The sequence below is a fragment of the Blennius ocellaris genome (assembly GCF_963422515.1).
Source record: "Blennius ocellaris genome assembly, chromosome: 23".
NCBI classification, from domain to species: Eukaryota; Metazoa; Chordata; class Actinopteri; order Blenniiformes; family Blenniidae; genus Blennius; species Blennius ocellaris.
Genome location: NC_137672.1, coordinates 14588619 through 14649566, shown reverse-complemented (window position 1 = coordinate 14649566; position 60948 = coordinate 14588619). Strand labels below are relative to the sequence as shown.

General features: G+C 43.3%; 2 protein-coding genes across 3 annotated transcripts in view; one reads left to right on the top strand and one right to left on the bottom strand.

Moving 5' to 3' along the window:
* Positions 1-2002: 2002 nt before the first annotated feature.
* Positions 2003-48122, bottom strand: plcb3 (phospholipase C, beta 3 (phosphatidylinositol-specific)). The gene is made up of 34 exons (XM_080518722.1): positions 47562-48122; positions 34975-35061; positions 18188-18256; positions 16131-16265; positions 15696-15775; positions 15551-15604; positions 15273-15345; positions 14365-14465; positions 14103-14269; positions 13649-13795; positions 13389-13546; positions 12882-12964; positions 12479-12563; positions 11553-11703; positions 11132-11233; positions 10933-11006; positions 10751-10847; positions 10463-10547; positions 9670-9794; positions 9314-9468; positions 9068-9229; positions 8876-8975; positions 8650-8754; positions 7210-7304; positions 6727-6862; positions 5984-6025; positions 5738-5847; positions 5530-5639; positions 4696-4855; positions 4417-4493; positions 4129-4218; positions 3485-3542; positions 3186-3272; positions 2003-2449 (listed from the first exon to the last, which is right to left on the bottom strand). The coding sequence occupies exons 1-34, from the start codon at positions 47658-47660 to the stop codon at positions 2138-2140; spliced, it is 3771 nt and encodes a 1256-aa protein (XP_080374848.1). The 5' UTR covers positions 47661-48122; the 3' UTR covers positions 2003-2137.
* A 7178-nt stretch (positions 48123-55300) lies between these two features.
* The window catches only part of ppp1r14bb (protein phosphatase 1, regulatory (inhibitor) subunit 14Bb), a 20056-nt gene continuing 14408 nt past the window's right edge, over positions 55301-60948 (top strand). Inside the window, exons 1-2 of one of the 2 annotated variants that reach the window (XM_080519308.1) lie at positions 55301-55504; positions 55708-55950. In XM_080519308.1, the coding sequence (XP_080375434.1) occupies positions 55750-55950 (201 nt within the window). In that variant the 5' untranslated portion in view covers positions 55301-55504; positions 55708-55749. Of the gene's footprint in view, positions 55571-55707; positions 55951-60948 lie in introns of both variants that reach the window. The other variant, XM_080519307.1, reaches the window with a different exon arrangement.

Sequence of the window (60948 nt, the reverse complement as noted above, 5' to 3'; positions counted from 1 at the left end):
ATGTTTTCCTCTCTGACATCCATCCTTCAGCAGCACTTGTGGTCAGTAGTAAAATTCACATACATCTAAACATCAACACAGAACGCAAACACACAGTACCGTCATTATACCCCTCAATGTGGACAAGTTAAAAAAAAAAAAAAAACAGGGAAAAAAAAAAAAAAGACAGCTGCAGTAAGATTTAAGGGGATTAGGGGGAATAAATACAGCAAAGCTTTGGTAGAGACAAAAAAAGACATTTAACTTAATGTACCATTAGAAATCCCACATTCAATATTTGACTGGAGTGGAGATCCGACGCTGGAGGAAGTAAAATACACCTATTTCAGCCTAACTGATATTTACATAAACTGCTTCTATGTTTGTCGTGTAGAGAAAAAGAAATTGATGCCTTGTTCCCGGCTTCGGTGAAGCTAAAGCAACAGAAAATACTTAAAATCGACATAAGAGTGACGGATACAGGAGAGGGATGTGTTCTTGAGCGTTTTCCACTTTAAAAAAAAAAAACAAATAATAAAGGCAAGTGCATTTTCACATCAAGCTGTCATAGTGCAGCTTCAAGAGGACTGTCTCATACAGTAGTGTTGCTAATTTAGCATCTGATGTCCCTCTCTGGGCTGACAAACTGGGCGCACGCACGCACGCACGCACGCACGCACGCACGCACGCACGCACGCACGCACGCACGCACGCACACACACACACACACACACACACACACACACACACACACACACACACACACACACACACACACACACACACACACACACACACACACACACACACACACACACACACACACACACACACACACACACACACACACACACACACACACACACACACACACACACACACACACACACACACACACAGGGAGCAGTGTCTTTCCATTAAGCAGAAAGTTTTACTGTTCCCAAATGCAGATTCCTCATCAAGAGATTAACGAGTGACTGCATGCATGGGCATACATCCCCGTGGAGTTTTAAATCTCCATTTATTAAAAACAACAACAAAGAAAATGTAATATCATATATGTGTTGAGAGCTGTCCTTGTTGAGTGTGTGTTGTTTTTTTCAGACAGGGAGTAGATTGGATGAGATGAGGATTTTAGAGACTTTGGGCCTCTGAACCAATAAACTGCATCCGTGCGAGTGTGTGTCGGCGTCTGTGTGTGTGTGTGTGTGTGTGTGTGTTTCCAGATTTAGAGGGCGAAAGCATCACGTCACTTAAACCTTCACTCACAAACCTACGCGCTCATAATTTGTGGCCAGATGGACGCAGGATGACCCCGCAAACCTCACGCTATGATTTGATTGCAGGTCGGAGGCCAGGCGCTGTGTATCCAACAATGATGCAGCAAATCCCGTGTGTGTGTGTGTGTGTGTGTGTGTGTGTGTGTGTGTGTGTGTGTGTGTGTGTGTGTGTGTGTGTGTGTGTGTGTGTGTGTGTGTGTGTGTGTGTGTGTGTGTGTATATAACAGGATTATCAGAGGGAATGAACACATCGAGCAAAACCATCAATTAAAAGTCAAAAGGTTGAGGCAGCAGCACCGCTTGCTGGTCAACCACTGTAATTACATCTTAAAAACCAAGATAATACCTTTTTTTTTTCCTTTTTCTTTAAAAAAGTCGGGACTAAAATCTACCCTCTTTGTTCATGTTCCCTCTTCATGCTATTATTGTTGATTCCTTTCCTTTAAATTCTTAAACATTCATGGTCATGCTGCAGTTTTCCCACAGTTTAAAGTTCTCCCCAAAAAGGCAAATAAAAAAAAAGCTTTTAAAAGTTTGCGTTCCGACAGAAAAAAAAAAATCCCCCGCAAAGCTTGGTGGAACAAACACAAATAGTAAATCTGCAAGAAAATAAACGGGAAGGATACGACAATAAAAAGAAGGTGAAGGTTGGTTTGCTTTTTTTTCTAAATACGGGTTATGATTCAGAAGAATCCTCTAATAAGAGCAAAATTTTAAAAAAATGTACAGCTCCTTGGACAACAACAAAACAGTCGGTAATAAAAAAAAAAAAAAAAAACCCAATAAAATGAGTAAATCTCTATTATTACTATCCCACATTATATTCATTACAGACCCCCTGTTGAATGTGTGTGTTCTCCTTTGTGCAAGCGAACGTTTCAGCCGAACGACACCTCGCCCTCCGACAGGACGGGGGTGGTGGACGACGACGTGGAGTCGGCCAGCGAGGCGGTGCTATTGTCCATGCTGGTGTTCCATGAGCTCCGACTGGGCGTGGAGGGGTACGACGGCGTGGAGCAGTTGGAGGGCGGGCCCGAGCCCGAGCCGGGGCTGCTGTGGTTGGACCTGGACGAGAAGAGCGCGTCCCAGCTCAGACCTTTGTTCTGGAGCTCCAGCTGAAGGTGCTGGCAGATTTCCTCCGGCAGCCGGCGGTGCTCCTCGTCCAGCTCCCGCTGCAGCCGAGTCTCCAGCTGCACAGGAGGGGAAACGTCACGCTCAACCACCGAGTGACATGCAAACTAAAAAAACATACAAATCATGTTGTTTGCATTGGCGACTGTTATTACAATGTGACCAGATGGGAATAAAAACAAGGCTAATCGTAACTAATAGAGTGACCTTGGTTAGAGAGCATTATTGTGACAGAAAAAATGATTACAAATTAAAATGTTCCCACTTTTTGTGCTGAATTTAGGCAGTTCGAGGAAGGAGAGGTTTCAGAGTTTCAAAAATCACGATTTCGATCCCTCCTAAAAGTGTCGGAACAGTGAGCGAAATCCCTTAATTTGGGCTGAAAACATCAATTAGTATGATAAAGGGATCACATCTCAGCTTTTATTCCCACTTATTTACATCTGGATCTGACACACGGTGCAGAAGATGGTGCCTTCCGCCTTTTTGGTAACTGCAAGCAAAGTTTTTGGCAACTAAATATAAAATGTCATGAATTGAATTAAGAATTGATTTTTAAAACTTTTGTACAAGTTGCCAATGATGTATTTTGGGCTTATTGGCCTTACATATTTGAATCATACCTACATTTTCATTAAATCCACAAGTCTTAATTTCTTTCATAGAAAAGTTAAAGACCAGTGTAGTAAGTAAAGCAGTGCAGAATACGGCCGGCTGGTTATGAACAGCCGTTGTTCGTGTTTCTTGGTACATTTGCACTGCGTTTTGCGTCAGACCAGTGTTGCCGGGGCTCACCAGTGGAAGCTCCTCGTCGATGTGCTGCAGAACGTCCCGATGCCTCAGAGCGAGCTTCTCCTGCCTCTTGATCTGCTCGTCCTCCAGCTGCAGAAACAGTAACGAGATCGATGTACGACGGTCTGTGGATTTAATTTGCACTCTGCGTCGGAACATAGTTGAGAGCCAAAGGGGGACGGTGACGTCGAGGGTTGTGTTACAGCCAGACAGATTGGATAAAGAATCTCTCGGGGGAAATGTTCAGCTGTCGTATAAAAGCTTCGGGAGGGAATTTATTTTTTTTGTGTGTGTGTACTTACCCCGCGAATTAAAGAGACAGAATCCTGAATGTGTTTCCTGTTGATCTCCGCCAGCTCTCTAGAGAGAGGAAAAAGAAATAAACACAGGCGTGGTGAGGAGAAGAAAAGAATTATGGATTAAATATCTTTCCTTAAAAAAAAAAAACAGAAAAAGGCGGCTGAAATCTAATAATGGTCCGACCCTCTAGGCATATGGCTGGTGAGTGTGTGGAAATGATGCTAATTAGATATAGAGATACACAGTGGTAATGTCTCTAATATGAATTTGTGAGTTTATCTATGAAATGTAATTCAGCTTCACGGCGTCTTTTTATTTGTGAGTGAGCCAGGCCAGTAAACTAACGCCACAAATTTTATTGGTCACAAGCAAATGTTTCCCTTTATTTTCATGCAAAAACAAGACATGAAACTGTGTCTGGTAATAAATAGATCTATAAAATAGACATTCATTTCAGTAGGGCTTGATCACAATTCGGATCCCCGGAGAGTTAAAATTAACTTTTTTTGGCCACGACAATGTACCTTCAGAATAAGAGCTGCTGCAGAAAACCATGATTGTGACTGAACATTGCTGCATTTTTTATAACTGCTGAATTTAAGAAGAGACATCTGTCAACCGACGAAGCAGAACGGAAGGTTCTTACGTCTCAGCCTTGTCTTTGTCGCGGGTCTTGGCCTCACTGATGCTGTTCTGTCGTTTCCTGTCCTGGATCTTCTGGAGCTCCTTCTTCTCCCTGCAGTCACAGCCCAACCATGACATTCACAAAAAAAAAAAAAAAAAGGGGGGGGACACATTGCAAAACTTTGGAAGAGGAAACTTTATCATCTCATTATCATGAGTCAAAACCAAGAAGCCATGATGGCAGTGGCTTCTGACCTCGGTCCCGACCGCTTCCCTAATTGGCGGGGCAAGGTCAGACGGCTGTACTTACTTCTCGCACGTTTCCCTGAGCTTCTTCAGCTGAGCTGCTTGGCATTCAAGCGCCGTTTCCTTCAACTTCTGGAAGGCCTGCGTACACACCGCGGCAGACATTGACCAGTCAGCGAGCCGTCGTGCAGGCGGAGGAGCCACAAAGTTTCTCAGAGGTCAGTCGTTTGTGGGTATTTAATAATTCATGGGAGGTGGATGAAGTGACTTTGAGAACGGCTGCTGCGGTGACCCTCGGATTTACAGTAAGCGTGTGTGTGTGTGTGTGCGTGTGTGTGTTCACCTCTTTCAGGTGTTCCTGCTGCTTCGCTCTTTCCAGCAGGTGAAGATCTCGCCGAAGTTTCAGGAGCTCCTTCATCTGCCACTCCTGCAAATGGACCGTCTGCGTCTCGAGCTCCTTGTCTAGTTTAATCAGCTCGCTCTGCACCGCCTCCTGCGGCTCGCTGAGGAACACAACGAAGCCGAGTTCACTCAGAACAGCCTTCTGCACTTAAACAAGGAGCTTCACGCCACCATCCGCCAATTCTTTTCACGAGACTCTTTACAGTATCTTACGGCCATCTGGTCCTACTTATTTCCAAGTCATCTTTATATTAGGCTCCATTTACATGTGTCACTTTCTGAATTTCACCGGCGGAGGTTGTGAGCAAGGCAGAGGAGTGACGTTTCTGACAGGGGGGTGGGAATAATATCTCGAAAGAGCTATTTTGGCCTTCAATAACTCACGCCACCGTCAGTCATCAAGCAGAGAGCAACATCGTGCAGTTAAATGTATTTTAACACTCAATTTTATGTGATTAATGTCAGTGTAGCAACTAGTATTCCTATAAAAACATCTAACATTACACAGTCTGTCGTTTTACTGTGAAAGCTTCAAACAGGGACCCCAAATGCAAATTATCTCCAGTTTTTTTGGGATAAGATGGATCTTTGTTGTATTCCTACATTTCTGCACAATGAAATTTAGACTGACAACTATCTCAGCAGCATTTGCCTAAAAACAATAGCATGTGGACAAAAGCAGCGGCATTTTATTTACATTTTACTAGATATTTGTTGGATATCTAGTGCCTTTTCAGAGTGACATCTCGCCGACGCGCTATAAACTCATTCTTACTTTTTCCTGACGCTGCGTTTGAGGTGTTTCTCCATCTGACTGCGTCTTCTCTGGGTGTCGGACTGAAGCTGGCTGCTCCGGCTCTTCTGGTTCTTACTCAGATTCCATACCTACATAAATAAAATAAAACACCACACGTGAGCATTTTAATGGCTTTAATGCATGAATTGCCAGCAGAATTGTTTTGGGGTTTTTTTCTCTTCTGTACCTTCTTCAGATGTTTCTTCCGCATCTCTTTGAGTTCTTTGCTCTGTTTCTTCAACAGCTTCAAATAACCCTTCTGTTGCCTGAGGTCGTCCGCAGACTGCACTTGGACGTCTGCGAAAGAGAACGAGGGAGAGAGAGAGAGAAAAAAAACAACTCAATAAATCTTCTCTGAGCTTGTGCAGCTTACAAAGATGAACATAAGAAATGGAGTGGACACATTTCACTGCACACGCTGCCGTGACCTTACCTCCGAGAACAGTGGCTATGAGGTCCTCCCTCGGAGTTTGTGCTACAAGCATAAACACAGAAGCAGACACAACGTACGCGTGAGATGGACGATGGACAAAAGAGCTGGACACAACTGACAAACACTCGCTTTTGCTTTGTGTGGCGAAAGAAGGACAGATGATGAGGAGAAATACAACTGGATTCCTGCAAAAGCCAAACTTCAATTTAAAATAACCCACAAATAAAACAGCAACAGCCTGTTTAGACTTTTGATTCCATTTTCTAACACAGGATAATGCCTGTAATCACACATAATGAAGCAGTGAGCACAAAACTGTGTGTATTGGTTATTTCTGTCAAATGCTGTCTTCATGGTCAGGTCAATGTAGTCTCACTTCCTGTACCTTAACGTAATACTGACATACTGACGATAGTTCGCGATAAATTCAGCCACTCTGAAAGGCCAACATGCCAACTTTTCCGTGGACAGAAACTCTATAGACGAGAAAGTTGGGCAAACGGAGCCTCCAGCAAAGTAGAAGCCTCACAATTTAACGCTCACATACTGTTCTTCATGCTTTCACAGTGTGATGTGTGTCAGTTTTAACAAACATGAGCCTCAACCACCATTTCTCTCTGTATGTGGCTCAGTCAACAAGTGTATTTTGCATCACTTTGGGAAAACTCGAAGGTATTTAAACCGTGTGTGTGGTTTGTGAGGATCGGTGTGGTAATGTATTCAACGTGTGTGTGTGTGTTTACCTGGTGCGGGAAGCTTGCGGATGTCTGGGGGTTCATCCGATAAGCACGGGGGTAGAGGCTGGAAGGGCGAGGAGGGCAAACCTGGATTGTTGCAACCGTCTACCTTGATCTCTCCATCTTTGGGGTTGGGGACGTGCTGCATGAAAAATAGGATGCACAATCAGAAGAAATAAACTAAAATAACCGAGTACAGGGAGGTACCGGAAGAATTCAGGGTGTGGGTGAAGTCTGTCTTCACACACACACACACACACACACACACACACACACACACACACACACACACACACACACACACACACACACACACACACACACACACACACACACACACACACACACACACACACACACACACACACACACACACACACACACACACACACACACACACACACACACACACACACACACACACACACAGGTTTTGACCTTAGAGCAAATTAACAAGCCGCCTGTTCTGAACAGACACACGTGTCTCACCTCACTGTTGTCCTCGATGAGAACAGCCAGCTGAGTCTCTCGCTTGTGCAACTGATTGATGTGTTTAATTGGGTTGATCAAAGCCTCGGCGTACTCTGTGAACACACACACACACGTGTTGGAATGGAGGCTCTTTCTGTTGGGAGTCATGTTCTCACTGGGTGGAAACGAGAATCGTTTCAGTTCCCTGAACTCGAGAGGAACTGCTTCCATCCCTGCTCTTGGTACTTTTCCATGCAGCTCATAAAGAGACGGAGTAACAATGATAAAGGCTTCAGTTACGCGGTGTGACTGGAAACGGAGGATGAGAAAACGGCATGTTGTAGCACTCTGGCCTCACAGATGGTTTGATAGCCTCAAAAGAGCCACCGTCTTCCCTGTGCTTAAGAAGTAGAACCCGGCCAGTCCAGATGACTGTCGTCCTGTGGCCGTCACACCGGTGCTGATGAAATGATTGGACTTGGACCCCCTACAGTTTGCCTATAAGGCAAAACGTTCCACAGAAGATGCCGTCACCACCACTCTCCCGACGGCAGAGTCCTCTTCGTTGGCTTCAGCTCTGCCTTCGATACCATCAGTCCACAACAGCTTGTGGAGAAGCTGAGGTCACTGAATGAATATGGACATCGGCATCTGCAACTGGGTCCTCAGAGCCAGTGAGATTATCGGTGCCCCACTCCCATCAGCAGGGCAGCAGCAGTCATCAAGGACAACTCACCACCCTTCTCATGGACCGTTTTCCCTGCTTCCCTCCGGAAAAAGATACCGGAGCATCCGGTGCAGGACCACCAGCATCCTACATAGGTTCTTCCCCCCGGCAGTGAGAGCACTGAATGAACAATGAAAAATGGCCACTAAGAACTGTCTGCACTTTGGTCTGTTCAATTTGATGTCCTGATTTTATGCTCGTCTTAACTGACGAATCCACTATTTTACTTCTAATTTTATTCTTAATCTGCGTGTACTCTTTTATATATTTATTCCCTGTTTTAACACTTTGCTTTTAACCAAGGAGTACACCATTTCATTTTTCTTGTACTCAGCACAATTTAAATGACAAATGAAAAAATCTTGAATGTCGTATAATCGTAACGTGTGTAGTTTCATATACCACAGTCGTAATGACCACAACAGCTATTCCTTATTTGACCATGGAGGCAGTAAAACTATTTAGATTATGAGCAACATTGATTTACATATATTTGCAATTTAAAAAACAAAAAAACAAAAACATTCTGAAGTAAAAAAAAAAACACATTTGTCTCACATAGGATTGACCAGTAAATATGCAGATATAGTAATAGTGTGAATATGTGAGGGATTACTTTTTGTCTTTTGCTGGCAGACATCGGGAACCTTAGTTGGCGAAAACTGTTAACAAGAACCACGTTGGTACAAACCAGTAACAACAAAAGAAAGAAAATGATTGTGGGTTCCTACCCTGGTGTTCATTGGGGATGTAGTCCTGAGCTTCAGTGCAGACCAATAAGGAGGGCAGCAGGAGGGGCTGGTTCAGCTCATTCTTCAGGTTGATGTAGTGGTATCCTGAACGAAAGACACAATAGGAAGTGAACGATGGACCTTTGGCGCTGGGCGGCAAAAACATCAGACCAGGAATGACGTTCCCATCGATCTTCCCGGGTTAAATCGGTTGACGTGTATTTACCGGGTCTGACAGCAGACACGGGGAGGATTCGATGGCCTATGAACTTTCCGTTTTCCTCAAACACGGCTATCCTCAGAGAGGCCAGAGTAGGAAGGACCACCTGCAGACACCATGGGGGGGGGAGTTTAACAGTGCGGACAATTAATGGAAATGATGAAAATCTGAGCGCCACATGGCCCCAGTCACGGCTACCTTGTTGAAAACAAACGTCTCATCGTCCCACACCGGGTCCAGCGAGTTCCCATTGGATGGTTTGGTTCTGTATTTCCTCTTCGTGTCGGCAGGAAGTCCAAAGATGTCCACCTCGACGAACACACCCACTTTCTTATCCGTCAGAAACTGGCCTGAGATCACCTGCGGGAGGTTCAAATGTGCTTGTGTGTTATGAAAGATCCGAAATGCTGCAATTCATTTACACATAAGTCGTCATGTACTCACTTTAATTTTAATTGTGTTGGCAACAATCCCATCCACCGTGTCCTCTGTAAACGGGTCAAAGTGTTTGTCCGTTCTTCTCATGAACTCTGGCTTTAGCAGGTAGCCGCTGCGGCCATTGTACTCAAACACGCCCATGTTCAGCTGCATGGGAAGGTCTGAGAGAAGAGGAGGAGGAGGAAGGGGAAAATAAACTTCACGATCATCCTTTTCAAAACTCCTGATTCTGTTACTTCAGTGTCTATTTTGTCTTCAGTTTAACCGCACAGTGACCCATCATCACTACAACGTTTTACAAAACCCAAATGGCATAAATATACAGATTTTTCTTTCTTTCTTTTTTTTTTTTGAATGCTCACCAAGAGTCTGGAAGTTTAGCGCCGCCATCTGACAGCCGGCGTTCCAGAAGACCTGAGGCATGTAGTTGGAGCTGTCCACCCTCGTCCCTTTGGGATAAATCCTACTCAGCTGGTTCTTATTGTACCTGCACAGTGCTGTTAAAGACTCACACGCTCTTCGAATTTTATACAAAAAATTGTTAGAAGTTGAACTTTGATGGCCATTCACTTTTTTGAGCCATTTTAACATTTCTGATAATTTTTAAGGTCAAAAGATTCAGTTCAACATCAAAACATGACCAAAAAACAAAAACAAAATGTGCAATGTTGTATGGATAAAGCAAGCAAAAAACGGCTAAACCTTTACACAGGAAAAATAGCATGACAAACAAATTGTAATTATGAAGACTTTGTTAGATAAACATACTACATTATCATAGCCTTTAATATACATTTCTTCTCAGAAGATCTGTTCTTTAAGTTGAAAACACTTCAGTAAATGGACAATGTTGCAGCCCAATTTTAACAGCGTAACTAAGAGCTATATTTTAAAAAAAAGAAGAAGGAAGAAGGGAAATTTGAGGGTAAAAAGTAAAACCAATTGCCAGAAAGATTACTACTCAGAGTAGAAGATAAATGACTACTTAGCCACTGTAATCATGTAAGTGTACCTTGTTACCTCCCACATCTGCTTGCTGGATTGTAATTGTTTTTTTTCTGTCTTCCTACATAGCTACAGCAGCACGCAGATCAAAGAAAGTCAGCGACTAACCGAGAATGTTTTAAAATGGTTGTTTCGACACTCCAAGGATACTCGACAAACTCGATCGGGGAATTCTTCAACGTGTCCATGCCTTTAGTTTCCACGAAGGACGACATCTCATAGAACTTTCTCCTTTCTGGACGACGAAACGAAAGCAGGAGAAAAAAAAAAAAAAGAAAGTCAGAAAACAATGGCAGAGCTGCCGTTTCGTGTTTAAGTAAGTCCACACTGACAATCCATCCAGCTCATGTGCCGCAAAGTAAAGTTACTTTTGGAGGCTTGTCTGCCGCCCCCTCGCATGCCATCTTTCTCTGTCCACCTCTTCCATCCATCACTTACTAGTTGCCACCTCGAAGCTCTTGAATTTGACGGGTTCGATGTAGTTGACGAGAGTCGACATCTCCTCTGTGGCGTTCACCTCGCTGCTGGCGGTGCCCTGGGGGGAGGCAGATACCGCCGCTCCATCAATCAGCCCATCAGCCAGTCAAAACAAGCCGCCGGCCCGCCGCGACGGCGCCTACCTCGTCAGTGTTTGGCTTTTTCAACTCCGTCACGGGCTCATCCTCTTCTTCCTCCTCACTCTCTCCTTCACCCCCTGGCAGGAAGTGACAGGGAGAAGAAGAAGAAGAAGAAGAAAAAAAAAAAAAACAGCTCAAAAATGAGAAAGTGAAACATGTTGGCTTCGTTCTACTCGGTCATGACGTTGTTCTTCAAACCCACCAAGTGATTTGCGAGGCTCTGAGTATTTCATCATGTTGTCCGCCAGCTTTTCCTCGCCGTTGGACATGTGGTGGACTCCATCGTGCCGCGTCAGAGGGCAGTCTGCGAAGACGGCATCCTTTCATGGTAAATCTGCGCACCGTTTCAATAACCTGGGAGGTGCTTTGTGATCAATTCTGAACTATACGGGTTGCAAACTTGAACAAATTCCGACTGTTTAAAATAAATGACTTGCTTTTTAAAAAAGCCTCCACAAAGAAACTAAAGATGACAAAGAATTTGATTTTTGCACACCAGCAATTATGTGCACTCACAATATTCCCCAAAAAATAAGAAGTGGAAAGAAATAAAAACCCCAGCCTAAAATAAAGTTAAGTCTTGTCCTGAGCAGCGCTGCAGGAGCAGCAGGTGTGTTACACACCGTTATTGGGCGAGGACTGATCCCCGTGGTCTTTGCGCCGTATGCTGCCGCCCGTCTCCGAAGGTCGATGGTGGTGATGCTTCTTCTTGTTCTTAATGAGGATCTTCCCCATCATCTCCTGAGGCGAGGGCAACGCCTGACCTGGGATCAGCTAGACACACGCACACACACACACAAACCAGCAGTCACATTCCCTATTCTCTGTATGAGCACGAGTCCCCGAAGCAACGTTAAGTTTCTTGTGAGGACACTAATCAAACCGCTTCATTTCTGATCCTCTTTTTTTAACCTGAAATGATCGTTGATGGACAGATGTGTCACGTAAGCTGTAATGTGGGATGAGTCTACTCCTAAGAACAGTGTGTTCTGCAGGGAAATCAATGCACCATGAGATATCAGCAAATCCCTAAAGTTTTATCAGCATCACGACTTTAAGTAGAAATGTATTCTTGTTCTTCCCCCGAAGGACGAGGAAGGAGACGATGTTAAAACAAATATAGTTTCAACCAAAAAAAAGCCATAAAATCTCTTTTCTATGTGTCTGCATATTATTGTTATGAGCGTACAGCTTTCCTTTCGCTTCCTTTTATTCCCTCCTCAGGTGGTACTTTTTGCATTTGGCATCAACTTCTGCCTTTTTTTTTTTCACAGTGTAATAAAGCATTAAAGGAAAGATTACTTTCCTATGCGTGGGCGTCTTAAAATCCAGGTTGCACAGAAAATAAAGTGTGAGGAGGACAGGGGAAGTGACAAATCTCCTCCAGCTAGGAGAGAGGAGTTTTTTTCTTTCTCCGTCTCTTGAACCATGTAAGATAATCTCACTGCATTGCAGTGCAATTTTTTTTTTTTCATTACTTATAGAATTGAGCTTTTTTTTTTTCCCTTCTTTTTTTTTTTTAAATGTGTTTATCAGTAATCCGTCTTACCGGATACTTTTCCAGTGGGTCGATGAGCAGAGCGTCTCCAAAGATGGTCCTGCAGTATTCGGCCATCTTGGCCTGCTGCTTGGATCTGATGGGACAGAAACGCGGGTGAGTTTGTGCTTCGCCGGTACTTTCCTTCTCGGCTGCAACATTTCACCTGATGCATCTTGCCTGGTATTAAACCGACTCAATCAAAGTGGATGTTTGTTAGCGAGAGTTTACTGGCCACTATAAGTGGATGTTAACAAAGGATTTTCTTCCCACAGTAGTAAACCAAGACATTTTGCAGAACGTCTATAGAAAACTGCATCAATGTCACGTATGAGTCGACATGAAATAATCATAGCTGCTCACAAAAAAAAAAAAAAAATCAAGCTTTCCCAATATTTCTCCAGACACAACTTACGAATCTACGTGGTTTTCAAAGGACAGGATGACGGGGTACGGTGAGGTCTTGAAGGCGCTCTCAGCTATTGCTTCAATCACCTCCTGCAGAACGAGAAGAGGGAGAAAAAAAAAGGAGGAAATGAAAAGCTGAACTAAATGACTCTGAACATGGTTTGACATTAAATTCTCATTTTTGTGCCTGCAGCGACGGAGCAGATCTTTGGTTCCCCCGGGCCGTTATGAAGCATAAAAGCCTTTTTCTTTTGAGATAATTATGTCAGGAAATAATTTTATTAAGCCCTTAACGACATTATGTGGTTATGAACTCACAATGCAAATCCTTGCTGCACAAAGGCTTTAATGTTAAAGAGATCCACCCACGAAATTTCATTTATATTCATTCTTCTACATTTAACGGATGGGGAAACAGTGTTTCCACATTCTTGGGGATGATTAAAGATAATTGATCTGCCGACACTAAAGCATTTCCCGGGGATGTAAACAAGATAACTGCAGTGACTTGCACCTTAAAGGAGATCTCGGTGGTCATGGTGAAGCCGTGGGTGATGTAGGGCTCCTCATCGGGCGGGCGGCCCTTCCAGCAGTCCAGCTCCACACAGCGGCAGCCGGTCAGCAGCACCTGCCTGTACATCTCCACCGACGACAGGCCGGTCAGCTGGCCCACTGACGAAGACACACAGGAGGAAGGGTGCAGGTTCACAATCGGTAGAAGAAGAAAAAAAAATGCAGTAATTGTTTGTGTGGAGTGTTGATGTGCCGCATCACCTGTGAGGTACGTGTTGTGTGAGGAGTTGATGAAGTAGTGAGACAGCGACTGGTTCATGTCGTCGATGATGTCCAGTCTCTCTGGAGGAGCGATGCCGTTTTCCTCTCCTCCGAGGTACCGACTGAAAGCCTGCAGGCTGATCTGGTCTGGAAGACGGACGCAAAGTAGGACAAGAGCGTGTGTGTGTGTGTGTGTATGTGCTCCAATTAGAAAACATCTCGATTCAAACCAAATCACACATTTAGACATTTGGCAATACATTGAACTGCAATGTTGATTATCTGCTATCTTGCTCCACCAGCAACGACCACAGACATGATCTTAAATACTGAAATGGACTCAGTATTCACATGTTTTTGACCAAGAATAATAAAAAGAACAAAAATCAAAGGAGTGAATATTTTTGCTTTTCATTCATTAAGCCGTGCACTTAAGACGTTGCATGTTATTGACCTCTTTCTAGTTGGCTGCTGTTGGTCTCGTATTTCTCCATGATCTGCCGGACCTGCTCCCGTTTCAAGGGGGGGTACAGCACCTCGTTCAGCCGAGAGTCCCGCTGCCTGCGGTTGATGAAGTCCATTAACTGGTCCAGAGAGATGAAGGGCTTCCTCTTAGAGCCGCTGGAGCAGAGGCGACAGCAAAGTCTGGTTATTATATCTGGATGAACAATTCTAGGGGCGGCCATAGTTCAGGATGAGCAGTTCCACCCCCATACCTTTCCTCGAAGATGCTCTGAATCTCAGGCCGGAGACACAGGCTGTCGAGGAACTTCTGGAAGGCCTCCCACGTGAAATCATCGGGCTTGATTCCCTCCGACTGCAGGACGATGGAACAGAGGCTGAGTTTATATCGAGTGCAAAGTTCTAATTCACAACGAGCAAACAGTTGTTGTTCACTGCACTCGTCCCATTTACACAGTTGATCTTTGAAGTGGCTCTAAATAGCCTGGAGGTTTGAATGTGACCGTTTGTCCTCCTGTGAGCGACTGCTGACCAGTTCATGGTGTCACTCGTCTTCACTCACTCCTGAGCTGGATACAGCGATACGAATAATGTATGAATGTGATTTACAGTAGGCGGTTGTCTGTCTTCCTTCTTAGAAACAGCAGGGGGCACCAGAGCACAGCGAGATGTGGAGAAACGCTGACAGCACAGATTATAGACGGTCTGCACTCTCTTTCAAACAGAAATGTCTTGTGACCGACTCGTTAAGACACAAGGAACCTTGTCTTTGGTCATTTACACAGCAGATACCATCAAAGGCTTTAAAAAAAATGTGACAGTGGCGAGCAGATTGTCTTGCAAACAGTCAATTCATTTAGTACTTTAACAAGCATGGAGGAAACTCCCAGGCTCAATTTCCCTAGTTGCTACTTTGTGTGCTTGATAGTTTGATGTAATCTCAGCGGGAAACACATCATATATGATCAATATGATGCAACCGCTTCCAGCAGTGATTACTGGTAATCGAAGGAAAGGCGTTCTGGAACAAAACCGACCACAACCATCGACTTTCGTTGCCTTCCGTACATCGAAACGGCAAACCAAGAATGTGAGTGAGTGCAGAGTCCCGGGGTCGAAGGAAGAGTTCACCCTACACCCCGTAGCTGTCGGTTCTGATTACCCGGTTATTGACAAGGCCGCATTGCTCCAGAGCCGTCTCCACGCGCTTTTTATCGGAAAACATCTTGAGGATGCTGGAAGACAGAAGTTTTAGATAATCAGTGATCCTGAAACTCTCAAACACAGATTTGAATACCTCAACGACTGGGCTGACACACACACACCCACACAGAAAGTGGAAGAGAGACAGAGAAGAGGAAAAGAAAGAAGAAGTGGTAAACTTTTGCACTTAAAATCCTGCCTAAAGTTTAAAGGCGAGAGGGCGACGGCGTGACTCACTTCTTCACGGGAATCTTCCCGTCCTGATTCACTTGCAGCTTTAACTTCGTGTACCTGAAAACCAGACCAGAGAACCCGCTTCAGGAGAAACCGTCAAAATAAGGGTGCGCGACGCCAAGACGAGACGTATACGGAAAGGCCTTACGCTTTGAAAAGGTAGGTGTTTCGTGACGCATTCTGGGAAAGTATGTTTGTGGCCAATTTGAACAGTTCGTCCGTCCAAATCTGGAAAGACACACACAGGCAGAAGAGCGAGAGAGATTATAAAACATGGCTGTTTGCCTGCTTATCTGATGTCCAAACGAAGCCAAACAGTTGCTATATACAGCGTAAAACACATACACATATATGCACACAAAGAGAGAGACCCCCCTTTACAACTCCTAAACACCAGCAACCCTGAATGTAAATACTGGAGAGTGTGTAAGCAACATATGGCAGAAGACGAACAGTCGACCAGGGTGGACCTAAGAAGAAAGGCCACGACGAAGGAAAGAGGGCGGCAGGACGATTGTAATGAATATATATGAAACCACTATGTAATAGGAGTAGATTATAGGATGGCGGTTTCCATGGTTACCTTTGCCGTGTCCTCCTGCATGGCCTGGAAGTTGAGGAACGAGGTGTTGACCAAGTCATTGCCATGGACGACAGTGACCAGCTTCCCTTCTACGTTCTCCTTCCCGAAGCCCAGCACGTCCCGCACCTTCGGCTCCTGACAAGCGACATTTGGACTTTATTTTTTAGTTGGAGCACACGTATGGCAGAAAACGACATAATGAAGTCAACGCCGGTTCGAGCACTGCGCAAACAAACTCTTGCTCATGTCTCCGTCTCCAGAGAACAGTAAATGTGACGCATGTGGTGCAGCTCGCTGATCTAATTAGCCAAAGGACTCTTTCCTCCTTTCAGGCTCGGCCTCTCTATCCAACCGCCAGCTCTCCTTCACACGCGGTGTCTTTCTTGTCAATTAGCGATCACTCTCGCCTCATCATGCCCCTCTTCCATTTCGATTAGAGAAATTAGCCAGAGTGACTGTTGATGAAGAGATATGCTGCGGTGGAAGCAGTAAACGGAATGTCCAACGAGGAAGAGCTGGAAAGATTACTTCTATATCACTTTGTATAATATAAAGCACAGAGCAGCCGGTAATTGTGCTCTATAACAATATATCAGGGTTTTCCTACGATTACACCAAGAGACCCAGAATCTCGATAATAGAGCCAGAAAAGGTAAGATACCAGTCGTTGCAAATGTCTATATTGTGTCCTCCAAGATCATTTCAGCAGTAACAAAAGTTATTATTAAAAGTCAGGGATGGTGGACTTATATGCTATATTCTATATACTCATATGCTGAATTTAAAGCAACCAGGTAGCAATAAGAAAACATTGGAGCCAAAAAAAAAGGTCCATAGGACACAATCTAAAATTGACAACTTGTTTAATGGAAAACAACAAACTCCATGTTTCCAAATCAAGTTTATTAAATCAGCATGTATGAAGTACATATTTTTCACTTCATAAATCCTATCAACAGGACGGCTTTCATACTTGACACTTATTAGGTTCAAATGAGGTTCAAACTGACCTTATTTGCCCGATCATACAGTCTGTGAAAGAAGTCATTCATTTACTTTTTAAATTGGCTTGCAGGCTAAAAGAATAAGAATCCGAAACGAACACTGAAATTTGTGGCTTAAACAGCATGTTCTGCATAGACAATAAATAGTAAAAAAAAAAATATGCCAATATAAGCAGTTGTACTCTATTTTTAATACTACGATGCATATACAGGCCGCACTTTGTGAATAAATGCTAGTTTAAATGAAGTCGTTTGGCTCGTGGGCCTTTCCGCTGTTTGTGTTATTTACATGGTATCACGGTGTATCTGTCTGTGTGTGTTTTCTCATGGTACTCCGGTTTCCTCCCACAGTCCAAAAAACAAACAACTGAGGCTACCTGGCGACTATAAATTGAACTTAGGCGCAAGTAGAGACATTTACATATTTACTCAGGCTGCAAACCAATACTTAAAACGTTTTATGCAAAAAAAAACATCAGAACTGATGATGCAGTCGATACAAGAATAAACTTCAAGGAGGCTTATAGCAACATTTTGAACACGCATATTTCAAATATACATAATGCTAATAAATAAATAAATAAAATCCTTAATCCGCGTATCCCTGCAAATGCAAATGGACCTCATATCAAATAGGACTATCGTATAAATGCTTATAGTAATAAGAATCTGCTGCAGATACACTAACAGCGACTCAAAAGAAAGTGATTTACACGTCCACATGTTCCGACTGTTTGGCTACAAACATGGAGCTGATTTCTGTTTCAGATCTTACACAATGACTTCCTCAGCAACAGTCACCAGTTATATCACTTCCTGTCTGATAGTCCATCTGTCAGTGGGCTCATTGACGCGCCGTCATTCGCCCAGAGTGAAAACACACACACACACACGCATGCATGCATTCTCCATGCATACATCTTTTGGTGACAGTCACACTTGAGCATCACTTTTCTGGTCGGAGGACAAAGTTATCAACAGCAGGAGGTGACAGCTCGTTTCTGCCTCACACACACACACTCAGTCGCACACACACACACACACACCACCAACCTTTGGCTGTTTGGCGTACTTTCCCGTCCTGGTGTCCCTGATGGTGCTGATGTCAAGGACCTCAACCTCCTGGGAGACAAAAAAAAACAAAACACAGAAGAGATGTGTTAAAACATTAGGACATTAATATTTGATTAAAAAAAAAAAAAAAAAGTTATATTAATGAAACAAGTGTTGGTGAAAACAAATCAATATAAAATAAACACATATGCACATACTTTGAATGTATTTCACCATCATTTATTTTAAAAAAAAACCAATACATTGGCAGTTTTTTCATTTGTTTGTTTTGTTTTTTTACGTTATTAAACATGGGCGTTACCACTTGTTTCTAATACATTGCATATTCTTTTACGACGTACAATAATATAATTATTGTTTATGTTTATACACATCTTTTAATACAACAGAAAACAGTCAGTGCTAAATAAAACAGACTTTTAAACCAATGAATATAACAAATATTGTAAATTTTGACCACAGGGGATAAAAATCTTCTCAAGATAAACTTTTCTCTGCACTATTGTGAAACAAAAAACTGAACGTTAAATGATTTGCGCCTTCATTTCTGTGATAATGGTGATTCAACAAAACTAAGATTTACAAGCTGTAAAAATGAACGGTAGTATTTCATGCATCGGATACAGCAAATTTTTGGTTGATTCATGATTTTTCACTGGTCTGCTCTAAACGCAACGCCCGAGTCTGCTATAAAGAACTTTAAATGCCGATTACAAGTGAAATTTCATCTCTGGAGGGGGAGCGGTTAACCTCATTTTATAAACGTTACGCAAACGGAACGTGGCGAATTCCCCGATTTTCTTTTTGGTGCCGCCATAAAAGAGAATTCTGTTTTCTGAATAAGTATCATGTGGACTTGACACGACATTTTGCTCAGCTCTCCACCTTCATCAGTACCAATTGTGGACTCAAGTGTTTTGTTTTTTTGTCTTTCGTGAAGCGCTCATTAGAAAAATCTGGCGTGGTGAACATGGAAAACACACTTGATTAACAGGACGTTGTGGTAAAGGCATTGAGCTTTTTTACATTCAGCTTCACAGAGCCGCCGCCATGTCTGCAGACCGGAGCCCAAAATCTCCACAGAAGGCTCACAGCCCGACACACAACCCAGTTAAGGCTCGTAAAATTGGAAAGAGGAAGATTTTAATTGCGTTCGGATGGTGCGATTGAAAACTTCTTTGCGGTGCGTGTACAAACAGCTGGATTTGTAGAAATAAAACCGTCAACTGGAGGGGCAGGTGAAATGTGGGTGAAAGGAATCGACTCCAGCTTCATTGTTTACTGGAGTTTGCACTTTATGCAAAAAGCATCAAGGAACCAGCTGCTGGAGCAAAAAAAAAAAAAAATGTCTGCTTTCGAGTAGAAGAGAGAGGAGATGAAAAAAAGGTCTGTGCAGAAATTAATTCCTCGGGCTAAAAGCTTTTGCTCTGTCTAGCTTTTATCCTCCTTCTATTAAACAGCCTTTTATTTATCAGACTCCCGTGTTTCTCCAGACGAAAAAACACAACCGGAGACCGTCAAAGAAAAGCCATCAACAACTGGACACGTCTGTGGAGCATCTCTGCACGCCTGGTCCTGCAGCAGAAACACGTGTGCAAGCAAACACAACGTCTATTTACGTGAGATCATTAAGTGTGGGACTACGAATCATCAAATATTGACCGGTAGCAGTAAGAACCAGGAGGCGAGGAAGGGGACGAGGGGACGAAAACGGAGCGGGTGGGCAGGAGGAGGAGGAGGTCATAAACGGAGTCATAAACACAGAGGTGGATGCATCCACCCGCCTGTGTAAATATTTGTTTCGCCCCACGCTCGTTCCCGACGCTTTCAACTTCTTCTGTTCCGCTCGTCCTGCTCAATTTTCCCCGTTTGGGCCTTTTCTGTAACGTCTTCATTTGTGCACAATTTGCACTTTGGATCAGGCTGCAAAGTTTCCTTGTTCCTGCAGTTTCGTAAACATATTCCCCGACACGCTCACAAAGCCCCCGTCCCCCGCCTCAGTTTTCTTCATTTTCATTTCACTCCTGACTGATGTCGACGCGCCACAGCTCCTCCGATGGCTTGTGGCCAGTGGCGAGTGATAAAGGTCAGACCTGTTGGACCAATTGGATTAAACGCCGTCTGAAACTTTGTCCTCTGATTGGCCTGTGGAGAATAACTTAATTCCTGAGGGAATAAGGCACTTCTGGGTCTGTAGGACACACACACACACACACACACACACACACACACACACACACACACACACACACACACACACACAGTCTCCTCTCCCACAGGCCATGGCTTCATTCTGCCATCGCCATGGTGATTCCTCAGAGACCCCCAGTAATGAGACTACAAGTTAGTCGGCAGAGTGTGTGTGTCGACCAGTTCATATTTTCTTAGTCACTGATGTAAATCACACACTGCATACGACACACACCTTTTTATGTACATCAAATTCATTTTCATAAAGATTTACTTTAAACCGTAACTTCTACTTGACTAAACTTTACTTTCGTCTCCCTTCAAATCACTTGATTTCATTTTCATACCAATAATAGGTTCCCAAATACGAGTGACATCTGTGCGCACACACACACACACACACACACACACACACACACACACACACACACACACACACACACACACACACACACACACACACACACACACACACACACACACACACACACACACACACACACAACACACAGTGAATTTACAGTAATTCTGAGCGCACACATACTCGATATGCAGGTCCGGACTTGTGAAACATCCTGACCTGTTGAGCAAGACGGGGTGTGTTTTGATCGAGTGTGTAGGTGTGAGCATGCGAGTGCGGAAAAGCCTCACAGGCGAGCAGAGATCGCAGGCACGTCACCCGGATTCGGCCCCCCCACTTTGCCAGAAAGTACTCACTGGAGACGAGTACAAAAAGTGTCGTCATGTGATCTGGAAAGTGCACAGATGCAAAGTGTGGGGGGGGGGGGGGGGGGGGGGGAGTACAAATTTTTTTATTTTTTTAAAACAGCACTTTTGCCACATAGTTGTGTATCCGAGCGCATGACGAGGTGCTTGTGTCCGTGTGAAGGTCGGTCACGTCGGAGAGTGCATTCCTGACATATTCCGGCCTTCTGCTCAGTTAGCATGTGTACATCTGTGTGGGATTCAGTGTGTAATATTTAGCTAGCGAGGGCAGCTGCAGCGCTCCATTCATCTTCCTGCGCTCAGTCCAAACACAACTTGCTCCATCTATCACCTCGGTCTCAGCTGCAGTGTCATTACTGCTCCAAACGAGTGTGGGTGAGACTCCTCCAGGACTCATGTCCTGTGCTATAACTCACTGAAATGTACTCTTTTTTTTTTTTTTTTTTTGCAAAGGCTCCAGTGAACATATCTACATCAGTGATTTCCTACATTTCCCAGAATGCACTTTCATACTCTATACACAGCCCTGTTGCTATTATATAGAGCATATTCCCCTCAACATAATTAATGTAACTTCACCTAAATGTAATGAATCGATTTGAAACCAAAGTTTCACCGCAGCAATAATACAGCTGTGTGCACATCAGGACACACCCAATTGTAGAAGACAATAAATACAAACAAGTAGATTGTCTTTCTGTACAATGTATGGAATAATTTATTAGTGAGTGATATGTATATTGTACACGCTGAAATTGCGGTAGCTATACATTTGCAACCTATTGTTAAAAGTAACTTTACAACCTTTTAATGCAGTCACTCGTATCAATTACTAGTTTTTAGTACTTTGCACAATACTGGTGATAATTTATTTAAAACAAGGATCATCCCATGATGAATCTAGACTCAGATTAATGATAAGTTCCAGACTTATGTCTGAATAATGTGCAGAGACCTTCCCTCTACAATAGACCAGATGAAAAATACAATAATGACACAAAGAAAAAAAAAAACTCTCCTCGGATTGGGTATTAACTCAAAGTTTCTGAACCTTTTCTTAAGATGAAGCATTCTCAATCAATCTTAAGGAAAAAGAGCACACTGTTGTTTTCTTCTTCTTTTCTGGCCAAGAGTTAAATAAGATGATCAATATCACTGTAATGTCTCTACATTAGGCACTTAATTAGCTTAGCTTATCGCAACCTCAGGAAGCAGGGAAAGCAGTGATAAATACTCTGATGCTTGGCAACAAACATTATCTTCTCTGTTTAGAGTATACACAGCCCGTTTAAGTTTTTGTTTGGTTTTACGTTTATGAGTGAGATCAAAAGAGTTTTTAAAGGTGTAACTCAGAGTATTTTCACTTGTTCAGACGCAGTTGGTTGGACCTTCATCAGTCACAATGCTAAGCTAAAAGGTTGGAGCAACAGGCGTAACCTTTAGATGCGTTGCCGTTCGCACGTACAGGCGATTGTGATCTGGCTGTAGTTAATACAGAAGCCCCAGAACAAGAGCAGTGAAAGTTGATGCGTTGTGATTGCGGCCTTGTTCACTTAAGTCTTTTCCTTCCTTCATTTCTCTGACAGCCTTTCCACTTCCCCTGCTCCCTCTTGCCCTGCCGCCCTTCGCCATTCATTTTCTCAAGATTACAGAAATATGAAAGGGCAACCGAACAATCAGGCGAGCGCCACTCCTTTCCTGTGACGCGCCTGCGTTTCGAGAGCTCGCGGTGACGGCCCATGGGAAAACGGTCCCTGCCCCGAGCTGCGCTGGATACACGCCGACGCGGACGGCGCTGGTGCAGCGAGCGTCTCCGCCCGGCACCGCCACCAGCGGCCAACCCGGGAGAGGAAGAGGTGGAGGCGAGACTTTAAAGGACACAGAACGCGAAGGAAAGGAGTGCAAACTGTTTTATGGCCGCGAGGAGAGAGTTGGCAAGGTGTTTATAGAGGAAGACACTTAATACCCTGGAGAAGTGAGGGAGCGCTCTATAACTCCATGCATTTCTGCTGTGTGTCTGCAGCTCTGCCCGTCCTGCTCCGTCTTTATCAGTTCATCTCTCACTTTTTTTTTTCCCCCCTTCCACATTTCTGTGGTTTGGAGAGGGCGAAAATCAAGTGAACATTAGAGCGAGCGTGTTAATCGTCACATTTTAGCCACTTATCTGACAAATCAGATCTGGGGTGACTTACAATGTGTGTGACTGCAACAAGGAGAAAGAGACACAAGAGGAGATGGAAAAATTAAGAGGGACAATAAAACATGAAAGAAAAATGAGGCCCCGCCAGCCGCGCGAGGATGGAAAACATCACCGAGGACGGGGCATCAATAAAATGAAGACGTATAAACACATGGAGTCCCACCGAGTGTCTCACAGTGCAAATAAATAGGAAGCCGAACTGGAGGCTGAACACATATACACAGAAAAAGGCACAAAAAAAAAAAAAAAACGAAAATAGTTGCAGGGATTGTAAATCTCACGAAACACAAACACACACGTGTCAGCAGGGGTTGAAGGTACAACAGAAACCCACATGTGCCCAAACACACAGACGAAACAGACAAAGGCTGGCAGGTACAGCTGCGTCAGTGTTTTTGAAGTGCACTTGGGCTGTTTGCATGAAGCTATAGCAATTAACGGAGGTCAACGTGAAAAACTTCTCACCGGAAGACACAGTGATGACAGCTACAGCGGAGAAAGTTGCTGCAGAGATCAAGAAAAGGGGCTAAAAACTGGATTCAACGCTTGAAAGATTGAAATTTTTCATCAGTTAAACAGATAACGAGACAAAAAAAGCTTGCGAATTGACTGTTTTCATGCTGATTTAATAACAGAAGTTAAAGTCAAATAAGAGATGTGATCACTGAGGCTTTCAACAATGTACAGTTCCTCAAACTTAATAAGTTTGGCCTAATTATTATCTTTGTTATGACATTTATGGAGGCAAGTGTCCCTCTCGGTGTTCCAATGTTGAATGTACGGTCTCCTGCCATTTCTGTGCCATGTTTTTTATTTATTTTAAACATTTCATAACACTTTGGACAAACAAACATGACACTCCACATTAGTCAAACATGCAGCCCAACTCAGTCCTGCAGGACCGACGCTTGCCAGTGCGAAGCGGTTTTGAAAAGGGACGGCCTCCAGATTCTGGAAGATGGAAAGGCCTCCGACAGTCCTGACCTCAATCCCATTCAACACTTGTGGGATCAGCTTGGGCGTGGCATTCCTGACCAGCGCAACCACACTGGTTGAGGCAAGGTTTCCATCCCACAGCAGTGTGTGAGCAGGCGGGAGGAGGAGGAAGAGACAGACTGCTGTTAACTTTTAGAACCACTGGTCCAAGCGAATGCTTCAAAATGAGTTTCCAGGTCCCTAACCCTTCACCAGCTAGTCATGTGGTTCGCATGGAACTATAGTGATGTTGGCCTTTTAAAAAGGTCAAACAAGAAGTGTGCTCCTCTTTAATATTTTATTCCGATGACATTTCTGAACATTGGCATCAGTTAAACAAGCCTGTTATGTGTTTACGATGAAAACATCTATGCCTTTTCCCTTGTTTACGCCATGATTTCCTTGCTGACAGGGTTACTTCCTGTTAATACGATGTTGAAAGGTTTATGGAACTGGTTGAAGCTTTCTAGATATACGAGACTGCTGCAGAGTCCAAATCATAATCTTATTTACATGCTGGAACATATTTAATGTTGAGAAGTGAAGGTGATCGTGAAACGTGAAAGTAAAACAGTATTTGTCAAATCAATGTCAAACAGAGGAAGAGACAGGACAGGGTTGCACAATATTCCACACATTGATCATTGTTGAATTATCATGTCCAATATATAGAAATATTGCAAATGACGGGCCTGAACTGAGATTATTTATGCTTAGATGCACCATTTGCTAAATGTGTTCCGTTACCTCATTTAAAGATTTTAATTCAAATGCTAAAGGTGACGAGAGGAACAAAACCCACAAAAAAGGTGCAATATTATCACATATTGCACGTTTACCCGACTTCATCTTGCCCTGAAGCTGAATAGTAACGATGCAAGTGGATGTAGCAGGCAGCAGCAATTGCTGTGGGGAGTGATTTTACCCCACTTTCAAGTTTGTGTGACCTGTGGATCAGCTCACAAAAAGTGCAAATTAAATATGTATTGATGCACGTGTTGTGGCAGACAATGCAGCCCACGCACACTCAGTCGCATAGAAACGCAGACGGAAAGCAGGAAGCATCTGACACAATGGATCTGATGCCATGCGACCTCTCAGTTCTCCGAAGCGATGCGAGTGTGTGTCACTACGTCCCTTTTTATGTGTTGTGCGTGCAAATGAAGGCCGCCCTGCCATGTGCTCCGACTGATAATGCCAACAGAAAAAGGAGCGTGTGCCTGAAAGAGGGTAGAATGAGAGGAAGCTGTTGCATTATCAACTGACACACTCAGCTTCCCCCCTCCTTGTGAACTGGCGTGTGTGCTCCGACGACGGACAGAAAGTGTGTTATGTAAACCTCCCGTTCCCCGTTAATTCCTTGTGGATGTCCGACTTGAGCCAGGGAGATAATCTCTATTAGATCTCTACTTGTACCTGCCAACAATTATTCTCCCAGCAATTCAGATAGCTTATTTCCACACACACACACACACATACACAGAGTTGAGCACCATAAGTAGCTGCTACTGATCTGAAGAACATTTGGGATGTTGAACACACATCGACAGGTTGTAGCTCTGAAGCATCATGAAAAATATCCACATAAGCATTAACAAAACGCATTATTCCCACTGATGGTTGTATTACCTCGAAAAGGACAAATATCTACACAAAGGACTCTTTTTTTTTCCTGGAAGAAAAGATAGGGATTTAAGAGTAACCCAGCCCTGTGGACTTTTTAAAATATGAAAAAAACAAAAAATGAATTATGTGATTATAACAGTATATTGAGATTGCTTTGAACCGACAATACAGCACATAAGTCTTTATCACTGGTGGTCCTTTCGAGTTGAACTGCGAGAAACACATCATCTGGACTGTTCTGCTTTTGTCTCGACATCAAACGTCGCCCGTCACCCGTTGATGTCAACCGCTTGTCATGTCGAATTTACACTTTTAGACCTCTCAGCTGTTTGTTTAAATCACATCACAAGATGCACCTGACACAGGTGTGTGTGTGCACATGTGTGTGTGTGTGTGTGTGTGTGTGTGTGTGTGTGTGTGTGTGTGTGCACATTACGAGTCAGCAGTCTGGCATGTGAAATCAATTCCACACCATTAGAGGTTAAATTGAACTTCTGTGGCGACTCTGTTTCGTCCCTGGAGGGCGAGTGTCTCGAAGCCCAGGTGCTCTTGACGTGACCTGCAGCCCCCGGAGGAAGAACAACTGGAGCACAGAGGGAGCAAGAGAAACTTGGACAAAGTGAAGGAGTTGAAGCCGGAGGAGGAGGAGGAGGAGAAGAAGAAGGGGGGGAAAGGGGGCAATGAAATTCCCCAGAACCCCTATGTCCCCCGTCTGAGCAACTTCCTGCCCACTTTCCCACGCCAGCAGAGGGAATGGGAGAGATTAGAAATGTTGTTGCAAGAAATTAAGGAGCAATAACAGCGGGGAGATGGGAACACGTGAGAAGACTGATGCCTCAATGACATGAGGAGGTTGGGAAGAGGGAATAAAAGGAAGGTGCCAGTCAAGAGGAAAAGGCGAGGCGAGGGACTAAAATAACTTCTCCCTCTTCTGCCTGACGTCCAGAGACACTAGAAAGGGAACCGGGAGGAAGAAAAAGCTGAAGGTGGACCGGCGGTGTAGAAACGGAGCGGCTGCCAACTGCAGAAGTGCGAATTAAAGGGTGCACGAATGAAAACAGACCGCCGCTGTGCCAGGTGGACCGCCAGGAGCAGACCCACGGCGCCGAATCAAAGGCTACTGTTCGCTTATTGGAGGCGAGACTTTGGCTTGGCAGTTCTGTCAAACTGGCACCGATCGCGCAGAAAACGAAGTGCAGCGATGTTCTTAAACTAAACAAGGTGTCACGAATGATGTTTTGGCATCGTTCGCCTTGTTTGGGCCAGATTTTACATGCCGGCCTTTAAAAGTGCATGAATCAGCACATTGTTATCTGTTCTGTTCAACCTGCATTTCCACTTCCCTGTGACTCACCTCCCCCAGATTTGGGCTGTTTTTTGGAGGAAAAAAAGCCCAAATCTATGCCGACACAACATCCAACTACACCCTTTATGAAAGGAAATACAGAGATAAAGTAACAGCAGATGATAATTTACACCTCATGTCTCTAATAGTTCTTCATAATGCTTCAGATGTGTTCAATGAGTGACTCCAGACTGGTGGGAGGAAACTCAATGTGCCCCTTAATGCTTCAGCGTCACACCTTGCTACTGGAATAAATCACTGTCTCCCCGTGTGAAAGCATCAAATGTTGCCCCAATATGTCCAGAAAAGTGGTGCCATCAAAGATGAGTAAGTCACCAACGCAGTAAGGCGAGTGTGTAATCATACATGTGGGCTTTTGTGCACAGTCAACAGACTTTCTGAACGTTTTCAACAGTTCCGAGACCTTGAAGATTGCAGTAATTCTCCAGATTTATACAAGTCTAAATTGTTTTGTACTGTAAATGCCATAAGAACCCCGTGCTCTGCACAATTTCATGCACCGTTTTCCAGCTCATTCTGTCAGAAAATGAATAAAACCTGCCTTCAGTCTTTACTTCTGAAAGACTCTGTTGGGAATAAATGCTCTTTTATAACCAAACCAAGTTACGATCCGCTATCATATAATGTCATTAGTGTGACACCAGGTTAGATCCCTGTTCAAAGATGATTTCATTTTATGAAACTATTCCAGCTTATGCTGTTCCTTTCCCAACTTCTTAAGAACATGATTCAGGTTCAAATACAAAAATTTTATTTTGCACATTCAAATCTATAGGATGATTTGAAACCTTGATGTTGTCTCTCAATTATTCAGACTTAATGCCCCATTTGGTTTAAGATGCAATGACCAAAAAAGAAAAGATGCCTCACGGGCCACAATGAGTCACTCGGTGGTCAAAGCTCACGTTTACCTAATCTCAGCCTCGCAGGACGACAATGATGCAACCAAATGAAGGAGTTTCGTCCCAGTCATCTCTGTCCGGTGGCAAAAGTTTGTCACTTGCTCCCTCACAGTGGATGATTTCCAAATGAAAAGATCAAAAATGTCTCTTTAATTGTGTACAGACTTCCGTCCACACGGCCGTTTGCTGGGATTTAACAAGTTTCTGCGGATGTTTGAAAAGCGACCAAAAGAATTCAGAGTGGCCCCGGCTCCCGCCTCCACATGGAAACAAGCACTTTGAAGACTATTCTTCCATAATGCTCGTTGATGAGAAACGATTACCGACACTTAGTGTCACATTTATCTCGGTCTTTTTAAGGGGAACTCTGTAACCCTCTGTAACTCATGATGTTATTTTAACCTCAGAGGATCTGCTCAATACTGGATATGTCAAACGGAGGCTGCAGTTGCAAGACGGACGAGAGAGAGAGAGGGAGAGAGAAAAGTTTTTGCCAGAGGAAAGAAAAAGGACACACAGCAGGATTAGCAGGAAGTTGTGAGCATATGTTGTGACAGATGTGTGGATTTGGGATGTTGGTCTTGTGTAACGCCCGGCCACTGGTGTGCACTTTGCACTTAGCATTTTAGCTCCGGCTCGGCTCAAACCACCCACCGGCAGTAAAAACGCATAAGGGAGTGAGTAAAAGGAATAAAAACCAGGTTACAAAAAATAAATAAAATACTTACAATCTCAACTGTGACAAAGACAGTTTTCCCGGCAGTGAATGTGAAAAAAACAAGATGTGTTTTTCCCAAAATGCAGTCATTTTTTTATTTCTTTTTTTTTTAACAATTGTTTTGAAGTTTCTGAAAGTTTATTTTGGAGAGCCGCTTTAACTTTGTCAGGTCTTTAACTGCACAGAGGGCTGGTTAATTCCTGATATAGTCTATAGAAACTGCACAACATGGGATGATTTTATGGCATCAAGTTAAAGAAAAAGACCCACAGTGGTAATCTAGAGCAGTGGGGTTCAAACCCTCCAAACACAAGCTCTACCCTCCAGACCACCTTGAATAAATCCTCTAAGAATTGAAAAAAATATTTACTGTCATCTAACCACTGAAATAAAAGTTAAAGCAGAGTTTTAATGTTCCCGGGACCATCATGATCTTAGTCTGCTGTGCTCTGGGTATTAAACCGAACCACCCAAAAAAAATTAAAAAAGCAAATTTCTTTCTTCAGAAGACATTTTATTTTTCCTTACGGCTTCAAAATAGATGGATTGAAAGTTGTGGTCAGTTCAGAGAAACTACGGACGTTTTAGCTTTTACCGAAGATTTATCACAGCCCAGATACAAACATTGGGCCTTTTTTTAATGATCAAGAAAAAAAACAAATCACAAGAAACAAGTAAAGCAGTTCATGTCTGTGATTTTATAGCATGTAATACAGAAATTACCGCTTTTAACTGAGAGGGAAGCGCTAACCACTACATCAGCTCCTGGCTAAACTTGCACTGTTAAATTAATGATACACAAACCTCTTTATACAGCATGAACTTGTGTGCATATGTCATCCAAAGAGTTTTATGCAAGTTATGATTTAGAGTTAAATATTTTTAATCTAATTGAACCTACCTTGATTTATGTCTCCAGGAAGCAACAGAAATAATAAGGAAAAACTACCCAGAGTGCAGTTATACCTCAATTTTAGTATAAAATTCTACATGATTTTGTTACTTTATTTCAAAATAAAATCGGGGGGGTGTCTCTAAACAACTAAATGACTGGATGTGTCCATTGTGGGTTTTCCAGAATGACAGAAAGGCAATGAGAAGAAGAGAAGAGCAAGGAAATGGTGAGAAGGAAGAGATGTGAGAGATTATTTTAGAAGGAGGAAGAAGAAGAATGCTAGCAGGAGAAAGGACGTCAAGCGTGAAGACAGAGATAAATAAAAGAGCGCAAAAGTCAGAAAAATGTGAAATATTTAAAGGAACTTGATAAACAAAGTGAAGCAAAAGAGGAAAGTGACAAGAAACAGAAGGAGAGAAGACGAGAGGAGGAGGACTACCTGTGGAAAAGGTCGTACGATGGATAGGCGAGGCGACGTGAGAAAAAACAGATTTCAAGTCAAGATTTCACTTCAAGTCATGAAGTGAGTGGAAAAGAAAACCCGAGGAGGAAGAAGGCGATACAAATACAGTCAGAGGAAAATGAAAAGAGGCTAGAAGGATGATGGATGGAGGACAGGAGGAGTTTGGAACGCAGTACGACACCCAGGAGAGGTTCTTCAGTTCCCAAGTTTAAACATTTTCACTTCTTGCTGCTTCGGCTGTAAATCTCAATGAGTTGAATCAGTTTACCGTCGCTGGTTGGGATGCATTTAGTCACCTTAAAACCTGAAAAGATCGACAGCTATGGTCCGAGGACAATCTCACTACACTGACTGGAGGCGAGTGTGCGATTCAAAACTCTTGATCTATTCCTCAATCGCTCTCCGGAATGAAATGCAGTGTCATCTGTCTGACACTTTGAAGGTAGAGACATTCCCCGGAAGAACCAAGTCACTTCTGTCCGGGAGGTTTCAGACGTCACGTGACACTAAAAGCGTTTCACTCCTGCACCACTTTTCACTTGTTCAATTAATAATGAATGATGACTCGCAGGGCGACGGGGGATCCGAGGTGGTGAAGTTAGTAGTGAAAGAATCACTTCTTTTTGCCACAGCAGAGCTGGAAGGTCTTGGGTAGGCAATAAATAAAAATTTAAAAAACTGGTTTTGGTGCCAAAAGGTTTTGTATTTTTCTTGTATAATTATGTTGCCAACAAGTTCTAAATGTCCACAAAGAAAAATATAATCAGTCAATCAGTTTTATCAGTTTTAATTACCGTAGTACATTTTGTATTGAGTGGTCATTTACAAAGTTAAGTCCAACTCACTCCACTGCAAAAACACAGGATTTTGATAAAGTAATCAAAGGATAGAATAATCTTTAATACCTAATTACTAATCAATTCCCATTTTGAGAAAGACCAGCTGATTTAAAGGGTTTAAAAAAAAAAGAAATCATTCTTTCTCACAAAGTGAGAGAAAAACCAATTTCCCTTATCTTGTGGACCATGTCGAGTTCTTAAAAAACAAACTCTCTTGATCATGAAATAAGAGGACGAATCCTTGAAGGAGAAGCAATCGACGTGTTGAGGTTAATGTTAAAAGTAATAAGAGCAGATCCCATATTTTGGGCGTCTCTATTCAGAGAAATGGGTTCCGTCCAGAATACCCTTGTCATCTGTGTAAAAGAGCGTAATAACTGTTCTCATTAATGATTGCTGGATATCCGTGTTGCAGTGTCCTCTTTCTTTCCAGCTCTGCTCGGGAAATCTCCCGGGGAGCCGCAACGCAGGAACGAAGCTTCACCGTGAGCCGACCGGTTCGCTTTGAAACAGCATTTCTGCGGAGCCGCGTTCTCGAGATTCACGCGTCGGGACGGCGAGAAAGAGCTTCGTGTCGCCAAGAAAGCAACACGTTTTCTCAATCTTGCGTCATTTTAGAAAAGCGAACACAAAAGAGCAGAAGGGGCAGCAGCAACGAGTTTGATTAACAGGTGGTCTTTGGGAAGCACGGTTCAAAAACACCAGAAATATGAAGAAAACTGCCGCACATATACTTTCAAATCACATAAATTAGCCGTGTTTTTTTAGTCCGGGCCAGTCGCGGACCCTATTCATGTCTAAATACCCACACTGGCCTGTAATTAGCCTCTGCAGTTTGAAGATTTCGAGGAGTATTTTCTCTTTTTATGATCATGACTGCCAGCGAGACGTATTCCTGCTTCTGAAATAAGAATTGTGGCCACAATCCAGCCCAGTGGGGCCAAAATTAACAAAGATGAAACGGAGTAATGAAAGAAAAGTCCACAAGGCAAACAAGACAACACCAGCACTGCTTGTTGCTCACAAGAAGGAAGCTGCCTTGGCTTGGGAGTCGTCATAGATAAGATCTGACGGCGGAATGAAGAGTTTACATTTTGGACAAGTCAATACAAGTAAGCAAATGCTTAACAGTCAGCAGAGGAGTTGTGCTGCCTGCCTTTTTGTATTTACACACACACACACAGTAGAATTTTGTGGCTTCTTTGTATTTTTACATTTTAAATTCAACAACATTAATGCGTGTTATGTCTGAATTTATAGTTTTAATGATTGATCGGCATCAAAGGTAGAGTTTGGAAAACAACTAATCCGAAGAAATATTTACCATTACTGTTGTGAAGCTTGTTTTTGTGCAGAAGTAATGTTTAATTTTCACCACTCTGCGGCATTTCCAACCGCCAGATTGGCCAAAGCATCAGGTCTGTCCATCAAAACATCACCTGATCCAAGTTTAATTAAGTTCATAGAAGAAACGCAAGTTCATGTTTCCCCTGCCGCTGATCTTCAGTTAGTATTACAAGCGGTAATGAGATCGCATCAGTAATCGTTTGTCATTCCGTAATAAGAGCTCTCTGATAATCTTCATCGCCCAGCATGTGATGTCAAATATACGGTACAGCTCTGGAGCAACGATGTGCTTTACACAACAACAGTTGACTGCATAACTGCAGCATAAAATGAGAAAGCCATTCATATACACTCAGCAATGTGCTGGGAAGTAGGCTAAAACAAAGATTATATAAGGCCCAATGTCATGTTCAGGGTACCCATAGTTTTTTTTATGAATCCAGATATCAGAAGGCCAGAGAAGCTTCTAGTTCACAGGCATTATTCTGAAGCAAGTCTGTGAGACGACGTGGTTATAAAACATGACTCTGACCCAAGCAGTCAATGTCACACTCGGTAATGTCATCAGCGGGCTCAGACGTGGGAGAAAAATGTGTGGAAAAGCATGATTATGTCTGGTCCCGCTACTCTGATTTTGCAATGCCCAGTCATCGCAGGCTCCTTAAAACACACCAAGTTCTCTTTTTCTCTCATTTCTCGACTTTCTGGGACAGACGTTGCAGCTCCAACTCAACTGCCGTGACTGAACCGCTAACGTGCGTCGTTTTTCTTGAATCAGAGGGTGAAGCGGCTCGTTGACAACATCCAATGACTGACGGCCCCGAGTCCTTGCTAAACAGTGTCACAGTTGCACCTCCGGCGTCAAATGGCCTATTATCACAATTCCACACGTGCACAAAGACACACGTGCATGTGCGGGCATGTGCACAAGTGAGACATCAGGCTAAAAGAAGTATTTAAAGCAGCTGTCTGCTGCGAGGGGGGCACGAACACATGTCGGGGCACGCACGCACGGCTATTTACACATACAGTACGAGCGTGCACACGCCAACGTACGCGGACGCATCGCAGTGATAATAATGGCTATCAACAGGTCATTCCATACATGCCTCTTATGATAAACAGACAGCCCGAAATAAAGAGAGACGCATGCGCATGAGAAAGAGGAGAAAAACATGAAGCTGTTGGAAATAAAGAAGTGTGTGTTATGACTGTTGCATCTTTATGTCCATAGCTGAATGTTTTCCGATTCTCATGAGTTGATGTGGAAAGGTGTGCCAAGAACAGAAAGTGGTTTCACTTCTTCACTGAAAGAAATTGCAGCAGGTGGTTTACAACACTGCCCCCTTGTGTCTGTAGGGGAGGAATTTTTCCCATTTCAATTACACCACTATCATTTGTTATTTGTTGATATTGCTTGATGTAGGCTAAAGAACAAAGTTTATCTAGATATTTATTTAGGATATAAGGATAGGTTGAAAAAGTGTGTTTTTTTGCTTAGTTTTTGGGAGGGGGGGGATCTCTTTTATTTCCATAAAAAAAAAAAGTATGTATTACTGTCAATATGACATCACAAATCAAACATCCCGTAACAAAAGCCTCCCACCGCTGCATCCTGCTGACTCGCTGCTTAATGTTCCCGGCAAATTATGTTAGCTAAATACATAAAATGTAAAATTCAATATTAGTATAAACTAATGGCTAAAGTACAAATCACATGGACATATAAGGAGGCCGACTGTGGGGAAGCACTTATAGATTTAGTACTGATGAAAACCACAAACAGCGGGGAGAGGACGTGAACGGCAGACAGGTGGAGACAAACAAGACCAGGACAAATTGATGAAACCCATTCTGGTTGAACTAATGGACTGAATAAAACCACAATGATAACAACAAAGACAGTTCAGAAGGACAGTTTAATATCTGCATGATGACTGAGCTGTACTATGGTTTTAAAGTCAACAAATAGCAAGAGTGTTTTCCATTTAAGCACCCAAATTGGGACATTAAAACTCCATTGTGACTTGCTGTGGCCCAATTGTGTTTAATAGCGTTTGTTTTTGTAGGCAGCTTGTTACTGATTAGTGAATGTCCATTTGGCCTACTTTGAAAAAAGAAAGCATGTGTGCTTGGGTGCACATGTGCCATTATTTACTTTACTACGCAGCCCAAAACTGGGTGCACCCTGAACTAGTGGGGGCTGAAGTAATGAGTGTTGCTCACATATTTTTTAAAGATAGGATAAGGATTCCGGCCTGTGGCCGTCTTTGTTGTTCAAAATGCTTCAACAAAGGGTGCGTGTGAACAAAGATACAAACAACCCGACAGACAAGTGTGAAAACAGCCCAACTTCAAGTTATAGTGAGGCTGAGGCACATTGTGATGGTTAAGGGGGCCGGGAAGGCATTACATCAATAAAGTCGTCACAAAGATAGAGCCACATTAAACCTCTACACTCTAACTTAACATGAAATAAAAACAATCATTAAAAACGATCGCATGTGTGCTCGTCTTACCAGGTTTGACACTCCCGTCCAATAGAGGAAGAATCCTTCTGGATCAACTCTCAGGGTTACCAGAGTGGGAGGCCCACTGTTGGGCTCCTAGGGAGAAGCAGAAATAAAGATATTAGCAGGATAAAGGAAATGTACTTACTGACTAGATCCTTGTTTATTGCAACTTAATATTCCGGTTTTTGCCCACCAGCTTATCTTGAAATCATTCATCCTAAACCAAGATTTAAAAAAAACAAAAAACAATAAGGCTGTCAGAAATAACACAATAGTTAATACAAAACCGAGAATGGGAGAAGCGGCTTTTATAATTCTACACTTGTGCAGAACGATGAAGCAGCAGTACCTGCTGTATGGTGCTTTGTTATTGCGGCCCTGCGGGCAGACAGACAGCCTGACGGCCACACTGTGTTTGTGTCCCATGTTGCGCAGCAGCTGTTTTCATGCAGAAAACCGCACGCTGAAGATCCCGTTCATGTGCAGCATAATGACGGCACAGGAGCCGAAAATCAACATGTCCCGAGTGCCATCATTACGGGGTCATACGCAAGATACCATGACCACAGGCGCATCCATGCACACACACACACACACACACACACACACACACACACACACACACACACACACACACACACACACACACACACACACACACACACACACACACACACACACACACACACACACACACACACACACACACACACACACACACACACACACACACACACACACACACACACACATAAACACAAACACACACAGCTCCTGCCTCTGTAATTACAGTCATACGCCGCTCCGGCAGACAAACATACAGTCCAGACATACCAGGAAACACCAGATCGCCGTTAACACATTGAGACCTGCAACAATCTCTGCACGCTTGGGAGTTTCAGATGCCGCGGTTGACGAAATGCACCATAAATCGAGGAGGCACACTTGGGGAAAGGGCGAGATCGCGTCACTTCCTGCTTCACTGTGAGAAACCCCCCCCCCAAAAAACACCACGCAGGTTTTTGTGACATGACTCATCAACAACTGCCGTCGTGGGCCTCAGTGTCGGCGTCGTGGACGCCATCAGACGAGAAACGAGCGAAAGGTCTTGCTGTGCAGCCCACACAGAACGTCCTCGCCAACTGAAGTGGTTCAAAAGAGCAAAACGCACAAACAACCAACCAGTGGCCACATTAGAGGGGTAAACCAGAGAGCCCACACATTCCACTCCTTCGTTTCTTTATCAAACACTCGGCCAAGACAAATTCTGCAGTGATCCTATTGGACTGCGACAATAAATGTGGGGAAAAAAAATTCATGTTTAAAAGAATCGTCTCGTCCGACAATAGATATTACAGACGATACAAGTTTTATCAAACGGGCGAATTAAGGATGAGAGGGTCGAAGGAAGAGAGACTATGAGTGTGTTTTATGCCGAGTATGACATGAGTTTAGGTCGGCTAATGGATGGAGGGTCAGCGGGAGAAGTAAATGTTTGGATTGGGGAGAACGATGGAAGGAGCAGAAGAGGGGAAAAAAAGAAGAGTGAGAGGGTTGAAGATGTTTAAGACTGGTGGTAGTAAAAAGGCTGAAAGAGGAAAAGAGATCAAGTGTGCATGCAAGAGGCATAAGGGAGTGTCAAGTAGTCCCGAGTTGAAATTCACTTCCTGTTCACTGTTGAGCAGACGAGAGAAAATGGCACCAAACAACTGGGAATAAGTAAAAGCTCCTCACAGGGAAAAAGGAAAAAAAAAAAAACAGAGGAACAACAGTAACATTTAGCGTCGCGCCACGCCGACCCGCACCGTAAATTACAGAACATGTGACCTGTGTTTACTCACCAGTACCACTGCGAGGGCTATACAACCCCAATTTCACGCAGAGATAACCATCTACAGACTGTGACCTGACGCTCTCGTCAGCTGGCGTCTGGACGCCACAAACGTCAAAGCCAAACGGTTCTTTGAGTCGAGTTTTCAGACTGGTGCTTATCGTTTGTGTACAACACTGGGGTTTTTTTTTTTTTTTTTCTCATCACAACAAACTGCCGGAGAGCTGAAATCCTAACCGACCACGAGGAGCCACACAGTGATGTAGTGGTTGGAGCCGTCGCATCACAGCAAGAAAGACCCCGGTTGGAGTCTTTTGCTCGTCTTCCCCGTTGCCCCCAAGACAACTGGTGATCCCAAATTGCCTGAATGTGACGGACTGGCAAACCTTCCGGTAATGCTGCCTTCACCCAGTCTCGCATCCTCACACACCCCCCTCGCGTAAAAAGCACTATAGAAGACGTATAAATGAGATTATATGCCACGTCAGATTCAACAAACGCTCTTAACTTGCGTTAATGAGCCTTTGCAAACGTGATCATACATAATCATCATTACATGAGCATTCATCAGGAGTTGTTAATTTCACAGAAGAGGCTTCAAGCATGAGTAATGAGAACTTGATTGGTGTCACGTCGAGAGGAACTGTGAAAACAGGTGATTTCTGCTTATTTTCTTAATGGACAAAGTATCTTGAAACAACCGTTTGTACGTGTGCTTTTTGTGCGAAACCCAGAGTGTTCTGTCATTCCTACTGCTTCTTCTCAGTGCAACGCATGAAACATCGACATTGTTAAAGGTCCTTTTATGAAATCTAGAGGATTTATAAGGAGTAATGTGTTGAAATTAGCGGCCCACATTTAAAATAAATGCATCAAATGTGTTTTCAATAATGTTTAATAAGCTACACTAAATCCATTGCATGTGAAAGAGTTTCTTTATATACACACAGAATAAAGAGTAAAAAAAAAACCCTCTCATTTGTGTTGTTTTTGTTTGTTTTGATGATGCACCGACAAGACTGACGTGTCAACATACTTGATGATGTTTGGGAATTCCACGATAAGTAGACACATAACACACTTTTACCCACACAAGGTTGATGTGACCATAAGTCTTCATCAAGGAAGGACTCCCTCCAGGACAAACATAAATAAGTCAGGTAAACTGGTGACGAAGTTGGTCGTGTAACACTGTGGTGGGTTAGAAACCTGTCCAGGTTCCACCCAGTGGAAGATGAAATGTGCTGCTTAAGAGAAATGCTGAATTCAGAGAAAAACCCAAACAATTGGGACTGTTGGCTGCTCTAACTTAAAACCTTTCCTGCACTTATATTGCTGATGACTTAAAGAAGCCTTGTATTTGTCATCGTTTTCTAAAAATGTTTCAAACACACAGTTTCCAGTTGAATTTAAGAACAGGTGTTCCAAAAGTAACCAAGAAGTTATTAGTGCATGTCCTCTTCTCACACACACCTTGTTTTACGACCTAAGGTGCGTTTCTGTGCGAGTGGGTAGTAAGACTATAATTGAACCCAGTCTGGCTTTGCTTCCTTCCCTCCTTTTTCTTCTTTCATGGCCGTCTATCACGGCTTCAGCCTTCCACCACTGAGAGTCTTCTTCCTCTTTATTTGATCTAAGGCCACAGCTCTTTCCCCCAGACCCCCTCCAGATGCGATGACCTCCTCGACAAACACCTTCATTACCCGACCGTAATGTCAAACACACACACACACAGAGCGTACGGACCACCCGCTGTCGCCGACGTCCTACACCGACCGGCTAATGAGCGCCTCGTGAAAACTCAGTAAAGGGCATGCGTAATAAAAAGTCACATCCACATGGAGACTGTGCTTTTCCTCCTACATTCTGTTCCTCGGCGTAAAATAATGTGTTGGAGGTTGTATAACGTTAACCAGGGCAGGGCAGTTAGTGGGAAAACTGATAAAGGAGGCTGTGCCGACTGCACCTTTGCTCCACCGTGCGTGCGTGCGTGCGTGCGTGCGTGTTCAGTGGCAGCTTACATGAGTGGTGTGTGAACGAGGGCCAGTGTGTCCTTAATGCGAGTGTGTTTCAGCTGCTGCTTTGGAAACATGGTAAAAGTTGATGACATTGACGAACCTTTGGACTAAAGAGGGAGAGGGAAGGAAGGAGGTATATATAAGTCAAAGAAATAATAAGCCATTCAAGAAAAAAAAAAGAAAAATAGTATACTGCACATACAGGTGGCATTTACTATTGTGGGTGTAAGCCTATTTACAACTTCAGGCTTAAATTAATCTTATATACTTTCTTTGCGTCCTGTTCCTTGGGAGATGCTGTATTTAATTTCCCCAACAAGGTTCATTTAACTTTCATCCATCAGCCCATAAACACAGCAAACGAACCAATAACCCTGCCAGTGGTAAAGCCAAATTCCACACACTGAACAATACCCAGGAGCCCACGAGGCCCGGTAAGCTAAATAATGTGGTCGGACTCACTTTTGTCATTTCTCAGGAAATGCCACGGCGGATGCCGACATGCAACATTCCAGCAACTTCACTACGTCATCTCTTTAAAAAAATCAGACAGTCAAAATGGTAGGTGTTTACAAGTCGAAATACAGACTACAAATGTCTCATACTCAAATCCATGCATCAATCTTCTGCTTCGCAGTGGCGGCATGCTGGAGTCGATCCCAGCCGACTGTGGGCAAACGCAGAATACAACCCCGACAGGTCACCAGTCCATCACAGAGCAAACACAGAAAGCCACAGACGGTGGCACGCACTCACACATGCACCACCGTGTGTTTAACCTCGCATGCAGCGTTCTTGGACTGTGGGAGGAAACTGGAGTAGCCTGAGAAAACTCACATTGAGGCACTTCGGCTAAATTAGCAGAGAAAAGCTCCAAACCAGCTCTCAAAGTGGGGCTATTTCAAAAATATTGACGCCAGGGTGCTTACCGCTACACCGTGCACACCCAATACTGAAATAGTCAACTTATTTTACATGCAGGATGCTGCAGGAACTTTTTTTTTTTTTTTTCTAAATGCAAGTTATGGGAAAATTCTAGTCGCAACAATAGCTTGTTTGTCGAGTAGTTTTTCGTTCAATTCCAATGTAGGTGGTGTCAAACTTTGCTCGGCAGGAGGACACAGAGTCCCAAATAACTAACGTGAACAACTAAAAAGCTGAATGTGAAGGTTTATGCAAAAATGTGTTAAGAAAGTCCAATTAAAAATACTGTTGCTTTAAACATTTCCTAATCAATCACTATGATGCTGAACAGGCCACAATGTCAGATGGGAGCATTTCTAACGTAACGCCATCTGACATTATGTAATGATGCAATGTGATTATGAGAGACAAGGAGTGTGATTCATGGGGTTTGGTTTGTTTTGATGATGGACATTATCAAACAAGATCCAACCGAAAGCACAACTGAAGCGGAGACGCAAGAAGGTCGTCAAAGAAAAGAAAATGAACGAGCAGATAAGAGGATCAGGAGGAGGAAGAGAGACATTAAGAATGAATGAATGAATGAATGAATGAGGAAGAGATGAAACGGGAGATACGGGGGACAGCGGGGTCGAATTATCAGCAGTCGATGATTTGGGGGGGGAGCTTCCATCCAGATGTCAGTCCCACACTTCACATGTGGCTGTGGTTGACCTTCCACCTCCCTCCATCCATCCAGGCCTCATTTCTCACCGCCCCGTCAGGATGTCAGCCGCGCTTCTCGACATGGCGTCAAGACATTCGCGCCACCTCATGTCACACCCCCCCCCCCTTACGCTCTAATCGGCCTCCTTATAATGGTTCATTTGTCACTTGTGCACATCCATTACGCAACCGAGATATCCATTTTCTGGAAACACTGGCAGGCAGGGCCAACTGGCTTGAAGGTGGACCTCTTATAAAGGGTAGGATGACACAGCAGCGTAGCGAACAAAGAGGTTCCAAGTTGTTATGAAATGTTGGCGTGTTTGTTTGGGTTTTTTTTTTCTTTCCTCAAGTCAAAAACCCAACAGTGGCGTCTGTGTCAGAGTACAGCGCCAACACATGAGCAAGCTCCACGCTGCATTTAAGCATGTCCAGGAACTGGCCGGCCAACATTTAACCCTTTAGAGTGCACTCACTAATATACATGAAGGGGAATTTAACCCAATGGATGTTTTGAAAGGTACGTCGAAGGTAAAGACTTAATAAATTCAAAAACGTAGACGCAGTCGTCTCCAATGTGTCCATTATCACTGGTTCAATGGGCACTCGGATTAGAATTTATGCAGAAATAGACAGAGGAGATACTTTTCCAGGATGGTGGGATAGATTTTCTTATTCTTACAAACACTTATTTTAATATTTTCTGTGATTGTCATGTCATTTTGAAAGAAATAAAAAAAACAAGAAGAACAAGGAAGCAGCCACATATGATCACATGTCCAATGAAATTCCAAGAGCAAAAATCATTCAAACATGTTTCAATAGAAAGTTGTTGCCGACGACTGTTGTTGCTCATACAAACAGCAGTAAGTACATCTGACTCAAGAGAAGCAAAGCAGGAAAAATGAAAATGATAAAAGCAGCTGTTAATGGTGTCCCAATCATGCAGGGAAGGCCGCCGACAGGAAGCATATTTGTAAAGGGCTCATCTGAATGCTATTTTAATCCGAAAACACGCCTTTGATCGACATGCAAACACCTGGCATTGCTTAAAGAATCTTAAAATTCTGAAAACATTTGCATCCCACTCCTCTGCCGAGGAATTTGGAAACACTTTCTGTGGAAAATGGAGAAGTTACAGAACTAACAATCAAGATGCCAGAAATAATCAGTTTTCTTACATATGATGATACCGTTTGATATATTTGGAAATACGCTAATTACGTTCAGAGAAAACTTCAGTATCCAGACCGACCACCCAGCAAATAAACATATTTTCTCTCATTACCTTCTTTTTTTTTTTTTTTAAGTTTCAGGAAGTTTCAAGTTTCAGGAAGAGAAATAACTGCGCATATCAAGAAGAAACAGGTTTCCCAGTAGACACCACGGAAAGAACCTTTTAGAGTACATTAGAGTGCTTTAGAGCAGGGGTTCACAAAAGTTTTGATAGCCGAGGGCCCATTTTGAAACCCAACACTGGACCGATGGCCGCCGAAGGAAAGAAATGTCAATCGAGCAAGTAAAATAACTTAGTTAGCGGCTCTTCAAATTCCCACAAGAACGATAAAGTTGTTGAATTGGGGAACAAAAGCGACCTGGGCTCTCCACCTAGTCCTCAGCAGGCGGCTTGACTCTGCGAGGAGCGCCTCTCAAGGGGGCGAAGAAGAGGAGGAAGAGCTCGTAGTGCTGGTCACCAAGGTCATGTGACGCCACGGTCAAAAAATGCTACTGAATTTCAATTTAGGTTTTTTTCATTTTAAAATGAAATTCAAATAACGACGCATTTTTTTTGGGGGGGGGGGGGGGGCATGCTAAATGGGCTTTGGAGTTCACACAGTAGCAAGGCTACATACTAAATATGATTAAAATATGACAGATGGTTATTAGTGAGCTGGAACGTGCGTTTGCATTACCAATTTGGCCTATAGATGTCGCTAAAGACCACGAAACAGGGATTCATCCTTTCAAAGCCATGCTGCCAGAAATGTTGCTGCGGGCCACACGTTGAGAATCTTTGCTTTAAAGTTAACAGCACTGTGTAATCACTTAAGCACGGCACAAAAAAAACAACTACAAATATCTGCATTAGTCATTAAATATTTGGCTTTAAAAACGCCGCTTCACATTCACGTTGACAAGCGGCACAAAGTTCCTTTCCCATGTTTTGATTTTATTAGTCTTTCAAATCACATGTGTAATATTCTGGTAAATGGATTTCCTTCTTTGCCACCGCTTTTGAAGTAATGGACACTTTTTACTGCCCATCCTTGGTCAATGACACCATTTTCCAAAGTTTCAGATGGAAAACTGTCTTCCAACACCATGTTGCACCACTTTCATACAAAACATGTGGGAGCCGTTTCTGAGCAGCCCGACAGTTATTCTGTTTGGGAATGAGAGCATTTCTTCATGCTGTAGTACGAGCAAATGTTTTGTAGAATTCCAAGTACCTGCTATTGTTGTGGAGTTTAGTCGAGTTTGTTTTAATCACCGAAATTGAAAGAGTGAAATTTTCAGGACTGTTTAGTTCTGTAAATTGTACAAATCTGCAGGTACTTTTTTTTTTTTTTTTTAAAGACATGCAGCAAAACAACAATTTCTCCATTTAGTGCCAGATGTAAACAGTTTTATTATGCCATTCATGACTCACAAAATCCGTTTTGAATCACTTCACATCTCCTTGCGAGTTATAAACACTGCAAACAATCATGAAGGGAGATGTGCAAACATGACCTCAGCTCTTATTGGGATATAAAAGTTGGACCGTCGATGCCTGCATGTTAGTGTGGCAAGTTCTACAGCTACCTTCTCACTGGCCTCTCGTGTCATTTCTAAATGTTTAAAGGACATTGGTGACTTTGAATTAGGGTGGATGGATGCCTGGAAGCAGAAGTTAATGCTGAGTACCAGAGTGGTATACATTAACAGTACACGTTAATAGTTATTGACTCTTTTGACAACTTTCAAAACAACACTGGGCCTTTTGCTTGGTGGAAACCTTGTCGATTCAAGACGTCAACAATGAATTCAGATGAACAAGGTGCAGTTTTTTGAAGAAACCAGGTAACTTTCCTGCAAAGAACATTATGGAGGGGTAACTTAAGCATCTCATCAAAATAAGTTAAAATTCCAATGCAACCAAGAGTAAATAGCCATTAATGTACCACGGTGCAGTTATATATATATATATATACACACAGTATAATCCCAAAGAGATGCATGAGCCACCAAATATCACCCTGAGTCTACATTTCATACAACAGCAGCAGCTCCAGATAGGCTAAATATCTGGGAACAGTGAAATACAGTTTGATTTGACATCACCGTACCGATACTCTCAGGACACCAGCAGCATTAAGTATCTTCAGCTGCTGCAAAGATTATAGTCCTGCGCTCCTCTGAGGGATCTGCTGTGTGGTCCATAAGGGCTGACCCAATAATTTCAACCAGACTGCGGGAAACAACACTTTTATGGTCCATCATGCGTCGGCCACCTTACGAGGATTTGACACAAAGCCAAGACGTCTAATCCCAAGAGGATGTCAGGTTTCCCCAAAGATCGGCCCAATTAATGAGCAACGTGTGATTTAGTGGGAGTTTGTCGACGAGCCTGCTTGTAAATGTGTGACGTTAAGAAAAACAAATCAATTCCAAGAAATTGTTGTGGGGAAAAAGAAAAAGAGACGTTGTTACATCTGGTTTTCACCAGAGAAAAGCATGTAGAAGCAATAAAGTTGTTGTTTTTTTTTATTGCAATATCATGCATATAAAGTGCTTTTTCTGAAAATAATTAATGCATGCAAGTGCATTTCAAGAGTAAAAGCTATGATAAAAAAAATGACTCTCACTTCTGTGCATCATATCAAGTGACGAGATATGGAGAGGGGCTGGGCTGTCGACAAACCGTCTGCCCCCGTTTGTCTAATTGGCTGTTTAGGAGGCATTTTAACCCAATTCCGGTTGGAATTCGTCTAAATTGAATCGCGGCCGAGCTGCCGAGGAGAGAGGGAGCGCAAGGAAAAAACAGTTTGGCTCGGGAGCCTCACAACAAGCTCCGACAGGAAGTCATTCAGAGTGAAACGCACACGCAGAACAAAACAACCACACGAGCACACGTGTGCACAAGCCGGAGCGCAGACGAATGGGGGGGGGGTCGATTTGGAATGCATTCCCCGTCCTCCTCTGTGCACGCGTCGTCTGATGCACCTAAAGGCCCAGGAGTCAAAGAAATAGAGGCGTCGCTGTGTGAGTGCAGAGGTTAGTTGAAAACAATAGAAGCAGACTTCAGTAGGGGAAAACAGGAGATGAATGAATGAAGGATGTGAAGGATCACGATGGGGTCGAGGTTAATAAGTAGAATAGGGTCAAAAAGGGGAGTTTTCAGGTAAACAAACCACAATGCCCCGAGGAACTTTTCTATGTGTGTGTGTGTGTGTGTGTGTGTGTGTCTGTGTGCGCTAATGCTTGATCATCCTGTCAGAAAGCAGACACTCGGGACCAACATCCATTATCAGATCACATTATCAACCCTGAGAAATGAGAATAAAACAGGCAATGTGGAGAAAACCAGTGGGTTCTGCTTATTGTTCTTTCCGAGGCGCAATTTGGGGAGACTTTTTTTGGGGGGGGGCTTGTTTTTTGTTTATTTTACCCCAAAGTGCCGAAGTCAGGCTCAATTAAGAACGATAACCTCCAGAGTCCCCGGAGTCTGCCGACTGAGGAAACAACTCCGTCACGCCAGTCACGTTTTCTCCTTCAGTTGTAAATGTTATCAATTAATTTGGTTGCTCCTCTCTATGACCCGACGTCGCCTGCATTGCTCAGCTTCACTTGCAAAAATATTTGCAGAGTATAGCATATCAACAGGCATTATAGCTAATAAAGAAATAAAAATGAAAATGTAGCTGCACGCCTGCAATAACTACTTTTATAATGATTTCGAATCATATCGAGATGCAAACGTTTTGTAGCTCATTAAAGGGTCGAAGTCTGTAACATAATGCATTTTTGCACATTGGAGACAATAAAAAGCATAATTTCATCACTTTTTGAAGAAGGATGGATAGTTAGATGCAATAAAACTGGTAATCTGTCATTTTCTGATAAAGTAATTGGTCCATAAATTACATTTATATATATATATGAAAGCCTCTTTTTCCAGTACAACTCTGCTTTATCAGACAATTTGTCTACAATAAGCAAATTTGGGCAAGTAACTATGACAAAGCAGCTTTTACTTACATTTGCTTTTATAGTGCAAACAAAGAAAGCTTACTGAGGTCATTTATGGACGTGCAAAAGCAATATTAGCTCAACAGGTGCACTAAAACTGCATTGGAGGAATAATGTCCAAAACAAACTCAGATATATTTGATAAGGATCCAGCTTGTTGAATACACAGTTGAATCTACCGATTTAAACAGTGGAGCGTCTCAGACATCCAACCCACAAAACAAATAAATCCCTTGAAATATTTTATGACTTCCGCAAATAAGAAAATATAAAAGTCTTTTTTTCCCCCCCATCTTCTCTCTCTCTGTGCCCGTAACTCATTTGTTGACTTTGGGAGGGGGGAAATAGCAAATAGATGGGAAGAGGGGCTGAGAGACCGGCGAGCAGAAAGCATGCACATGTTTGAGTGTTCACACACTTAATCACCAGCATAACCATTTCCTGGGAAATCCCTTTGAGAGAGAAACAGAGACCGTGTGTCCGTGTGTGAGTGCGTGTGTGTGTGTGTGCGTGTGTGTGTGCTCGGAAATCAAAAAGACATAGTGCTTACTGTTTGCGTGACAAGACCCTTCTCTGAAAAATAAGGAACACATGCGTAGAGCACTCAATTGTTTACAATGCAATGTGTGTGTTTTGTTGATCTGCTGCTGCTGCACGGTCATACCCTGCTGGTTTTAACCGGTGTGTGTGTGTGTGTGTGTGTGTGTGTGTGTGTGTGTGTGTGTGTGTGTGTGTGTGTGTGTGTGTGTGTGTGTGTGTGTGTGTGTGTGTGTGTGTGTGTGTGTGTGTGTGTGTGTGTGTGTGTGTGTGTGTGTCAAACGGCACACCTGACCACAGCTGCAAAAGATAACAGCTTTATTGGAGCAGCACAACAGGGGGCAGAGATCCGATGAAGTCAATCAGTGCGTGCAACAATTGTATCAGGAACACAAGTTGACTTTCAAACCTTCCAAGTAATTTGAAGTGGCTGGACTATAGTTTTGTCATTGTTTTTTTATCAAATAAAAAAAAAAGAAGGAAATACATGTGAGGCAGAGTCCATCCATAAATCCTATATGCAGCTTTTTATCCTACTTAAGGTACCAGGCTGCCGGAGCTGATCCCAGCAGGGTGCATCCCGGGACAGGTGCCAGTAGAGAACGAACACACATTCACATCTAGAAATTCAAGTCACCTATTCACCTTAAAAGTCGGGGTTTTCCTGGATGACACCACCTCTGATCCACACACACGCGCGCGCGCACGCACACACACACACACCTACACACATTCTGCAATCAGAATGAAAAATCTCAGACACAGGCAGTTTGACCTTTCCAGCCAGCCACCGTGTTAATGATTAACAGACACACGGACACCTACTCCTCACCTTGTGTCAGAAAAACCTCCACGCGCACCACGGCCGCGTGTCAGTGGCAGGACGCGTTTAATAACGCGGAAGGGGAAAGAAAAACCAAGAGCAGCACGCAAAAAGAAAAAAAGGAAAGTGGACATGAGTGAATGGAATAGACAGACAAACAAACATAAGGTGACATGTCGTTGAGACTCCTGCTGGTTCCCACACGGACAGGTGCTGTGGTGGTGGGGAAGTACAGAAAGACGCAGAAAAGAAAGAGTGCGCGTGAGGGCGTCTGAACTGAACCGGAGCCGAGGAAAACCGGCTTGACGAGAAATCTGCACAACACTGAATAACTTTTTTTCCTTTTTTTGTAACCTAATATGTGATTGACACGCTGCAAATGGTGGTCTTCTGTGTTCACACACCTGCACACACACTTAATAACATAACAAGTGAGCATTCTGTCAAAGCAGACTTTTTTTCCCTCTTTTTATTGAGTTGATTGTGGAGTTGGGTTTAGTGAAGTTGGGCTTGCGTTACTCACCTCGTCCCACTTGATGAATTTGCCCCCCTTCTTCAGCGCTTCGTGGACGGACACGGGTTTGAGCTGCAGCGCGTGGACTCCCGGCTTGGCCCCGGCCATGACGAGGGACTCCCTGCCCGGGTGCCAACGCCTAAACCCCGGCTACGGCGAGCTGGACGCCTCGGAAGAAACCAAAAAAAAAAATTTTTTTTTTGTTTCTTTCTTTCTTTCAAAGACAAGCCCCCACGCTCTTCCGTCCACTTCTCTTTTCTATCCGGGGTTGTTTTTTTTTTCTCTCTCGAGTCCTTGGAAAGTTAGTGTCGCTCGCCGAGAGTTGTGAAGAAGAACATGAGTGAAGATCCAGACTGTTTCCAGCGCGCACCGCCGCTGTCTTGTCCGCGTCCACGACGCGCGGCGGCGCGCCCACAACTCCCACTCCTCTTCTTCTTCTTCTTTTCTAAATTGTTATTGTTATTGTTATTGTTGTGAGCTCTGATTGATATGCTTGTTTATTTATGCGGGATCCTTTAATCGAAGGCTTGAGCCGGCCGAGAGATCCTTTCCTTCCTTCCTCCCATCTGGTCGACCTCCTCTCCTCTCCCCTCGCTCCTCTCACCAACTTTCTCTCCGTTTCCTCCCTCCTGTCCTCCTCCGACGCCTTTCTTCGTTTCTGCTCCTCCTCTCCTCCCTGCATGTTTTCTGTCGGGGGGGGGGGGGGGGGGGGGGGTTCTTGAGAGAGGGAGGGCGTCAGAGAGAATAAACTGAGAGACGGAGAGAGAAAGAGGTCAGAGTTTGTGTGAAATGTGGGTTTATGTCCCCAATGCGTGGATTTACTATCAAAACACGTGGACGTGAAACTGCCTGTGTATTTGACAAGTGGTGCTGCAAGTCGTTTTTGTATGTATTCCTATATTTATATATGTTGACAGTGCTATTGCTTGTAGTTGAGTACAATTAAACTATTAAAACTATTTTACAGTCAGTTTTCTCTCTGCTGTTCAGTCATGTTCTTGTGTTCCAAGAGTTCTAAATGTTGCGTGTATGTAATTCGCACAACAAGTTGCCTGGACCCAAAGCGATCACAACAGAAACCTTTACAATTTTGTTTTCCATGTTTCTTTTGACAGAATGACCTTCCAGTCAGATATCAGATTTGTCCACATTGATGTGGTTGATGTGCTGCAGTTAAACCTGTTAACATGGTTTTTCATGGATTCTCCGTGATGGGAGGAACAGAATCCTCATTTCGGAGACGTATCTCGCGACCAAATGGTGCCCTACCAATTTAAAAGGGTATAAACCACCTAAATCTGGGATTCCAAGCCATTCCCATATTACATAAATAAAAGAGCTCAAGAGTTCAATGGAGGCAAAAAGGCATTTTTCAGATGATGGTTGTCTGCAAACTCTTCAGCACCTGCAGCACAGGAAGTGTTTTCCTCCTTTCAAACTCAGATGAAATTAACCTTGACGTGTTAAGTAAGCGAAATGGCCCTTGACGTGAGCTCTTCAAATGGCCAGTCTGCAACAGAACATAGTAAAGTGACAATATAAAGAGAGTGAGCTGGAGCCCAGTGTTACATGCATGTGTAATATCAATGAATGTGGATATAATGGAAAAGAGAACAAGTCAACGTTTTCTGCATGGCGATGCCACTTCTGCATTACGAGAACAAGGAAATAATTTAGAGGATTTAGAGGAAAGGTAATCGGAGCCACTGAACGCCGTCAGGTAACTTTCGCTTCCTTTCCACCAGATCAGTAGCAGCGTATTGCGTTTTAAGAAGTGCGAGTGCTGAGGACGCCGTGCAGTGACGGTGTGATGCCGTCCAAATCCGGCTGCCAAGCAACATTACAACACATACTTCTTGTTTAAAAAAAAAAAAAAAAACCCGACTTTGCAGCAACAGATTTTTTTGGCAACCATTGCCACTCTCCGACTCCCCAACTACACCCTGCAGGAATGTCTGCTATGCTGCAGCCTGCTGACTGACCGCTGGACAGAGTGGCTGACTCTCAGTGTGTGTGTGTGTGTGTGTGTGTGTGTGTGTGTGTGTGTGTGTGTGTGTGTGTGTGTGTGTGTGTGTGTGTGTGTGTGTGTGTGTGTGTGTGTGTGTGTGTGTGTGTTGTTGTTGGGTTTTTTTATACCTTACCATAGTGATGAAGAAGTCCAACTAGGCAGCCCACATGCTTCAATCAGACATATAAACACACGGTTCTGTGCAGAAAGAGCCGGTGGTGTTGCATGACAATAACTTAAGTGCACACGTTGGTAAACAATTTAACAGAAATACAATCTGGCAGCGGTGGTAGCGGGGTGTGTCCGGGTACATTTGAGCTCCATGAGTCTAAATCAGATGGAAACTGAGTCCATGTTGGCTGTTGATTAATTTGATATTGACACCACACACAGACACACACACATTGGCAGGAAGTGGCTCTCAGATAACCTCAAACAAAAACCACATGAGCACATGTATATGGATTCCCTTCATGGTTATGCAGCAGTATTGTTGTTCCGTTGGAGCATGAAAGGATGTTCACACAGTTATAAACAGACTCCCTGCTCTTTTCAGTCTCTCCTTTCAGACAAATAATGCTGGGTTTGAAGTGCAGGCACCTGTGGGGTCAATGGACTCCTCCCTGTTGTCTTGACTCAATCCACTTTCTCTCTCTTTCCTAATAAATGTATTCTCCTTTCAGGCCTCCCTGTCTTCACAGTGTTTGCAGTGTGCCGCACTCCCTCTCCCCCCTGAATATCTAATTTCTTATTCTAATAGGTGTCCTGCTCCCATTGGTCAGCAACATGCCATGTTCGAGATGTCTCCCTGAATAAATATGGAAGGAGGCGACAAAGCATTTGTCGGCAATGTCCCTGTGGAGTTTTTTTGTTTGTTTCCTTTCTCGTTGTATATTTCCTCTTAACAGCTTGCTTTCCAGCTGATCGCAGTTCAGTCTTAGATCTGGATTCTGATGAAAATACTTCAGTCCTGAAAGCCACATGTTGCACCAGTCCCTATAGTTTCATTTAAATAGGACATACAGATGTTGAAAGGAGGACAAGCGGAGGAAAGAGGACAGTCGTTTCAGGCGAAGGTGTTGCAGAAGAAAGAAGGTTGACTGACGATAGAAATCACACTTTATCATTGATATAATCCATATCTAGAACTCCTGGAGGAAGACTCAGAACACGAAAATTGCTACCCAATGGATGGATTTTATGGCAGCGTGTGGTTACCAAAGTGAAAACCAAGCAGCGATTTAGCAAAGAATGAGGAAGAATTTAATGGTCTCGAAATAACGAGGGTTAAAAAAAGGGACAAAAGAGGGACAGCAGAGGTTAAAAATGGAACAAAGAAAGGGCCACATGGAAAAGATGTCCTGAAAGGGAAGACCCCCAACCTCTCTCTCCCTCTCTCTCTCTCTCTCTCTCTCTCTCTCTCTCTCTCTCTCTCTCTCTCTCTCTCTCTCTCTCTCTCTCTCTCTCTCTCTCTCTCTCTCAGGCCAAGGACTCACAAAGACACATTGTGTAAGGACACACAGGCATATTCAGTGTCCCTGTCCAGCACACTGCCCCCTCTTTGCACACATATACACACTGCAAAAGACAAAAGTGTGTAAACTACACACACACACACACACACACACACACACACACACTGATTTAAAAGGGGAAAGTCCTGACTCTGTCTACAGTCGCAATAAAAACTTGATTCGACCAAGAATGGCAGACAGTTCATAGGAGACTGGACACATCTGTCTCCATAACACTGCAGGGTAACTGTCAATGTGTCTTGGGTGTGACGGCAAAGTGCTGAATACAGTTTTCAGTGTGAGACATCTAAGCACAATGCAGATGGAGTAGAACTGCTATTTTCTGTCTCATGACAAAGCATCCATGCGGGTCTAGTATGTCTAAAATTTAGACGGCACACTTTGCAACACTGATGACGCCTATCAGCTCACATTCGATTATTTTAGACTCTAAATCAATCGAATGTGAGCTGATATGACCGTTGCAAAGTATCACAAATGGCGACCTGTCCTTAAAAAAAAATAAAAAATAAAAACCATTCATTCCTGCTGCAATATGATCCTGCACTGCCATCTCGCTGCTGCACGATTGCACTGCTTGTGCAACTGTTGCGCAACATTTAGGAATGTGGACGGAGCCGTTTGCTCTCTCGCCTACCTGTGCATGTGCACACCGGTCAATCACAGCAGCCTCAGTATTTGCTCTCACGGGAATCAGAGTTCAACCGCAGCTGCACGATGCCTTGAGAAAACACACGTCATCATCAAAACTCCCAGGCAGAATGAGTTTGTTGCTTTCATAAAAGAAATATAATAAATGATGAAGAGAATAAAACATACAATATGCCTTATTTATTACACTTTTGTTGCTCTATTATTATCATCTACTTTTGCTACTAATCTGACCTAATAACCACCCATGCTAATTTCTTTCTTTATTTTTGTTATTTATTTTATGATCCACATTTCAGGAAGCTGGTAATTCAATGAGAAATAGAACAACAGCGCCCCAAGGTGGATGTAAATCAAGTTTCATTGATATAAAGAAAAAGAAAAGGCAGAGGACAGTATTATTCACACGTCTACATATAATGATCCATTAATCCATGTATGTAATTGAGTGTAATGTATGAATAAACAATGTATTGTTGGAGTTGGGTGTTATCCAACGTGATTGATGAGCTCCACAGAATTACAAAATACAATACAATAAAAGAAAGTATATTTCCTTATATGCATGTTTTCTGATATAATCTACTTGAGTTGTCCTACATGTTGTAAGTCATAGAACATCACGAACATGGAAGATACAAACACCTAGTAAATCGTGCTTTCAGTGTGTGTTGTCCTCAGTCCACCTGAGTGTTGCTGATGTCCTTATGTCCGTCTTCTACAGAGCGACTGTGGCTCACTGGAGCTCGTCTCAGCTGACGATACGGGTGGTTCCAAGGTTACACCCTGGACAGGTCACCCGTCCAGCACACACACACACACACACACGTTCACATTCACACCTATGGACAAATTAGAGTGATCAAGTAAAATCAATTACATGTTTCTATACTGAGGGAGAAAACCTGAACGCCCAGATAAAACTCATGCCTGCCAAGGAAGAACATATAAACTCCTGTCTCCACCACTGTGCATTCATACATATAAAGCTAACATGGGAAAAAAAAACACTGGAGACAATCTCAGTCAACTATTGGTGACGTACGGTACATAGCACATGTGATTTCAGTTACCAGGAGAGATAATGCGGTTTGAAGATTTTGAAATATATAGATTTTGTTTCGTTGAATAAAATGGAAAATGGAAAACAGAAAGCTATGCGTTGCCTCTTACTGGTTCCACTCATTCTTTGACTTAAAATAGAATCTTGGTCAGCACTGGACAACGAGGTGTTGGTAAAAGCATGGATAGGTGTCACGTACATGTTTTGCACACCGCTCGGGGGGATAACAGCTGAGCTTTTTGCACTATGCGGCACACACATCACAATGGCCACTCTTTATTCCTTCTGCGGAGGCCGCTGATCTCAGTTTTATAGCAACTCAACTTTAAATTCTCCGTGAGATTATTTGAGCTCACGATATGACATTTTCTCACACACCATACTATATATATACCTCTTCTAGAGATTAAATAGTATGCTGACATCACAATGACCTCTCAATCCAAGGGATTTGTTCTGATGTGAGGTCCAAAGCCAAATATATCTCTGGCAGGTCATGAGAGTATCATTAGCCGGCGTATTGATGCCACATGGCCACTGTGACTGTGCAAATGCATTCATCTTCTACCTGAAGGCGAGAGTGTTTCTACCCTGCACTGAAGTGACCGCATCACTCAGTGTGTATTTATATGCAAGCATATAAATGTTTAAGTTGGTGTGTGTGTGTGTGCAGATGTGTGTGTGTTGGACGGTCTGGCTGTGCTTACTCAGCTGTAAGTTTCAGACTTGCTCACTGAATTATTCAGATTTTTATGTCTTGTTGCCATGGTTGTCTGTACAACGGTTGCTCCGGCCAGTATGACAGACACACACACACACACTCACACTCAAATACTAATATGAGAGTGTTGACAGATGTGAACACCCCCATGCTTACAGCAAAGAAGGAGCGACCTCCCCCTTCCTCTTCACATGCCGATTATTATTAAAACTCTTGTTGTTAAGCAGCCTAACCAGCCGGAGTGGTTCCCCACTGTTAAAACACAATAAACAGACTCAAGAAATGTGGCTTGTTTTTTTTGTTTTTTTCTACAGCATACCTTGAGAGAGGGTTTCCACTACTGGAGATAAAACATGGATTTTTGAAAAATGACGAAAATCCCCAGCTGCTTTAAAAACAGATTCTAATCTCAGAAGATGAAATCTACCTCTCACAAAGACTAGTTAAAGAGTAGTCTTGGTTTTTTTTTTTGTCTGTTTGTGATATGTGAGACCTCGGTGTGAAATTTGCCTATAAAGTTCACACATTTCAGAGGAGACGCTTTAACAGTGATGAAAAAGACTCTATCACGGATCGTTTGGGCGAACTGGCTGTATCAGTTGATATTGTGTAAGTGTTGTGCAATACACTGAGTTCAAGCTCTTCATGGGAGGTGGTTAAGATTTGACTCTGGGAGGTTAAATGGTGCACACAGCATTCGACAAGCAAACTGCAATTGGTCAGTGTTTGAGCTTCTAAAGAGGAACAAGTATGTCACTTTTGATAAAAAAAACTGATTTTTTTTTTTTAATTGGGAGTGAAAGTCGAGAACAAGCGTGAAACTTCCATTTCCCCTTTTAGAGCAAACAGTAAACATACGTCTTACCTGAGGCAGGATTTCTAGTGTATGGTGTTTATGTGTGTGGTTGATATGTAGCATGCACAGTGAACGTTGAAATTGAGGTAGCGATTAGCAATCTTGCTTCACAGTTAGAATACCTTTAATTCCCAAATTGCCCTCATGTGGGTGTGCATGGACTGGCAATCCGTCCAGGTTATACATTGCTTTTTGCAAATGTAGACTATAGGATTAGGACTCCAGTCCCTCAAGAACCTAAGTGGGAATGAGTGTCATAAATAGACTTTTGTGAGTCGAGCTTTTAGCATGAAAAACTGGGCATCGTCTATCACATGCTTAAACCATCTGTCTTCTGGAAAGCGTCTTACAGAATGTCAGACACACTCTTGATACATTTTAGACATTGTTATACAAATACATTATTTTGTGTCTTACCAGGACACACACACACGCATTAAAGGCTTGTATCATAAGCACAGTGTGACAACCACTCCAACAATGTTATGCTTATATGATCACATTTGAAAAATGGATTCATGAAATTTTGGGAATCAACTTTATTTTTCTTATGGAAAAACAAGGGTGTGTGTGTGTGTGTGTGGTTTTGTGTGCGTGTGTTTGTGTGTGCCTGTGTATCCCTCAAAACGCATTTCTTTGCCACGTGTGTTCAAGAATATTTTCACGTGGGAAAATGAGAAAACTGGGGGGGTCGAACAGGGAAGTTAAGGAGACATAAAATGGGTAATAAAGATAACAGAAGAAGTCGTAGGGGCAAACGACAACAAAAAAAACCCCCAAAAAAACCCAGTACGCCTGGTGCGCTCGCTCGAGTCCTGAGAGCGCGCACGCACCTCTAGAGGGAGAGAGAGGGAGAGAGAGAGAGAGAGCGAGAGAGAGAGATTTCTCTTTGTACTGAATGAGTTGAGGCCGGCTCCGCTTCACTCCTGCCTTCTCTTTTATATAAGCAGAGTTTGCATGCTGTAAATAGCTCAATAAGCCGGTTACACTTTACGTTTCGTCGCTCGCCTTTGTGTCGTGGACGCGGCCCGACTCAAATGCACCTTTAGGCGATTTTCTTTATTTCTTTCTTTTTCTTTTTTTTTTTTTTTTTGGAGAGGACATAACAAAAGCATCAGGTCCAAGCGCCGTTTCTCCTTCTCCTTCTCCTTCTCCTTCTTCTCGTGGGGGATCTTTCTTTCTCTGTGCGTAAAACACAGCGTCCACACGCCGCTTCTTGTTTCACCTCATCTCATATTTTCACACTTCCACACATCCGGGTGGTGGCTTCTTTTTTTTTTTAACCCACCCTTTTCTTTTTCTTATTTCCTTTAATATATAGCACGACAAAAAAAAACAAAAAAACAAAAAACCCCGAGCGACAATGGCAGCTGTAACGAGCCCGGAGACGAGCCCTCAGCCGCGGGTGTACTTCCAGACGCCGGCCGGCACCACGGAGGAACCGGAGACTCCGGTTCGGAAACAGGGGCGAGTTACCGTCAAATACGACCGCAAGGAGCTGAGGAAGAGACTCAACCTGGAGGAGTGGATTATCGACCAGCTAACGGACCTCTACGACTGTGAGGTAAAAAAAAAAAAAAGATACCCCCCCCCTCTAAACAATACACGGGCCTCAAAAACCGATCGACTGTATTGATCATCAGGCGGCGCGTGCGTCTAAAGTGACAGACGCTCCGCAGTGTCCGTCTCGGCTGCGTGCGTTCATCCAAACCTGCAGCAAACTGTTGATAAAAGACAAATTAACAGGGCTTTTTTTATTTTATTGTCGCTCCTGAGAGCCGAGCCCTTCTCCTCTATAGCGCAGAGCCCCGGTGGTGTGTGTGCGGGCCATGTGTTCACCGATCAGGTAATAAGAAAGGCGGGGGTCGATCCACCGGGGAGCGTTACTACACTCTTTTTTTTTTTTTTTACGGTGGAACCGAGGTTCCGGTGATGTTGGAGCCATGTGGCTGCGCCTCCATCCGCCGCCCTCACCCACAGGTAGGCAGGCTAAAAGTAGCACATTCGCCTTTATAGCCCGACGGCTCCAGCTCTTTGTTCTGATTGGCTGGCGCTTTTTAAAGCACACCTGTGAATTCTTGTCATTTTATTCATATTCGGCTTATTGGGAATTACCCCCCCCCCCCCCTTCTTTGTTTGAAGGAAATAAATCATTATGGTGTGTAATATGGACAGATCTTTATTCCTTTTAGCGTCTTTAGAATAATCAATATAATAAAAGCAGAAATCGTAATAGTAATTATAGGGCACTAGTTCAGAACACCTATAAATTAGAAATGTGAATTCCACAGTGTGATTAGAGATTATTACTTATGTAAGACATCGCGGTTGTTTATCGTCTCTGTTTGCCCTGGTAACCTGTTCAAGGTGTAACCTGCTTTCACCCAGTGGGATTATCTTTAGCAGTCTGCAACCTGGAATTGGGTGAAGCTGTACAGAAAAAAATATTGCATGTGCCATTATTATATGATAAAACACGTTAGATGTTACTTAACTGACCACAGTCACATATTTTACCATTTCTATCTGAAAGCATCATTATTAAGCCTTTCTTGCACACAATTACATGTAATATAGTTAAACTCGTTCTGTCTTCCAACATTTTCTTCTTGGTGACCCTCAGATTGTCTCTAAGAAACCTTCTCTAAACGTGTCTTCACACATGATGTAATAATTACATTAGACATGACTTATGAGAAGAATGAAAAGGGGACGTTTGTTTATTATAAAATTATATTTACTGGTTTGGGAGACAGAACACAAACGCTGGAGAACATGCTCATTCCAATGACAAATGGAAAATGTAGTATGAGAACAAAGTCTTCGCCAACAACGATCGCAACGTGTCTGACTGTGTTGAGGGATTCTTTACGCCCGTCCCACCTGACGCCCCCTCGTAATGATGACTGTGCAGATCTATCAGCGCTACGATCAAACCCTCAGCCACAGTGACACATGAAAAACTCGGCGCAGTGCTAATGCAACCTGGCGGCAGCTGTGTTGTAGCTGCTGGCGTCAGTGGTTGGTAAGCTCATGTCAACTCCTCTGAGCTGGCATTGACCCACATTCTATTCCCAGCGTGAGGAATACAACGACTTAACAGGTTTGGAGTGTTCCTCGTGAGCTAGGAAAGAGGAAAGGCAGGAGTTCAGTAGGCTGGTTGTTGGGGAAACACAATCGCTTGTAATTGCACGAGGTTGCATGAGGCTTTTCCAGGCGTTTTTTTCTTCTTCTTTTTTTTTCTTCCCCCACTGGAAACAGTTGTGGTTTCTTTGTAGTGATATAGGCACTGACACATGTATATAAACACAAGAAAAGAAATGTACCGGCTGCGCCTATTAAGGTAGAGTTGCCATGATGCAGACATGTTGGAAAACTCACACTTCAAGCTACTCAACGGATTTAGCTGTTTTATATTTACACCTGGCAGTCCAAAATCCAATCCACTGACCAAACTCTAAACTACGAGTACACAGATGTAATACAGACTCACAGTTAACTATTAGTGTGAATTCACGCGGCCATAAACCGATCATGTGGCGTCAGAGCACCAGGCTGCAGCTGTAGTCTTTTGTTTGAACTGAATGTGTCGACAAAGAATCTCCCCTGATGGATGATGTGACGGGGGATATCCTGGGAAATGACACCACAGAGTTATAAACTCCAGCCGAGGTGATTAGAGGGTTTTTTTTTGCAATCAATGCGCTTTGATTCTCAGCCAATAATGCATTCATATGCAATGTGTAGACCTTGCAGATTCCTGGGTCTGAGTTAATGACTTCAGGAGAAAAGCTTGGCAGTGGGACTTAAAAAAAAATAATATAATTAAACAAAGTGGTTTCTCAAATGCAAACCTCTATAAATTGGGTGGTCCTCCTATTTCCTGATGCAGATCCCTGTGTTTGATGCCATCAGTCTGTTTGGCGTCAAGGGCAGATGTTTATCGTCATCCGTCCATCGCTCACTCCCCGATCTGTGCAGTCATGCGCGCTTTAGTGCCCTGCACCTCAGCTGTGCACACAAGATCACAAAGAGCCCCACAAAACCCCACAAATAGCCAAACAATTGAAGAAAAAAAAATCCACTGGTTCTGCAGAGTACGCGAGCCATGTAAAGATTTATTGGGGGGTCAGCTCACAGACATATAAAGTTAAAGTCACACAAATCTGATTGGGGGGGGGCTATGCATTTCTCATCCAAGTCTGATATCGACTCCTATATTTGGCTTTCCAACACGCATAATCATGTCTTTCCATTGTGTCCGTCCAGTCCCCGCCAAGGCTGTTAGACAACAAAGAGATTAATTTACAGTCGCTTCGCTGATGGAGACACTTGGGCCCATTTAGACGGGGAGATAAGGAGCACGTGCTACTGGAAAGGCAGCTTTAGCCGGTCTGAGAGCAGGCGGTTTGCTGGAGTACCCCGTCACTGACAAAGACACTCGGCATGTAAGGATTTTCTCCTTTTCAGCTCCTTTGATTTTTTTTTCTCTCTCCTTTTGCTTTGACGTGTACCTTAATCAATATTTGTCCCTTATTACCCTTTGCAAGTCTTCATCAACTTTCACTCTTCTCCGTCTTCCTTTGTCGGCAGTCGTTTGAGTACTAATAATAGCGTGGCGCTCAGTCAGCAGGGAATTCATGATTAGCCTATTCTCCGTCGTATTATCCCTTTAAACATGCTACAAGCAGTCAGCCAGTCCACTTTTGCCAGCCAGCTTGTCAGATATTCATCCAGCCATTAGTCCGGTCTATCAGTCAGAGTTGCTATGGGTGGTGTTGAGGAGCTGAGCTGAGCCGTGATTCCATGGCAACAGGGCTTGTTAAATGTTTATGTTGGTTAACCATGCAGTGGGGAAAAAAAAGGTTGGGTCCATTTAATGAAAGAAAGCAAAAATGACATCATTCCCAAAAAAAGGCCATGATGTCTTTAGTTCTAAATTTCAATAAAGGCAATAACATATACTAATAGTGTCTTTAAATACCTGCACTTTGTTAATGTATCGTTTTGTTCCTGCTCTTGGGAAGACACTCAATAGAGCAGACTTTCAGAAGTAATAAATATGGATAAAATTGCCGTCTTTAAACAGGTGTAAAAGCAATTGTCACAACACCAGAACTGCTACCCATACATTACACATAGTTAGTATAGGAAACTTATTGACCGTGAAGAATATGTTTCGTGCTAAAAAAAATACAAAAAACAGGTCTAAGTCCACAGTTGTGTAAATTTAGGGCAAGAGAAAGAGCACTGTTGTTTTGATGGACAAATCTCAAAGCACAAAGACACATTGCATCATCACCAGTCATGTTATCACCACACTCAACATGATCTCATATCACATCCCTTTTAATTTGAAGCAATAAAGTGCTACATTTTCCCAATTCTGTATGTAAATCTCCTGAAGAAGCAAATTTGACTTGCAATTTTAATTAGTTGTGTTTATATTGCTCCCCCCCCCCCCCCCCCCCCCCCCAATTCATCAGTTGTATGATCAACGTACTGTTTCAAAACACGTGTTTTGGACAATCCCGGTTCAGCTGCACACATTTGGGTCTCAGCATGTGGCGGTGGTAAAGAGGTCATCTGATAGGGCCTTGGGGGTATGGCTGAAGCAACATGTAAGTGTGGGAACAGCTGCAGAAGTGCCTCCAAATCCCACAATCTCCCGTCTCTCTCGGTTTACATTTAAAACCCAACTGTGGCCATTTAAAGCACAAGCCCTGAAACGTCGGTAAACGTTAGGGTTTGAGGGCTCGCTACGGTCCATAACACAGTCATGGAGGGCAACTCTCCAAACTGAGGCGCCCGTTTCTCAGCTGTGTGGATGTTCTGTGTTGTAAGAGAGCCGCGCTTTACTAGTGGCTTTGTGTATGTGGCGCTAAGTGTGCTTCAGCACACGCTGGGGAAGAGAAAAGTGTTGGTTACAATGAGCAAGTCCACAGCTTCCCTTTAAGTGAAACAATGAGATTTTACTCCAGCCGTGGAGCTATTTCCATGGAAACTGGCCCGTTAAAGTTTTATTTGACAGTAAAGACTCAATTTTCTCTCACTTTAACTGTGGTTTTTTTCTTTCTTCTTTCTTTTTTTCTTTTCATTCTGGAGTTCTCCAGAGCTGACCAGAAGCTACACAGTTAACAGTGGGGAGAGTGGGCGGAGCCAATCTCCAAACTCCAGGGTCCTACGTGGCCACACACACACACACACACACACACACACACACACACACACACACACACACACACACACACACACACACACACACACACACACACAACCAGATGGGAATATGAGTGAGAACAGAGGCAGGATTGGTGAGCAGGAATGCAATAAACGGGGGAAGAGAAGGCAAAAAAAAAAAAAATGTAGAATGGAGGAGAAGGAGAAAGTAGCCGGAGTAGGCAGGGATGTTTTAGAGGGAGAAAGTTGTTTACAGGGTTTGTGAGACATTGAAAACGGTTGTCCTCTTTCTCACATTGACTTGAAGGCACTTTATACTTGAAAGCCTCCAGATCAGAAACAATACTCCTGTGTGCTCTTCAGTTCTGCTGACATGTGGAGT

What these genes read in the sequence shown, in the direction of transcription:
- plcb3 (XM_080518722.1), bottom strand. Translation starts at nt 47,660, where the DNA reads ATGGCCGGGGCCAAGCCGGGAGTCCACGCGCTGCAGCTCAAACCCGTG. An exon ending in ACCCACTGGAAAAGTATCCG is followed by an intron (nt 11,704 to 12,478) that starts GTAAGACGGATT and finishes GCGTGTGTCTAG; the next exon opens with CTGATCCCAGGTCAGGCGTT. An exon ending in CATCCCCAATGAACACCAGG is followed by an intron (nt 7,305 to 8,649) that starts GTAGGAACCCAC and finishes GTGTGTTCACAG; the next exon opens with AGTACGCCGAGGCTTTGATC.